This window comes from Papaver somniferum, chromosome 9, assembly GCF_003573695.1.
Source record: "Papaver somniferum cultivar HN1 chromosome 9, ASM357369v1, whole genome shotgun sequence".
Lineage (NCBI taxonomy): Eukaryota > Viridiplantae > Streptophyta > Magnoliopsida > Ranunculales > Papaveraceae > Papaver > Papaver somniferum.
The window spans coordinates 66,878,446-66,950,534 of record NC_039366.1 but is presented as its reverse complement, the minus strand read 5'-3'; the positions used below and the strand labels follow the sequence as shown (position 1 = coordinate 66,950,534).

The window sequence follows — 72,089 nt, the reverse complement described above, 5'->3', positions numbered from 1 at the left end:
GATTTACTGCATTCCCCTAATTCATCACAAAATTGGCAAAATAATAACTGAAATCCTAAAAGTCCCGGTTATGACAAAAAATTAATGATATCTAAGAAATCCGACCTTTTCTGAAGAGGGAACTTTGAACCCCTCCTTAAGAAATATATTACACTTCGTTGTAAAAATTGGAAAGAAAAGCTCCTTTCTCAAGATAGGTGAACTGTCTTGATTCAATCCACTTCGCAATCATACCCCACTTATTAAATGCGGTGCCTTGCTCCCAAAAGCCACTCTAAATTAACTAGATCGGATTCAACGATAATTATGGTGGAATAAAGACACATCTAAAGGCATAGGAAGATACTTAAAAGCTTGGTCGAGAATATACATACAAGCCTAAGTCGCAGGAAGTTTGGGAAATGAAACTCTTCACCAATTTAATATAGGTATGTTAACTAATATTATGAGTCAACCCATCCTGGAGCTAGACCATCTCTGAGCTCAGCGCTTGAAAGCGAAATACTTCCCAAATTCCTATAATTTCTTTTCGACGAAAAAAATACAACCTATCATGGATTTCGACAATCATTCAGAAGGAATAAACCTCATATTAAAGGTAATTATTATGGAAAATCAGAAATTGAAACTATACCCGACCGTGGGAAGATGTTTGGATTCCTAATTTGATTAGAATTCCAAAACCATTAGACATGAAAATCAAGTCCCCTTTATAGTCTGTGAATGAATTTTCCCGAGAGGAACTAGAAAATTTCCAAGTTAGATGATTTCTTTTCTACAGAAATAAAGACAACAATATTAACTGCTTCCCGACACAATTAGATGGCAACATCATGCTTCCAATTCTTTCTCGATCAAAAATGTCTATAACTTCCTAGTGACTCAATCTTCAAACAAAAATATAGATTTCTCTTGGAAAACAATCCGGAGCATCCCGTGTATTCTGAGGATTAAACTATTCTTATGGAAACTAGTTCACAAGGCTCTTCTGACCTCTAGCAGATTGACTATGTTAGAGCATTTCTCGGCCGAACTCGCATGCGTTGCTATCTCAAGCATGTTTGTCAATATTAGTGATCAAAACTATAAGTCTTGATTTCTAGTCTACTATAGCTAAGGTCTCGGACTAGGATAGAAAGTGTAGTTGAGCTTAAGAACTCCATGGCAATCATCATACAAGACGAAGGACTACTCAAGGAACCGGTGGATCTTCATCGACTAAAAGGTATGTGGAGACTTGAACTTATCTATCACTCAAAAGTCTATTTATCTCCTATCTTGAGACAAAATTTGTTTTGCTATATAAACTTAGATTATACACGTTTGCTATTTCGAGCGGAGTTTAACTCGCCTATCTATTTCTCGAAATATGGTAAGCTTCCGCATTAGCCAAATTCATCTTTACCTAGTGAAGAATGTCATGTTATGTTTCAATCACTTTGAAAATTGCTCTAACAAAAAATGGTCTGTGAATAACGACTATATAACGTTCTCTGAGAACGTTTCAATGATTGAAATGAGAGTTTAGATTACATAACCATTGGTAGGATATAAGCATTGTTGTGGAAACACATATATGTATAAGTCCTTATTCCTTGAACCAAAGTTTGCGAACTTTGTTGATCAAGAGAAACGAAATGTGGCGTGAGCCAAGTCCGCGAACTCAGTCCGCGAACTGGCGAAAGTTCTAGACCCGAGAATTTCTGCTGGAGTTTGTGAACTCCTTCCGTGAGCTTAAGTCTGCGAACCCAGTCCGCGAACTTGAGTAGGTTATATCTAAAATCGGTTGTTCTTGAACTCATGTTTATATAAACTAAGGAATGCTTTTGCAAACCGTGGCTATAAAGTTCATGAACCGATTCGAGTAAATCAAACCGTTTTTTCTTCGATTGTGTCTTGTGTAGTTACATAAGATCTAAGTAATTGAATAACTCACTAACTTGTTCATTTGAGTCATTTGAACTGGTTATGGTGAAGAAGAATATGGTTGATATGAAAGTGATCATATGGATAACCATTTGGTTAACTATTGTTGAACCAACAAGTGTACAAGTTTGGATACGGTTACACAAGCCTAGAAACGTGCATTTCATTTATGTGTAACAATCTAGTTTTCCATCTAACGGTTGAAAGATATTAGCTTGAATCTAAATCAGGTTTTCATCTAACGGTGAATATTGAATGCTTTGTTACCAAGCTGATTGCAAACCCTGATTTGAAAGACTATATAAGGGAGAACTCTAGCAACTGGGAAACCTAATCCCCACACCTTTTGTGTGATACTAGTTGTGCTAACCTAGAGTCGATTATCCTTTAACCTTTGGTTTCTTCTTCTAAACCAGTTTAACGACTTAAAGACTTCATTGGGATTGTGAAGCCAGACCGATACTACTTTCTCGTGTTGTGTGATCTGATCTTGATGTTTCTATCGTACGAGTATAATTATAATTATTGGCTTGAGATTGATATCTCCGATAGGAAAGATATAAAATAAATCACAAACACTTTGTCTCATCGTTTGTGATTCCACAATATCTTTTTTCGCTGTGTCGATTAAGATTATTGTGAGGTGATTGATAATACTAGGCTGTTCTTCGGGAATATAAGTCCGGTTTATCAATTGGTTCATGTTCACCTTGATTTATCAAAAGACGGAACAAAACTCGTAGGTGTATTTGTGGGAGACGGATTTATCTATTACCGTAGACTTTTCTGTGTGACACGGATTTGTTTATTAAAGTTTTCGACTTTGGGTCGTAGAAACTCTTAGTTGTGGGTAAGATCAGCTAAGGGAATCAAGTACGTAGAATCATGTTGGGATCAGAGACGTAGGAGCATAATTGTACCTTGGATCAGTGTGAGATTGATTGGGGTTCAACTACATTCCAGACCGAGGTTAATTTGGAGTAGGCTAGTGTTTGTAGCGGCTTAATACAGTGTGTGTTCAATTTGGATTAGGTCCCGAGTTTTTTCTGCATTTGTGGTTTCCTCGTTAACAAAATTCTGGTGTCTGTGTTATTTCTTTTCCGCATAATATTTTGTTATATAATTAAAATATCACAGGTTGTTCAATCAATTAGAATATCCGACCTATTTGGTTGTTGATTTAAATTGATTGACACTTAGATATTGATCTTTGGTACCATCCAAGTTATCTCTCTAGTATTTGATAAAGACTCGCAGATTTCTATTTGCTTGAGTATATATCAAATTGAGAGATTGAGATATAAACTCTTTGATATACTTTTGCTAGATTGAATCTGATTGTCTAGATGATTCTCTAGAAAGTATATTGGAGTTTGTCCATACAGATTTCTAAGCGAAATATTGGGTGTGGTTGTTATACCCCCGCTTTTTCAATTGGAATCAGAGCAGGCAAACACGTTCAAGACCTTACAAGTATGTATTTGTAGCGATCTGAGGATGGACGATAGTATCTCTGATAAACGCTTCACCAGAAATAAAGGCTATGTCTTGTCTAATTCTATTAAAGAGAAAGATTCTTTAATCTCGAATATGGACGAACCATGTGTTCCAACAAGACAGACAGGCTCCGACATGAGTATTTCCGATTACCCTTCAAAAGAGTCTATCTCTCTAAATGAACGGGAAATAGCTGAAGAGAGTGTCTTGATTCTAAATCTTGCTAGAATCCAAGCTGATAGATTTAATCGGTTAAAACACCATGTCGATGTTCTACTTGGTGTAATAAGAGACTGCAAATTCAAATAAAATACTGAAGATCATTCTTCACGTATGACTCTTGAGGCTAGCCTCAAAAAGGATGCTTTGGAAATTGAACATCGCTTGAGTAAACTCTCTATTCAAGGATGCTCTAAGCAGTCTAATATACCAAGCACTTCTGCTACGCCTGAAAACATCCCAGCTCCAGAAGTAAAATTGGAATCCCTTCTTGTTAAAAAGAATGTGTCTGAATTTCCCATTGATCAAGGATGTTCCACATCACATGGAAGGAAGAAATCTCCTAACGAGGTTGTTAAGACTACCTTGTCTAATCATTCTTTTGATCAGAAAGTATGCCTCTTTTGCGATGCAAAAGGCTCTGCTAAACGAAATAGAAACTCTAGGTTGAATAAACCCTCCTTGGTTCAACTTCAACACACCTTAGACTTAATTCTCAATGGTGTAACTGACATTCGTATGTCTAAACCAGTTGGTTTTCGTACTTACCCTATGTTTGTTACCAGGAAGGTCAGTTCAATGAGTTCCTCAAATGCTCTAAAGCAGAATAAGAGTCTTAACAAGATTTGTTCAAGGAAAGATCAAGTCGTTTCCTCTGGAAATAACATTTCCCTTAATGTGAACGAAATTCCAGAAGAAAGAAGAAAAATTGATGATATGAGAAATAACCTGATGGAGATAATTGAAGGATATAAAGAAATTGTCGACAGGTTGTCATCCTCCGCAAGTCAAAATTCTTCTGGTAAGAACTCTAACAATGTCTCGTACTTTGATGACAGTAAGTTTTATGATAATTTCTCACATAAAAAGGGATCTCCTTCTAGATTCAAAATGAAAAAGAGACTCGATCATAAACACAGTTATTTTAATGAGCTCAGAGCTCATACTTGTGCTAATTAATCACAAGGGTTAAGAACTTGCTCATAAAAATCATGTTGAGCAAGATGTGTAAAAATTAGGTATACCATGGCAATTTAGTGTTCTTCTTAGTTGAGCTATCCTCTTATCGTTTATAGCTAAACTAGTGTTTGCAGACAATATTGCCTAAGAACTATTTGTGTTGTCTAGTATCGTTTCTCTCTTTATGAAATTCTTTTGCAACTTTGTGGACTGCTACACTTGTGCTCTAAATTACTCATATGGTAAGGAATTTATTGAGCCATTTATGAATTCTCATGTAGCAAAAGTTCTTTTGTTGTTTTATTTCTTATGGGCCATGTTGTATTCGTATGTGTACACGGGTTACCATCACGAGTCAACGGTTTGCAAACCCTAAAGGTCTTCTTCTCTAAGAAACCATATAAATACCAAACCTCTGAGTCACGTTTGCGTACTCTAGGTTATCTTGGTTTATCAAGAATGTCGTCCTCTTCACAATCGTGTGGTTTTGCTAAAGGCTTTCTTGATAAAGGTATTGGTTTTGAATCCGAAAGGAGGAAGAAAAGAACCCTTGTAGATGAAAATCATCAGAATGCCTCGTGTTACTATGCGTATACTCATGAGAATGTTGAGAAGGATGATATGATTTCTGCTGAAGTGGTCCATGACTTTCTTAAGTATTTTGAGGAAGATAAACTGCAGCTCGTTGATACTCTGAAAAGTCTCGATGTGTTGAAAAATGAGTTGAAAAAGGTTTCAACTGACCTTGGTCTCATAAAATCTCACATAAATGATCTTCATAAAGAGAATCTCTTCTCTGAAGATGCAATGGATGCTGCTAATCACAATCTCAAAGACGCCAAGACTCGTGAGGATCCTGAACCGTCTATTTGACCTTAGTTCGTGTTCGTCCATGGCACTGGAGTCTCTTTTTGTTCCTTAGCTTGTTGATTCCTTCTTTATTTGCCTAGTAAATCTTCTATTTTCTTGATTTTTGTTAGAAGAATAACTAGAGTGTGGAATAGCCATTATTGTCTTTACACATAGCTATGTCCAATGTTTTCATCTTCATGTTTTTAGATTTATTGGTTTAGATTCTAAACTTGTTTGGAATATGATTTTGCAGTACTAATATTTATGGTTTTATATATTACAAATTTTTTATGGGATATGTGTGTTTACGTCCGTGAACTATGATTGTCTCATACCTTGTCAAAAGTAAAGTCTTTCGTATGTCGATATGCATGTATTGATAAAAGAATGAATAGACTTTTGACAAATACAAAAGTTAAGCCTATTATGACAATTATTGATGGAAGATATGTTAAAATATTTTTTTGCAAGGATATTGAATGTCGTTATGCGAATAGTGATGGAAAATAGAATGAATCCTTGTGTATTCCGCAATATTGATCTTCCCTGATCCATATTTTATGTATTACTGTGAGGCTCCGTAAAGTGTCTTATGTTGAGCATAGAACGACCAAGTTGATTATTTTTATGATTAGCTATGTTGTTGTTCCGTGAGGTACTTTATGTCGAGCATATTCAACTAAATTAATCATCTTGTTTGGTTATTTAGTTGTTTCTCCGTAAGTTTTCTTATGTCGAGCATGACAAATTAAATTGATTCCTTTTGTGATTAGTTTGGTTGTGTATTTCGATTAGATTAATTATGGGTTCTCTTGTGATTAATGTAATTGTATGTTTTTAAGTCTCCATAAGTTCACTTATGTTGAGCATTTGTCGATTAAATTAATCATGGGTTCTCTTGTGGTTAGTTTAATTGAATGTTTTTGGATTCAAATTCATACTTGTATGTGATTTCTTATGTCCAATGAAATCCTTCTTTTCTTTCGAAATTAAGGTCTCCCTTGTTGTTCCTTCGGGAATGACATTTTATGGGGAAGAGTGCTTTTTGAACTTGCGCTTAATTTCCAAATCTTTGTGGGGAGTGCGGCTGTGGAATATTATAGGGGTTATCTTGTATCTTTACAAACTCCTTGATGAATGCATTTAGATTCGGCTTTATGATTGCATCTAAATAAGATGATATATTTTTGCTTTCTTTTGGTCAAGAAATGTCTCTTTCGGAAATTTCATTAGGATCCCGTTAGGGCTGAACATGGTTTCGGTTTTTCGCTGGAACTAGACCGAACCAGACCAATTAGGAAGAAACCAAACCGAACCATTTACTAATGGATTGGTTATGGTGTAGAAAGTGGAAAACCGATAGTGTTGGTTTTGGTTTGGTTTGACCTATAAAACCGAACCAAAAACCATTGGAAAACCGATTAATTTTTAAACTTAGTTTCTACAGTTGATTTACAAGTATTAGATTCTACCCATTGATTTAGAGGATAAACAGAAACCCTAAATCTAATATTTCATTATGACACTCTCCCTCTTTCTCTTTCTCTTTTTCCTTCTCTCAGTCGCCTCCCTTCTCCACCCCCAACTACAGCAGCCAGTGCTGCTACTCGACTTTCTTCTTTCCTTCTTCCTTCTTTTTTGTTTGTCATTAACTAAATTAAGATATATTATATATCTTCTTTTGATCTCTAGATTTATAGTAAGCTTTAACTATTCTTGATATTCTTTTTATTTATTTTTTCTATGTAAATTTTTGTAAACCAATACTATCTGCATCTACGATTTTTTTCTGTAAATTTGTGTAATTTTTTTTTGGTTTGACATAATTATTGGTTAACCAAAAACCAATGGGACAAACCGAAACCGTTTGGAACCATTTGGAAACCGAACCAATGGTTAATGGATTGGTTTGGTTTAGATTTTTAGAAACCGATAGTATTGGTTTCGGTTTTGGTTTGGCTAGAAACCGAACCAAAACCGACCATGAACAACCCTAGATCCCGTTCTTGTACCTTTGTCAATTTTATTGACAAAAAGGGGGAGAATTAATATGTAATTCACACTACAAATACATATGGTTTTCAGATCATTATGTAAGGGGGAGTGGTTTCCAAGTGAGATGGAGTATTAACTAAGGGGGAGTGATTGGTGTGCTTGGGAACGACACACAAAAGACTTGCAAGTATACAAGGTCAAGTTTTAGTATAGAAAGTAAGAATGGGATCAGTCCACAGGGAGTGGGAGCATACAAGAAATTATCCTAAGCTATCAATGGGTACAAAGCACTACAGCAGTGAGCAAGGCAAGGTAATATGGCAGATGCAAAGAACCAAAACAGTTAACAAAGCAAAGCAGTTAACACAAGATGGCAAAACAGCAAAGATTAAATGGCAGAGGATATAAAATAAAAATAGCAGGGAACCAAGGCTGTAAGCCAAGGGCAGGGGGAGTTTGTGCACTGATTTCAGTGCACAACAGCTTCAAAATGCAAGAAAAACAGTGAAGGAAGGTAAATTTAGCAGGGAACAAAATAGAACTGAAATTATAAGTGATTGTAAAGGATTTGTGGTTAAGACAATGCTTAGGATCCACCTTGTGTCCTAATCAAACAACATATTTCTAGGTTGAGTTGAATATCCTATGCATACATCTAGAAATGGAAGAGAACTAACTTGCTCATTAGTTTGCCCCTAGTATTGACTGTCTTTTGACAGAACAGTCAATCACAGGCACTATGAGCATTAGTTTCTTCCAATTGCTCAAGCAAAACAGGGCATGGAGTTAACTATCCTAGCAACTTGTCATTTGACAGTGCATAAGGCTTCAACTGAGCCTTAGCTTAATGCTACTTAGCTCATGCTCAACATATTACATACACAAGCATTCATCATACAAGATAATTCAAACACAACACACAACATTCAAAAAAATCAACTGTGATAAAGGGACTGAATTTGAAATTGGAAATAAAACTATTACAATGTTCACTGGCTAGTCCAGAGATGATTCTAACATTCACCCTTCATCTCTATTTATACCCAAAACATTCAATTAGGGTTTACAAGCATTTTCCCCAAATTTGATAAAATAAGGGTTCTTGGGAAATTGGGGAAAACTCACCATACCCTCTGAATTCGTTGTCCCCTCTGCAATTGAGCGCTGACCCATGCTTCTTGATGTTCTTCTGCTCCTCCTCTATCTCTTGTTGCGCTGTTGGCCTAGCCCTAGACTTCTGTGAACCCTATCTTATCTTACTGTCGAGTTTGTAGCATCAGGACTCGATGCTACAGACGAGAAAGGAAGAGACAAGGGTGGTGATGGAATACTGAGTTTGCCGGGGGAAGGTGGTAGTTGTGGTGTTCGAGATGAAGGTGGAAGAGATGGTGGTGGAAGTGGAGTTGCAGGAGGTATGGTGGTAGGACTGTGGAGTTTTTGGGGAAGATGAGAAGAAGAACCCGATGGAGAAGAAGGGTCTGTTTGGTTGGGTAATAGGGTTCGGTGACTAGGGTGTTAGACGGACGTATCAAAGGTTGATGCTCACCGAAGCGAAAGCGTAGGATGAAAAGATGATGGAATGATCCAACGATGCGATATGAACGACCGTTGGATCATGAGATACAACAAAACTGACGGCTTCAGATGGAGTTAGGTACTATAGTGTTTGACAGGAGCTTCGGATTTTGATGCACAATGATGAGGCGACCGTTGGATGACAAGATGGATTCAATCTGACGGCTCTCATGGAAATGGGTATGGATAATGGAAATGGATTTGGGTAAGGGTTTTGGGTCTTGGGTATGCCAAGCCCATATCTTCTTTGAGAACAATTCTTCCTCTTCAAGCCCACTTCTAGTTGATCCGGCTCTTGCAAACATCATTCTTCGCTTCCTTCTAGCGAGAGTCTTTGCCGTTCCTTTGCTCTTTTCGCTCCGTGAGTTAACCAGGCTTTATTTAGTACCTAAAAATGCAAAATTAATTAAGAAAAGTATTTATTCTTGAAAACAACGAAAACACAGAATATGGGATAAAATGTAGAATTAATGCACAAAAGATGAGTTAAATGCCAAGAAAAATATATAGAAATATGCACTTTTTAGCACTCATCAAATACCCCCAAACCTGAATTTTACTTGTCCTCAAGTAAAACAAAACTAAGGAAATCCTACCTATACCACTGTCGCTGGTCTCTCGAATGCATTTAGCATATGCACTAAGCCTTTTAAACCACTAAGTGTCCCTAGTGGACGAGTTGAAGTCTCGTGAAGGTTTGCTTAGAACGTACCTACAAAGTTCTAGGTCAAAATATAAGCTCAGATTCCATCAAATGTGACTTGTGCAAGTCAGTTTAAGCTCACATCAAAATGGAGATGTCAATCTAGCTAAAAGGCACAATCCTAGCACTGATAACAAATAAATACATGTGATAAGAGTGTAAAGTGTATCTACACATGTGTAAAGAAAGATCGGATGTTATGACTACTAATCACCAAGAGATAGTTTCTCAGGCTAAGAACCAAGGTCGAAATCTAGCTAGCTGTCCGGACTTTACGAGAATTGTGAATGAGTAGGAGGTGTTTCACAATTACTCGCGTTGTACATCAATGGCATACACCCTCCCTTGCTTATTACAATGAAACAACAAAATGACTCTTTACATGACTCTTATTTACATTGACTACTCTCTTTTATTTTTGGAACAAGAGAGGATGGAATTGATAAATACTTGATTTTTTTTTATTTTATTTTTTTTGATAAGGAAACACTTTTGATACATATACAAAAGGAAACAAAAAATTAAATGACACTTTGCAAGAGGTAGCCCTTTTTGATGCACCCAGTTAAATTCGATGGTTGTCTTTCTTAATGTAACCTCCACCTTCTATCCCAACCAACCAAAGAACAAGCTAGTCAAGTTTCGTTCAGTATTCTAAAGTGATTGGAAATCGTGACTTCCTATCAAACACCTTGAAGATCGAGGCTATACATGTATTGGTAGATCGTGCGCGTGCAAATTTCTTATCACTATGTGAATTGTGCTAGAATCAGGGTGCCTAAATATCTAGACTAAGACTCCTAATAATTACATATTTGCACAAGAGTCAACATTTCAAGGTAAATGAGCTCCATTTTTATGTTTTTTTTTTTTTCAATTTTTTTATTTTTTATTTTCATTTTTCATTTTTTTTCAAAAAGAAGGAGTTCTTGTTTTCAATTATGGCATATTATCAAAGTATCTACTTTTCACCCTCAAACCTAAACTAAACATTGTCCTCAATGTTTCAAAATATGGAAAGAATTATAAAACAATATATGAAGAGGAACATACTGAGTAGAGTAAAAGGAGAGAGAATACCCGATTGTACGGCGAAAGCTCGATTAAAACTCCGTTATTCAAGGCAAAAATCCATCATATTAGGAGTCACAATGGATGAGCACAAAATATATACACAAGGAAATAAAATATTCGACTAACACATTGTCTACAATAAAATTTGGTTTTTAATGAGATTGGACTTTTTGGGAAAAATTTGGTTTTGTCGGGAATGAAAACTTTTTGGTTATTTAGGGAAAGAGTGGACCAGTTTAGTCCACATAGACCGGGTCCTCTAGGTTGGTTGTTTCAATGTCGGGTGGAAATGGCTCAAGGAATGGCTTTAATCTCTGCCCGTTGACTTTGAAAACGTTCTTGTTGGAAACATCCTCCAGCTCTACAGCTCCATGAGGAAAAACTGTGCGTACTAGGTACGGACCCTTCCATCTGGAACGCAGTTTTCCTGGAAAAAGATGTAATCGGGAGTCATACAGCAAGACTTTCTGACCAGGAGTGAAAGACTTTCTTAGGATACGCTTGTCATGAAACAGCTTCATCTTCTGCTTGTACAGCTTGGCACTGTCATAAGCCTCATTCCTTAATTCTTCTAACTCGTTGAGTTGAAGTTTCCGTTGTGCACCCGCCTTGTCGAGAGAAAAGTTAAGTTCTTGATAGCCCAGTAAGCTCGATGTTCTAATTCCACAGGAAGGTGACATGGCTTTCCATACCAGACGATAGGGGACATGCCAATTGGTGTCTTATAAGCTGTTCTATAGGCCCACAAAGCATCATTCAATCTCAATGACCAATCTTTCCTGGACGGGTTGACCGTTTCTCCAGAATGTGCTTAATTCCCTATTAGAAACTTCCACTTGTCCACTAGTCTGAGGGTGGTAGGAGTAGCAACCTTGTGGGTTATGCCATACTTGCGTACTAAAGACTCAAAGTACTTGCAGAAATGCGAACCACCGTCACTGATTATAGCTCTAGGGGTACCAAAACGTGAAAATATGTTCCTTAGAAATGAAGTACCACCTTGTGGTCATTGTCTGGTTGCATGGCTTCTACCCACTTAGAAACGTAATCAACTGCGACTAGGATGTACAATTACCTTCAGAATAGGGAATGGACCCATGAAGTCGATCCCCCAAACATCAAATCTCAACAATCAAATGGTTCAATGGCATCATGTTTCTCCTCGAATGCTTCCTAGTTTTGACACGCTCACAAGCAAACAAACTAATCATGAGCTCCTTGAACAATGATGGCCAAAGAACCCACACTGCAAGATCTTTGCAGCGGTTTTCTTGGCACTGAAATGGCCTCCACATGCTTGGTCATGACAGAAAGATATCACATCTTTCTGTTCATGTTGGGGACACATCTCCTAATGATTTGGTCTCGGCAGTACTTAAACAAATATGGGTCATCCCAAAGGAAATGTTTAACTTCAGCCAAGAACTTGAGCGGTCTTGTCTCGACCAACGTGAGGGCATCCTACCTGCGAGGTAGTTAATGTCGGCAAACCAAGGAAGGTTGAGATAGACATCAGTGTTCATCTGGGAATGATTCTCTAATCAGCTCAATTCATCAATAGACTCTAGTTAATCTAGACAAATGATCAGCAACCACATTCTCACAACCTTTCTTATCACGGATTTCGAGATCGAATTCCTGTAATAAGAGTATCCATCGAATAAGGCGAGCTTTAGCATCCTTCTTGGAAAGAAGATACTTCAAAGCCGCATGGTCAGTGTATATGATGATCTTAGATCCTATCAGATAAGATCTAAACTTGTCTAATGAAAACACAGCAAGCAATTCCTTCTCGGTAGTTGAATAATTGAGTTGGCATCATTAAGGGTTTTTAGCATAGTATATCACATATGGTAGTCTATCAACACGCTGTCCTAAAACAGCACCAACAGCATAATCAGAGGCATCACACATGAGTTCGAACGGTAATCCCATGGGTGGTCGGACTATAGGAGCGGTGGTGAAGAGAGTTTTTAATTCCTCCCAGCCTTCACACGCAGCATCGAAATTGAAGGCAACATCTTTGGCAGAGGACACAGGGTCGAGAGATTTTGCTAAATCTTTGATGAATCGCCGGTAAACCAGCATGACCTAAAATGATCGATCCCTTCACAGAGGGGTTGGGTAATGTTGAATGAGGTCAACTTTAGCTTTATCTACTTCAATTCCTTTTTCGAGATGTGTCCTAGAACTATTCCTGAATTCAAAATGGCATTTTCCCAATTTAAACAAGGTTCTTTTCTTACATCTGGATAGCACAAGGGCAAGATGTCCAAACATTCGTCAAAAAGAGAACCAAAACAGAGAAATCATCCATAAAGATCTCGAGAAAACTATCTATCATGTCAAAAAATGCTCATCATGCAACGCTGAAAAGTAGCAGGTGCATTACACAACCCGAAGGGCATACGTCTATAAGCAAACGTCCCAAATGGACACGTGAATGTAGTTTTTTCCTGATCTTCGGAGCAATGTGAATTTGGTTATAACCGGAAAAGCCATCTAGAAAACAGTAGTGACTGTGTCCAGACACACGTTCTAGCATTTGGTCAATGAAAGGGAGCGGGAAGTGATCCTTCCTTGTTACTGTGTTCAACTTCTGTAGTCGATGCATACTCGCCATCCTGTGGTTGTACGAAGGGACTAATTCATTCTTGTCGTTCTGAACTACAGTAATGCCTGACTTCTTAGGCACAACTTGAATGGGACTAACCCATTTGCTATCGGAATTGGGTATATGATACCCGCATCAAGTAGTTTCAGGATTCTCCTTTGACTACATCTCTCATGTTAGGATTAAGTCTCCTTTGCATTTCCCTAGATGGTTTGGCATTCTCTTCAAGGTTAATGTGGTGCATGCAAATGGTGGGACTATTCCTTTGAGTCTGAGATGGTCCATCCTAAGGCCTCTTTGTGTTCCTTAAGTACTTCTAAAAGCTTACTTTCCTGTTCCGTGTCTAAACATGATGAAATAATGACAGGTAAAGTATCAGAAGAACCTAGGAATGCGTACTTCAACGTACTAGGCAATGTTTTCAATTCAAGCTTGGGTGGCTCAACAATGGATGGAATGAGCTTGGAATCAGAGAGTAAGGGTGGTTCCACTTCATATTTCCTTTCAGTGACGTCCATTTGAGGTACAGATTCGAGCAGAGATAGGACGTCACTACAGTATGCATCATCATAGGAATCTGAGTTAAAGTTCTCCATACATGCTTGAAAGGGGTCGACGGATAGAATGTTAGTCAACGAATCTTGTATTAATCCTTCAATCATATTAACTTCATGCATCATCATCATCAAGATTCACAGGTTGTTGACTAATATCGAACACATTCAATTCTACCGTCATGTTGCCAAAAGACAGTTTCAACACTCCATTACGACAATTAATGATCGCGTTGGACGTAGCCAAGAAAGGACGTCCTAAGATGACAGGAATGTGACAGTCTGGGTTTTGTACAGGTTGAGTGTCTAAGACAATGAAGTCTACGGGAAAATAGAATTTGTCAACCTTGATCAAAACGTCTTCGACCACTCCACGAGGAATCTTGACAGATCGGTCTGCCAGTTGTAGAGTGATAGATGTTGGCTTCAACTCCCCAAGACCTAACTGCTCATAAACAGAATATGGCAGTAGGTTAACACTTGCACCTAGGTCTAATAACGCTTTATTGACCGTGTGTTCTCCTATAGTGCAAGAAATTGTTGGACATCCTGGATCCCTAAACTTGGGTGGAGTTTTGTTCAGAATGATGGAACTCACCTGCTCAGCTAAGAAAGCACGTTTGTGCACATTGAGCTTGCGCTTTTGAGTACACAAGTCTTTGAGGAATTTGGCATAAGCAGGGATTTGCTTGATTGCTTCAAGAAAAGGAATTGATGTTGACTCTCTTGAACAGATCTAACATCTCATTATAATGGGTACTTTTCTGTTGATAGATCAATCTTTGAGGAAATGGGGCAACAGGAGAATGAGTTGGCAAAGGGACATTCACAGCAGTAGAATTGTCAGGCTTTCCAACTTGCTCAGATTCTTTGGTTTTCTGGGGTTGTGGAGACAGCGTGGAATTTGTATCAGATTCATTAGGTTCGCCCACGTTGTTCTCGATGACTTTACCACTTCGGAGGGTGGTAATGGCATGGACTTGATCGGGTGAGGTTTCAGTGCAGGATGTTGTGCCTGTTTGAAATATCCTCTTTGGATTTTGTTGGGGTTGGCTAGGAAGTTTACCCTTTTCTCTCTCACTATGGAATCACACATTTGACCCATCTTTTGATCTAGATTTTTCTGACTTTGCACCAACTCTGGACATCTCCTCTAGGGTGGATAATCTCTTGTCGGTATTGTGTTGAGGATATGATTGTTGTTGAGGGTTCCTAGGGTATTGATACCTTGATTGTTTGATAGCTTTGGGTGGGTTGAGATGGTCCTCCTGAGGGGCCTTTGGACCATGAAAAGTTAGGGTGGTTTCTCCATCCTGGATTGTAGGTCTGTGAATAGGGTTATGCTCTGTTTTTGAAACATGGCATGTGCCTGTTCAAGCCTAGATTCCTGGACTGCAAGCAAATCGGGAATTTTGGAATTGATGGTTGGGATCGACAAGCACATACAGAAGCGACATGTTCTCGGAGAGTAGTGGTGGAAGGTTTTGTATGTAGTTCTAACTTCTAATCTCCTAACTATTGATGCCATGTTTGCTTTCCCTCGAAATCTGCTTCAATCCTAAAAGCCTTAGCTTCGGATGTAGTCTTTCTGGGTTCACGGATGGATTCCCACTGTTGCGTCTTTTCAGCTACTTCAATCAAGAAGTCCCAAGACGCATCAGCAGTTTTGTCTACGAATAGACCATTACACATCGACTCAACCGTTGTTCGGGTGGACACATCTAGACCTTCATACAAAATTTGCACAAGTCTCCATTTTTCAAAACCATGATGGGGACATTGGAGCAATAATTCATTGAATCTCTCCAGGTATCTAGCTAAGGTCTCACCCTCTAATTGCACAAAGCTATTCAGACTTTGACGAATTGTCGCAGTCTTGTGTTGGGAAAAACTTTTTGAAAAACTCCTTTATGAGGTCATCCCATGTCATGATGGATTGAGGCTGTAAAGCATAAAGCCAGGCCTTTGCCTTATCTTTCAGGGAGAAAGGAAAGAGCCTTAACTTTAGGGTTTCGTCGGTCATTTGAGTGAAACGCAGAGTTCCACAAATTTCCTCGAATTCTCTCACGTGGTGGTAAGGGTTTTCATTTTCAACACCTCTAAAAACAGGGAGCATTTGTATTGTGCTCGATTTCAGCTCATAATGGCCATTAGCCTCGGGTAGGACAATGCAAGAGGGTTGACTTGCTCTAGTTGGGTACATATAATCCTTGAGGGTACGGTGTTCTCCCATTGTTTCAGATTGGTCCGGTGTGTTTTCCTCAGAAGTTGTGGGTATGTCAATTGGGTCTATTTGATTTACTCTAACTAGTCTATTTGATTGGTCTCTAAAGGTTACAATCATGTCCTCGCAGGTACCTCAACTAACATTTTGGTCAGAGCAATCGGAAACAATTTTGAACCACAAAAGGCCCAATATTTTGGTTTAAAATGGGTTTTGATGATTTGGTTTTGAGTGGGTTTTAGTTTTGATAAGGGATTTTTTTTTTATTATTTTTTTCAAAAAAATTGGGCTTTGGAAGTTTTTTGTACTAAACCTAGCATAAATTAGAACAACCCATAAAAGAAAATACAAACAATAATAATAATTAAGACAAGCCCATAAAAGAAAAATAAAAGAAAAAGAAAAAGAAAAGAAAAATAAAAATAAAAAATTATTACAATCCCAAATAAATAATTAAATAAATTATTACAAGCCCCAATTTGAATTTAAATGAGGCCCAAGTGGGTTAACTCATGGGTTCGGCTTACTTGGTTTTTGGAGGGAAGCCCAAAAATAGGCTTTTAGTCCCCTTTTAGTTGCACAGCCCAGTTGGGCTTTAGGATCGTCCTAAGTAGCTCACGCAGCAAGCCCAGCAACAGCGGTTGGGTTCAGCAGCCCAGCAACAGAAGGTGCACAAACCCAGCAGCAACAGAGCCCAGCTCAGGAGCAGCAGACTAGGAACCCAGTTCGCATAGTAGCAGCAGCCCAGCTCAGTTGCAGCAGCAACTCTGTGGCACCTGCAAGTGAACAAGAGTGCAATGATCTCAGACAACTCTGCAATGATCTTGTGCAAAGATTGCAGAAGCAGTGTGCAATGATTGCAAGGCAGAAGCTGCAATGATCTTGTGCAATGATTGCAGGGCAGGACAGCAAAGGAAATCAGCAGATGGCAGCACCACTCCCCGGCAGCGGCGCCAAAAACTTGGTGTGCTTGGGAACGACACACAAAATACTTGCAAGTATACAAGGTCAAGTTTTAGTATAGAAAGTAAGAATGGGATCAGTCCACAGGGAGTGGGAGCATACAAGAAATTATCCTAAGCTATCAATGGGTGCAAAGCACTACGGCAGTGAGCAAGGCAAGGTAATATGGCAGATGCAAAGAACCAAAACAGTTAACAAAGCAAAGCAGTTAACACAAGATGGCAAAACAGCAAAGATTAAATGGCAGAGGATATAAAATAAAAATAGCAGGGAACCAAGGCTGTAAGCCAAGGGCAGGGGGAGTTTGTGCACTGATTTCAGTGCACAACAGCTTCAAAATGCAAGAAAAACAGTGAAGGAAGGTAAATTTAGCAGGGAACAAAATAGAACTGAAATTATAAGTGATTGTAAAGGATTTGTGGTTAAGCCAAGGCTTAGGATCCACCTTGTGTCCTAATCAAACAACATATTTCTAGGTTGAGTTGAATATCCTATACATACATCTAGAAATGGAAGAGAACTAACTTGCTCATTAGTTTGCCCCTAGTATTGACTGTCTTTTGACAGAACAGTCAATCACAGGCACTATGAGCATTAGTTTCTTCCAATTGCTCAAGCAAAACAGGGCATGGAGTTAACTATCCTAGCAACTTGTCATTTGACAGTGCATAAGGCTTCAACTGAGCCTTAGCTTAATGCTACTTAGCTCATGCTCAACATATTACATACACAAGCATTCATCATACAAGATAATTCAAACACAACACACAACATTCAAAAAAATCAACTGTGATAAAGGGACTGAATTTGAAATTGGAAATAAAACTATTACAATGTTCACTGGCTAGTCCAGAGATGATTCTAACATTCACCCTTCATCTCTATTTATACCCAAAACATTCAATTAGGGTTTACAAGCATTTTCCCCAAATTTGATAAAATAAGGGTTCTTGGGAAATTGCGGAAAACTCACCATACCCTCTGAATTCGTTGTCCCCTCTGCAATTGAGCGCTGACCCATGCTTCTTGATGTTCTTCTGCTCCTCCTCTATCTCTTGTTGCGTTGTTGGCCTAGACCTAGACTTCTGTGAACCCTAGATTCTCTTACTGTCGAGTTTGTAGCATCAGGACTCGATGCTACAGACGAGAAAGGAAGAGACAAGGGTGGTGATGGAATACTGAGTTTGCCGGGGGAAGGTGGTAGTTGTGGTGTTCGAGATGAAGGTGGAAGATATGGTGGTGGAAGTGGAGTTGCAGGAGGTATGGTGGTAGGACTGTGGAGTTTTTGGGGAAGATGAGAAGAAGAACCCGATGGAGAAGAAGGGTCTGTTTGGTTGGGTAATAGGGTTCGGTGACTAGGGTGTTAGACGGACGTATCAAAGGTTGATGCTCACCGAAGCGAAAGCGTAGGATGAAAAGATGATGGAATGATCCAACGATGCGATATGAACGACCGTTGGATCATGAGATACAACAAAACTGACGGCTTCAGATGGAGTTAGGTACTATAGTGTTTGACAGGAGCTTCGGATTTTGATGCACAATGATGAGGCGACCGTTGGATGACAAGATGGATTCAATCTGACGGCTCTCATGGAAATGGGTATGGATAATGGAAATGGATTTGGGTAAGGGTTTTGGGTCTTGGGTATGCCAAGCCCATATCTTCTTTGAGAACAATTCTTCCTCTTCAAGCCCACTTCTAGTTGATCCGGCTCTTGCAAACATCATTCTTCGCTTCCTTCTAGCGAGAGTCTTTGCCGTTCCTTTGCTCTTTTCGCTCCGTGAGTTAACCAGGCTTTATTTAGTACCTAAAAATGCAAAATTAATTAAGAAAAGTATTTATTCTTGAAAACAACGAAAACACAGAATATGGGATAAAATGTAGAATTAATGCACAAAAGATGAGTTAAATGCCAAGAAAAATATATAGAAATATGCACTTTTTAGCACTCATCAGTGATACATATCACCATAGTATTGTTGTTGAAGTTGTGATACAATTGGACTTTGACGTTGTGTAATGATACTATGACATTGTATAACAATGATTGAGAACTCTTGTTTTCTCGTTGTTATAGCTATGGATTTTCAACGATGATGCTGAACTTACAACCTTTGGGATCATTGGAGTACTTGGAAGTGACGAAAATTTCAAGTAATGTTGAAGATTAGGCGTATGGAATATGAGCTATAAAAGTTAATTTATTTTTTATATTCCATATGTATTGATAGTTTTGTCACTAAAATTGACAAAGGGGGAGATTGTTAGAGCATTGCTCTGTCGAACTCGCATGCGTTTCTATCTCAAGCATGTTTGTCAATATTAGTGATCAAAACTATAAGTCTTGATTTCTAGTCTACTATAGCTAAGGTCTCGGACTAGGATAAAAAGTCTAGCTGAGCTCAATAACTCTATGGAAATCATCATACAAGACGAAGGACTACTCAAGGAACCGGTGGATCTTCATCGACTAAAAGGTATGTGGAGACTTGAACTTATCTATCACTCAAAAGTCTATTTATATCCTATCTTGAGACAAAAGTCGTTTTGCTATATAGACTTAGATTATACACGTTTGCTATTTCGAGCCGAGTTTAACTCGCCTATCTATTTCTCAAAATATGTGTTGGTAAGCTTTCGCTTTAGCCAAATTCATCTTTACCTAGTGACGAATGTCATGTTATGTTTCAATCACTTTGAAAATTGCTCTGACGAAAAATGGTCTGTGAATAACGATTATAACGTTCTCTGAGAATGTTTCAATGATTGAAATGAGAGTTTAGATTACATAACCATTGGTAGGATATAAGCATTATTGTGGAAACACATATATGTATAATTCCTTATTCCTTGAACCAAAGTTTGCGAACTTTGTTGATTAAGAGAAACAGAATGTGGCGTGAGCCAAGTCCACGAATTCAGTCCGCGAACTGGCGGAAGTTCTCGACCAGAGAATTTCTGCTAGAGTTTGTGAACTCCTTCCGTGAGCTTAAGTCCGCGAACCCAGTCCACGAACTTGAGCAGGTTATATCTAAAATCGGTTGATCTTGAACTCATGTTTATATAAACTAAGGAATGCTTTTGCAAACCGTGGCTATAAAGTTCATGAACCGATTCGAGTGAATGAAACCGTTTTTGCTTTGATTGTGTCTTGTGTAGTTACATAAGATCCAAGCAATTGAACAACTCTCTAACTAGTTCATTTGAGTCATTTGAACTGGTTAATGTGAAGAAGAATATGGTTGATATGAAAGTGATCATATGGCTAACCATTTGGTTAACTATTGTTGAACCAACAAATGTACAAGTTTGGGTACGGTTATACAAGCCTAGAAACGTGCATTTCATTTGTGTGTAACAAGTTAGTTTTCGATCTAACGGTTGAAAGATATTAGCTTGAATCTAAATCAGGTTTTCATCTAACGGTGAATATTGAACGCTTTGTTACCAAGATGATTGCAAACCCTGATTTGAAAGACTATATAAGGGAGAACTCTAGAAACTGGGAAACCTAATCCCCACACCTTTTGTGTGATACTAGTTGTGCTAAGCTAGAGTCGATTGTCCTTTAACCTTTGGTTTCTTCTTCTAAACCAGGTTAACGACTTAAAGACGTCATTGGGATTGTGAAGCCAGACCAATACTACTTTCTCTTAGTTGTGTGATCTGATCTTGTTGTTTCTATCGTACGAGTACAATTGTAATTATTGGCTTGAGATTGATATCTCTGATAGGAAAGATATAAAACAAATCACAAACACTTTGTCTCATCGTTTGTGATTCCACAATATCTTTTTTCGCTGCGTCGATTAAGATTATTTTGAGGTTATTGATAATACTAGGCTGTTCTTCGGGAATATAAATCCGGTTTATCAAATGGTTCCTGTTCACCTTGATTTATCAAAAGACGGAAGAAAACTCGTAGGTGTATTCGTGGGAGACGGGTTTATTTATTACCGTAGACTTTTCTGTGTGATACAAATTTGTTTATTAAAGTCTTCGAGTTTGGGCCGTAACAACTCTTAGTTGTGGGTGAGATCAGCTAAGGGAATCAAGTACGTAGCATCCTGCTGGGATCAGAGACGTAGGAGCATAACTGTACCTTGGATCAGTGTGAGATTGATTGGGGTTCAACTACAGTCTAGACCAAAGTTAATTTGGAGTAGGCTAGTGTCTGTAGCGGCTTAATACAGTGTGTGTTCAATCTGGGCTAGGTCCCGGGGTTTTTCCACATTTGCGGTTTCCTCGTTAACAAAATTCTGGTGTCTGTGTTATTTCTTTTCCGCATTATATATTGTTATATAATTGAAATATCACAGGTTGTGCGTTGTTCAATCAATTAGAATATCCGACCTATTTAGTTGTTGATTTAAATTGATTGACACTTGGATATTGGTCTTTGGTACCATCCAAGTTATCTCTCTAGTATTTGATAAAGACTCACAGGTTTCTATTTGCTTGAGTATATATCAAATTGAGAGATTGAGATATAAACTCTTTGATATAGTTTTCTAGATTGAGTCTGACTGCCTAGTTGATTCTCTAGAAAGTATATTGGAGTTTGTCCATATAGATTGCTAAGCGAAATATTGGGTGTGGTTGTTATATCCCCGCCTTTTCAGACTACACATGTTTAGGCAACTTCTATGAAATGTTCCTTATGCAATTCCCAAAACCCGAAGATGGAAAAACGTATGTTTCTAGAATGCCTTCACGAGAGCAATCTGGAAGTGATTAGATTGCGGATTGGATATTCTCCCCAATATACTCCCTAATTTTTAGAAAAATTTTATGGTTTATTGGAAGCATAAAATTTTCAGTAATATCTAAATGACATAGATGTTCAGTAATGTATACGGAAGGATCCAATGACATATCTAAATTGACATTACTATGACGTCGTTTTTTCATAAAGCCCAAATTCCAATGAATTTTGAGCTTACTTTTTTTGACATGTTCCTCTTATAATGCTCTACGTTCCTACATGCATTCCGAGATACCAGGCTTCGCCATCCATAATTTTTAATTTCAACCATTGATCTTCACATCTCGGAATCCACTCATTTTTGGCAAGAATGTGGAATTTTATAAGAAAAATATGTCACCCAAAAATTCGCTCCAAATTCATTGGCGTTTGGTATTTATCAAAAACAATGACGCCACAATGTCAAGATAATGTCATTCTAACCATGTCATTTGGGTCCTTTCCATACATAAATTATGTAATCTAATTTTACGGACTAATATAGTAGATCTCGGATGTAGGTCCGTCGATCGGGATACCGAGATAATTTTATTTGAGGGAGATTCTCAATGAAATCTCAGAATCTTTATTTTCAAATTGAATTTTATATTCGAAATACGTATCCCAAATATTTTCAAACTTTTCGTATAAACAATACCAATATTAAAAAATAAAAAGGAAAATGAGTTTCTTAAACCTGGCTTGATTGGGGTATACCCAAACTAATTGGGGTATACCCAATAAGACAATATCTGGTTATTTTGAAGTAAAACCAAGCCATCCCTTAACCTTGTATTTTCTAAATGGCTAATATGCCCTTGTTTAATTAACACCAAAAATTCTGATTGGGTTAATTAATTGAGTTTAGATTGATTGAATAGATTAAAACTTAGGAATTGAAGTTATGAAATTTTGTTTTTGATTGAACTTTTCTGGAATGATTTTTGATGAGATTTTTTTTTTTTTGAGAATATCTCTTGCAACGAAAATGAAGCACACAACCGAAACACTTTTAAAAGGTTTGCAAATCTGTGGTATGAAATCATACTCAAAATCAAAGAAGAAATCACACTTTCAGTTCTGAAAGTATGAAAGGTCGGCAGGGTCGACTAATGAAGATCATGCAGACCACTCTATGTCGGCAAGGTATACAGTTGAAGAAGGTGCCGGTTTTCTACGGCCGGCAGGCTATACGAATGAAGAAGATGCCGGCTGTAATATTTTTGACACACATGAGACTGTTATAAATGCGCAGGTAGTCGGCATGGTATTGATTTATTACCTTGTCGGTTTCCTTGTCGTCGGCATTTATTAACTTTCTTACCCTGCCGACCAGCGTTTAGCCGGCATGGTTGTAATATTATAACCTTGCCGACTTTGGTTATCCCCAAAAAAGACTGAATTCTAATAGATGCAATTCACTATATTCATTCAATTTTGGTTACTAAATTTATTGAAACATAAAACCTAATCCTTGTCGATGGAAAAACGAATGCACTTAGCATGTGCATCAAGCCTTTGAACCCCTAGGCGACCCTAGTGGATGAGTTATAGTCTCGTGAGGGCTTAGATAGAGGTATACCCACAAAACCTACACTAAAACTTCTAAAGCCATCAATCTTCCTCCGACGAAGACGATAAAGCATCCAAGTAGTCTGGGTTATCCTCCGGGATTCTTTCGGCCAAGAAGTGATAGCTTGCATCGAACGCGAATGCTTCCCCCCTTTTCTCCAAGTAGAGCGCTTTCACGACTTCGTGCTACAAAAAAAACTTACATTTGTTAATGGTGTTTCATTGGAAGATAAAACAACATGGGTTACGTAAAAAAAACCACAAAATTACTCACAAATTGCGCAATGGACAAGGTGAAGGGCCGAGTGTTAAAAATCTGAGGCTGGAGAGCTAAAAAAGCAAGTATCGTGTTTTCGATGACAAGGTGCCTATCTTGAATTTGTTGAACAATTCTTGCATTAGGATTCTCACACTCTTGGCTAAATTTGTTGTGTACCCTAGCCCAAAAGGTTGTGGAATCCACCATTTCGGAGCATTGACGTCTAAGTCGTTTTTCCGCATACCAAGCTTTCATGATTGCCAAATCTTTATTAGAATCAAATGAAGCCATTGTTATATGTATGTAGAGAGCTATTGGGTGAGTTAGATGGAGAGTATGATGATATGAGCTTTGGAGAGTATATGCAAATAGTTGTGTGTTGTTTTGTGGAGATAACTAGTGTATTTATAGGATGGTGCCCAAATTTGGCCGTTATAGTGTATAAGTACAAGTCAATCAATGCAATTGTACTTGCAAAAAATTTGAAATTTAAATCCGCCGGCACTGTTTTATTTCCCCAGTATGCCGACAAAGTCAGGCTGGCAGGGTCTGAAATTTGTTACCATGCCGACCTGATGATGATTTTAGGCATCAGGAGACCAGTTTCTTCTGTGTATCCGCCGGAACTGTATTTGGTCATTAGCATGCCGGCTTTGATATGGCCGGCAGGTTAGGAAATTATAACCATGCCGACCTTTGATGATTTTAGGCATCAGGAGAAGGTTTTTCTTCTGTGTATCCGCCGGAACCTTATTGGGTCATTAGCATGCCGACCAGGATTCGGCCGGCAAGGTAAGAATTTTGTTTCCATGCCGACCTTATATGATTTTAGGCATCAGGAGAAAGTTTTTTTTGCCACAAATAGCCTGCATGGTCGATAACATATTACCTTGCCGGCGAGTAAACAGCCGGCTAGGTAGGAATCGTATTACCTTGCCGACCCTGGTAACTACACAATTTCCGTTGTCAGAGCCGGAATTCTGACACTTCACAACCTTGACTGCCCTGGAACAGTCGGCAATGTAACTTAAACAAAGCATGCCGACATAATTATTGAAACTTTACCTAGCTAAACAAACCATTCATTCAACAACTAGAAATCCAACACTTTTTGTCCAAAATATGAAAACATGTCCCATAAACCTTAAAAAAACATTTGTCCACACCATTAACTTAAGCATTTGTCCACCACAACATAAATAAATAAACTAGGAAAGCATTCATTCACCACGACCCCGACCCCGACCACGGCCCCGTTTAGGAACACTACCAATGTTGCTACCTTCACCACCACGACCGCTACGATCCCTCTTTTTGTAAGCATTCAGCTTGGCTTGTGCTTCCCTCCTAGCTTTTTCTTCCATCTTTACTTGAGCCTCAAGTTGCTTGAATAATTTATGGGCATCCTCATTGTCAACATTGCAAGCATAGTCAGTGTGCTTGCTTTGCTCTTCAATCGACAAAGGCTCTCCTCTGTCTTTCGCACAACACAATACCTTCACAAAGGTCTTCAATTGGTCCTTCTATTTTCAATTAAACAACAAACAATTAATAGAATGATTCGATAATGTAATCTTAAAATAGTAAGAGCAACTCTAAAATACTTACAAAGAACTTAAGACTTATTGCTGGGTCTTTCGATGCCATCCTCCTCTTACGAGCCAATTCTTCAGCAGTCATTTCCCTAATCACAGTAGGACGATCCCAACCCAAGTACCACGCCATGTATTTCTCACTGGCTTCACAACCGGTGGTCACCTCGTCCAAAAGACTCACATCGATTTTACGACCACGTCTGTCGTCCCAATGTTCTTGAACTGGCGCTGGATCGTAAGCGACGTTAATAGTTTTTTGGGACATGGTACATTCAACCATTTTCACAATAAAGAACGACTTTTCTTCATCGAAATGAGGTTCTTCTTGGACGTAACCCAATTGTCGCATTACCCGATGTGGATCATACATTGAATATCCATCATACATAGTCATCAAGGGTCCATGGTATAATGCAACTTCATCTCTCCTTGGATTATATCTTAATTTCTAGCATCTCGATACAGATCAAATAACACATCATCCGCAGTCAATTTATCAATGGCGATTCAGAGTTTGGTAAGATTTTGCGGCATATCCTTATCCTGAGTACCCTTAAAACTGTACCTTTGCGCTCTTGGCTTATGAACCACAACATTAGCATCCACTTTGACGTAGGAGTTTGCTTTGAACAAGGAAGGGAAGTGTCCATATATCCAAACCTATGCAAAAAAAAAAATTTAGTAAGAATCTTATCTTGCGAGTATTTTGCAAATATAAATGATTTAGACAATAAAATAACCTGGAAGAGACATGCGTTTCCGTTAACTTGCTTACTGAGTGCCTTAGAACATTTTTTCAACTCATTGTTCAAGAAGGCGACCACCGTAGTACCCCAAGAATAGTCACACATCTTATCTAAGGGATCCAATAGTTGCAAGTAACTTGCCTCGACCAAGCTTCCAGAACTGTCGGGGAAGATACATTTTCTCAGGACGTATAATAAATAAGTTGACGTGGTAGCATTGATTCGCACCGGGTTCACCCTTCCTTCCTTATCAAAAATTTTCTTTGTCTCCCATAATTTGTCCCTCAACTTCTTCAGATTAAACTTCTTGCTTAGACGACCATCCTTCATCTCAAGAACAGACTCCGTCTCAATCTGATTCCAACCGAACAATTTCTGGCTCAATGCGTAAATATCCTTGAAAGCAAACTTATTATTGAATCCCTCAGTGACTGCTTTTCCATCAACCTCGAGGCCTAAAATTTGTTGAGCATCATCGGGAGTTATCGCCATCTCACCGAATGGGAATAACATTGTATCAGTCTCTCCGTAGAACCTTTCACAGAATGCAGATACGGTAACTTTATCATGCTCAATATTCGAACTCTCTACCGCAGGCCACAACCCGGAGTTCTTGACAATCACTTTCACCTCCTCAGATTCCTTGTCAAGATCCCAAGTACTAGTCACTGAACACGAAGCTTGGCGCCTCATGAGACGGACGACATGCCTGTGATCCTAAATACCAAAAAAACAAAATGAAAATAAATACAAACACTTGGCGCAAATTTAAGATAGTTACACACTTGAATAAATAACAAAGTCGGATTGAGAGTACTTACGATAGTATTATGGATCGTACATGCCCAAGAGTCTTTGTATCCAAAAAGAACTTCTCCACAATCTCTTGGGGTCCCCCTTGGACGCTCACCTTTTTTCAGTGTAATCATCAAGTGAGGGGGAGGCATGTGGGAATTAGCTGGTTTAGTGATCACCATTTTCTTCTTTCCGGTTTCACTTGAAGTTGAAGCTTCGGTTTGTTGAACAATAGCTAGAGTTTGTTCTCCATCTTCTTCTTCTTCTTCTTCCACTGCCTTTTCAATAATTTCTTCTTCGATTTCCTTACCTTTATCTCCATTACCATCATCATCATCATCATCATCATCATCATCACCTCCTCCAATATTAGGTATGTCTTGATCACCATCATCATCATCATTTTTACCTCCTCCAGCTGCCGGAGTGCTTTCATCAACATCATCATCATCACCTCTTCTACCAGATGGAATTGATTGGTCTTCATCTGGAGTCTCGTCTGAATCATTCGGTACACGAATCAAAAGCGTTCTCGGCATAACATATGCCCCTCGATGTGTTGAAGTCAAGAGTTTATCACCAACATGAGGAGGTCTTGAAGGAGGACTAAGATCTTTCATAGCTTTCTTCTTTTCCTTTTCCAACCTGAACAAGAACAATCAAGGAAAAAAAAATTACAGGTCGGCAGGGTCGACATATATAACCTATCCGGCGGAACAATGGCCGGAAGGGTCTATATCTAAATTACATGTCGGCTAAAGAGCAACCGACAAGGTAGCATTCAAATAGCCTATCGGCTTATAACAAATATACTACACAGGAGATACAAAGATTTTCCACATTACAGGTCGGCAAGGTACATTACCCATACATTGCCGGCCAACAAATAGCCGGCATGGTTGTATCGAAACACCTCTCCGATTTTTAAAAATTTAAGGCATCAGGAACCAATGGTTCCAAAACAAGTTATAACATGCCCGCAGGGTAAAAAATAATAACATGCCGGCTTCATTAAACAAAAACTGCCACCGGCAAGGTTGCAGGTTGAATAACCTGCCGACCCTGTGGAAGCAGATACAGATATTAAACAGCCGGCAAGATATTCAACCTAAGAGATTGTCGGCCAAACCCCAACTATGAAAAGCCGACAAGGTCGATAACATAATACCTTGCCGGCGTTGCAACTGCCAATTCATAATTTCGATTTTTTAGACCTAATTTAACATGCAAATATGAAATCGAAGTACTAGAGTGATTTAAGTAAGCCCTTACTTTCTTAAGCGCACCATTTCTTGTGTTTCAGCGGCTGCGAATTCTCCTTCTTCGACAGTTCGTTTCTTCACTTTCTTTTGAACTAGTTTTGCAATTCCAGGGTTATACTCATTGGGTTTTCGACTAGAGCCTTTCATACGAGTTCCCTTCCGCCATGGTGGATCCATTGATGAAGATTAATCGGAGTTTTTGAATCGACGATTTCAATGAATTAATCGACGAGTTTTGATGGTGGTGGTGTAGCTGCATCTTTTCTGATGCCTACACCCATGATGATCTTAACCATCAAAACATACATTAACACACATGAAAGAAGATAAAGTGCAGAAATGTAAAGGGATACATATCTTTTTACGTGGTTCGGTCAATTGTTACCTACATCCACGGATTTCACTATGTTGTGAGGTGTTTACAAGATCTTCATTGGAGAGGCTCTCATGGAGCTCTTGGGAATAAGAAGACCTATGGAGGCCAGATGAGAGAGAGGGGAATAACCTTGGATATCCGACCATCCCTACTAACCTATTTCTCCTTTTGTTTTATAGGGTAGGTGGTTACATTAAATTACATATATGCCCCTAGGACTGACTAGATGGGATAACACTAAGTGGTTGGGTATACATAGTGTATTTGGTTACATTTTAGTAGGGTACTTCGACTCCTAATCTTGCTCCACCTAGCGAGTTGATATTTTGCCCTCACATTTTGCTCCTTTGGTTGAGGGTTGTTGGAACAATAATCCTTAAGCAAATCAACCTTAGTATGGCTTTGAAGACGAGAGAAGTGGCTGAGCGAGATTTCTGAACATGCTTGGTTCCGATGTTGCTTGTAGTTAGGCTTCACTTCTGTAGAGTGTTTGGTTGGGGTCGTCCGAGTTGGTTGTTGCGATGCTTGTGCTTCACGATCCGTGATCTGTGCTACACGATGTAGATGTGCGAGTTGCGACTCCGAGTAACAGTGTGAGGTCGCTCTCAATTATTGGTCTTTGATTCTTTGCTGGAGTTGGTTCATGACTTCAGTTGGTGGTGTGTAGTACCGAACTTCGTGGCTCTTTGTTGTTGCTGAAGGAACTTCGCAGAAGAATATAACCAGCTTTTAAAGTATTAATACTTGCCCCTGTTCTTGTGTGAAGTTCTGAGGCAGTCCTTGTGTTCGTGATCATTGTGCTTTCTCCTTGGCAGTTTGTGCTCTAGCTCTGGCTGGCTTGGTTGGCATTAGTTCCTGACGACTTTTCGTGGTGGTGTCTATCGGAACCATCATGGGTACCTACTACTCCTGTGCGAGTCATAATTGTTAGCTTTCTTCACAATTGGCTGATTGCCTTTGCATTTGCAGCTTGTTCCTTGCTCCGAGTGATGAGGATTCATCCATATAGGTATGACAGTTCAATATATATGCTCCTATTAGCATTTGAGAGGATAAGTTTTTGAACAAATCTAAAATATATTTAATGAATTGAAATAAATTGATATAAGTTGAGGATAAATAAGCTTCGAATCCTGTAGCTTTCTACTGGTGTAAAAAGTCTTATGTATGTGACACATCGCTGTGGGGTCTTGCCAAATGACTTTGAGATTGCAGTCCGAGGTCATGCTCCGAGGGCTTACTAGATGCCTCAAATCGTGCTGCTATAAGATTTATCAGATGCCTTCGGATGGTGGTCTGAGGTCTTGTTTTGGTTCCGAGATATATCGGATGCTCATATCTGTAGGGACTAAAAATGTCTTCGGATGTTAGTCTGAAGCCTTGCCCCGATGACTTACTATTTGCCTCAAATCGTGTGGACGTAAGATTTTGTTGAATGCCTTCGGAGTGGAGTCTGAGGTCTTACTTCGTGCTCCAATTGGAGGCTTATGTCTGTGGGGACTCGAAATTCCTTCGGATCGTAATCCGAAGTCCTGCCCCGAGGACTTACAGATTTCCTCAATATGAAAGTATCGAGGGTATATACTGCCCCCTTTGGTTTTTGGAAGCTTAAGAGCTTATAGCTTTTGAAAGCCAAAGTCAAGGTTTTCACCTAACTCCTTTTTCTGAATATATCATTTGTGTAACTTGTACCTTGATACAGTTTCAATGTTTGCACTTATATGAGGGTTACACCATTGTGGTATCCCTTTCGTCCTTGGACAAGTTATGGGCTATAAGGCCGAGAAGTGATCAGATTCCCATTTGGCCAGATAACCTCTTACAATACAAGTCGAGAGGATTTAAATGATCCTTCTGATGTCGAATATGTGTCCTTATCGAATATATATTTGTAAATTTATGTATAATGCTTCTCTTTGGGAAGGCTTCTGCCCCATAGTCGGCTCATGGCGCTAACTAAAGTGAGGGCGATACCTCTGATAGTTGATTCACACTTCAGCCTAAAGTGAGTCAACACAGGGTATCTCCTGAAGTACAGGACATCATCTGACTCGTGGTCGAGATGTCATTACCCTAGGTCAATGTGTCCGTCTCAGGTAGATTGAGCATTGCTCGCATCATCCTGTTTGAGGATGGATGGTGTGGCTAGCACCTTAACATTCGTGATGGTCTTGAGGAGATGTTTCCTCGCATAGGGGTCATGCCCCTGTAACCATTCGTGATGGTTCTGAGGAGATGTTTCCTAGCATATGACTAGTATCCTGATTACCATTCGTGATGGATCAATACTAAGTGCGTGAACCTGCAAACAACATATATAATTTATCCATTCAACATATCAAAATAATGAATAAAACAATCACATGAAAATAAATCATATGGCATCGAGAATAGGTTTTCTCGTATGGGGCTCATGGCCTGATTACCATCGTGATTGTTTTGAGAAGATATTTTCTCGCACAAGGGTTTGGTTTACCCAGATACCATTCGTAATGGTCTCGAGAAGATGTTTTCTCGGATGGGGATCGTGCCCCAATTACCATCTCGAGAAGATGTTTTCTCGGATGGGGATCGTGCCCCAATTACCATCTCGAGAAGATGTTTTCTCGGATGGGGATCATGCCCCAATTACCATCCATGATGGACAAATTTCATATTAAGAACACTAAGTTACCCTGCAGGAAAACACAAGTATGACAAGAGGAAGATCAAATGTCCCTGCAAGCAAACACATACATATAGAACAAGAGGAGGATGTATGTATGATACACCATTTAACCCTGCAGGAAAACACATATATATAACTAGCAGATGTACCATACATACATCAAGTGTACCTGCAAGAATACAGAAACACAATAATAGCTTTATTGCGGATTATGACTAATCCGACTTTACTTTATGCGGATAATTAATCCGACTTAACCGAATTCTCCAACCATAATGGAGATTTGCTGCAAAACATGAAATGTTAATACATCATGATGTTAAAAGCATTTAATAATTCTAAAGCATTTACTTTAAGTGAACAATTTCTGTTCAGTTTTATGTGATAAGGTGTCGCATTATCGTTTAATATGATGTTCGTTGTGGAGCAAGTGCGCTTGACTGTGGCACTTAATTCTGGATGTACCAGTGCGATACGTATATCGGCTTGAGTCATTGAGACTAGCTTTTCTAGCTTGCTTTTAAGCAAAATTGTGCCTTGGTTAGGCATATGTATATTCATTGAATACTGAAAGAAGATAAAGTGCAGAAATGTAAAGGGAGATAGATCTTTTTACGTGGTTCGGTCAATTGTGACCTACATCCACGGATTTCACTATGTTGTGAGGTGTTTACAAGATCTCCATTGGAGAGGCTCTCATGGAGCTCTTGGGAAGAAGAAGACCTATGGAGGCCAGATGAGAGAGAGGGGAATAGTCTTGGCTATCCGACCATCCCTACTAACCTATTTCTCTTTTTGTTTTATAGGGTAGGTGGTTACATTAAATTATATATATGCCCCTAGGCTGACTAGATGGGATAAGACTAAGTGGTTGGGTATACATAGTGTATTTGGTTACATTTTAGTAGGGTACTTCGACTCCTAATCTTGCGCCACGTAGCGAGTTGATATTTTGCCCTCACAGGTGGGGGTGATGGAGCTGGTGTGGTTGTGGAGGAGGAGAAGAAGAGAAGAAGATGAAATAAAAAGATTAAACCTGATTTAGGGTAATAGATTTTTAAAGGGTAAGGGTAGTTTGGTAACTTATCCATTAGAACTCCCTAAAATCCTTAAAAAGAGTCCAATCTAGCCAGGTTCTTAAAGTCAGATTTGATTTTTATACTAAATTTTCACATATAAAATTTGTCTCGGCAAAATCCCGTATCTTGATAGAATCTCAACAGTCTCAACGAGTTTTTTCTGTCAAATCCCGTCTCTCCGAGAATAACAAACTCGTCTCGACCATGGACGGAAACCGAGATTCTCAGGTGAGACCTCGGGTGTCTGATATCGACTAGATGCTACAAACCGAAACGTAATAAAAGCTCGAACAAAAGTCAAAGAGAGTCAACAAAGTAGAAACAGTCAAAAACGAACACAACCAGGAGTCAATAGAGGAATAAATAAGAAGACGTGTTATCCTCAACATAATTCACAACAAACTTAAAATATTTCCCAAGCAACAACAAAAGCTCAAGTCTATTATCGGTGGCGAAATCGTGACGTCTTTCCCCCATCTCTCCCTCGTCTTCATCGAAACTCCAATCCAATTCTTTAATCTTCGACCTAATTATTAACAGGTATTATCACTGATTCTTCTTTCTTCGATCTTCGACCTAAAATTTATCTTCCTGGTTGACTTCGCTATGCAATTGGGTTAGTTACATAGAGAATTTTGATCAATTTGATCCTCATCTTATCTTTAATTTCTGGTGTTTCTGATATGTTCCTCTTTGTTTCTACGGTTGTGTTGGATTTTGAATTGGACTCAGTTTGATGTTACTTCCGTTAGGATCACTAAGAAAACTAATATATATATATATATATATATATATTGATTTACACATGAGAAGAGCTGATCAAATGTGAAATTTTAGTTGAGAAACAAAATTTGGGTTTTTTCTTGTTGGTTCTAGGGTTTATCTGCATGTTCTATTGTTAGTTTCATATTGCGTTCAATGTTGTTTTATCATCGAGTATATATAGTAGTTTGAACTAATTCCTTGATTTTGTTTCTATCTGTGAAAAGAGATGTTAATTTGAGGTGTTCGGTACATTAACTGAATTCCGAATTGTTGAGTTTTGGAGGAATGTCTAATGGTTGCTTTTGTGCTGACTGTAAACTTTGCTTCTGTTTTTTTGACATGTTTTGAGGTGTTCTGTACATTAACTGAATCCCGAATTATTGAGTTTTGGAGGAATGTCTAATGGTTGCTTTTGTGCTGACTGTAAAATTTGCTTCTGTTTTTTTGACATGTTTGTGCTTGTTTGAACTTGCATTCTGAAGAACTTGATTCTTTATAACTGACCTACTTTTCATATGGGGCAGTTGTGAAAATGTATTCATGTTAACATTTGCAGACTTTTTACGTGTCCTGATTTTTTTGTTTTAACCCCAGTTGATCAACTTATGTGGTTCTAGCTAGCATCCCAACAATCCAAAAACTAGTTGTATATCCATTATTTTACCTAACTTTGTCAATAATTTGAATTTGATTATGATTTATGATCTTAAGATGTTATTATTCGCAGCTACCATGGCATCTTCTTTTGATTCATGGGCGAAGGAATTTAATGAAGCTACTAAGCTTGCTGAAGAAATTGAAGCTATGATTGCTGAGAAGATTTCTTCAACCTCAGCTGGACCTGATGCACAGCGCAGTACATCTGCAGTCCGGAGGAAGATTACAATTTTGGGGACCAGACTTGATAGTTTGCAGTTGCTATTGTCAAACCTTCCAGCTAGGCAGCCAATGTATGTGATTTACCTGAAGTCTTATCAGCCATTTATGAAATTTGTTTCATATGTTGTTGTGGATTCCATATCTCAACATATTATGGTCTACAAAAAGATTCTCATGATCATTCAACTCTACCTTGAGCCATACCTATTTAATTCACATGATATTCTTGTTTCCACAATTTAAAAATGCATGAGTGATTTATACACTAATGAATCGATATCTTCAGCTCGCCGTGTATTCTCATTCCTTGTGAATGATTTATTAGTGACTTACTAGTCTTCATTGTACACACTTGAACCATCTTGCACATTTTTTGTTTGAATACGGATAGGCTAAGTTTACCGGAACTCGAAAGTGTTAATCTTATTCTGATTCCTTAATATACCCTGTGCAGATCAGAGAAAGAGAAGAATAAACGCGAAGACATGATTTCAAATTTGAGATCTAAAGTTGATGAGATGACCTCTACTCTGAACATGTCCAACGCCAATAGGGAGAACTTACTTGGAGAAGATGCAAAGCCAGCAGACCTGATGACTAGAACAGCAGGGTTGGACAACCATGGGCTTATTGGACTACAGAGACAAGTTATAAGAGGCATGTATTAAGCTTTGAGCATCTGGTCATGTCACATATTTCCTTCTTTTATCTCAGATTGTTCGTTTAACCTTTGCTAATATGGGTCTGTTATCGGCTGTGGCATTTGAACAGAGCAAGATGAGGGGCTAGACAAATTGCATGACACGGTATTAAGTACGAAACATATTGCATTGGCAGTTAACGAGGAACTTGATCTTCACACGAGGCTCATTGTATGGTTTTTTCTTTTTTCAGGCTTCATCTGTTTTGCATTCCTTTCTAAATTTCTATTGTAGTAAGTTAAAAATCATCTGTGAAACTTACAGTTTTTTTCACCATTGTACACAGGATACTTTGGACGAACATGTGGAATCAGTTGACTCTCGTCTACAGGTTATTCCTCTATCTATACTGATAGATATTATATTTGGCTAACATGAAAAAGAGAAATCCAAATACTGTCTGGATATACCATTAGTACTAATTCATTATTTGTTTTCCATGAAATCAGCGAGTTCAAAAGAGGGTGGCGATTTTAAACCGGCGTACTAGGGGTGCTTGCTCCTGCATGTCCCTACTTGTATCAGTAATGGGTATTGTGTTTTTAGCTGTTGTTGCTTGGTTGCTGATTAGATACTTGTAAATTGTCATATCTATAAATGCTACTAGCGACATCCACCTTTCCAGCTCTGATCCATATGTCCATCTTTATGTTAGTCGTCTTTGGTAGTGGCTTTGTATTCCCCCTTGTTTATACATGCAACAGTTACCTTATGTGGAGGCAAGCGTAAATGATGAAAATGTAGAATTTTGCTATCTCCGACGTCCAATCTTCCAGTCTTATCGTGTGGCAAAACTGAACACCCGGTCATTTGTTTTTACTACTAGCCCAATCTAGTTTTAGCCATTCTAGTTCAGAACGAGATATGCATGTTTTAAATCTGTTACAGGTACCAATGATTCCAGGTTTCTGGAATGCAGTTGAATCTTTCGATGAATGGTCTGTAGTCTGTGATCAGATTGGGGTTTGACAACTTTTTACAGTTGGCCGTTGGGAAAAAGTATGTTGATCTACCCATCCTCAAGCCCAAAAGTAAGAACATAAGATTTTATTGAGTAGGTTTTCCTGGAAACATCAGATGTTGCTAAAAGATATAGTGAAACTCCCTTCAAATTTGATTTCTTGAAATTGCAGTTATCACATTTCCAATTCCAGCATTAGTTGATTCAAAAACTTGGCTAATGACTTGTGACTGATAGCCGCATTGCAAAAGTGTGAACAAACCGCACACACCTTATGGTAACCCTATGAGTCAACAGAGGCAAAATGTTATTTTAGTAAATAGGTAAATTTATCGGGCGATGATACAACTCAGTTTCAAATTCAGCACGCAACTGTGTTTTTCCTGAACAGGAGATTGAATAAACAAAACGGAAAAGACAACTAACATGGTCCAGATATAGGATAATTAATCCAGACCTTTGATCATTTTCATCTTCATCCCATTATCAATCCCAATAATAGAATCATTTCCCTCTTCACCGTTAAAATTGTGACATCTATTGTCCAAATTTTGGACTAGTCCCTGTAATCCCTGTTGAACTAGCTGTAGCAAGGTCGAAAACAAAACTCAGTACATCGATTTCGTTGATTACCGCACATCTGATGCTCTGTCCTCAATAACAACGTTTGTGGTGTGGTCGATTGTGAATTCACGGTGACGGAAAAATAAAATAATTAGTTGACTAAATATTATACTGTCGGTAACGGCAACTCTTATCAACGGGTATCTAAAGAACACTCCTCCATACATTAAAATATCAAATTTTATTTTCTTGACAATTTTCTTGAGTTTAGTGTCACCCATTTAATCACGGCACTGATGAGAAATCTTAGTTTAGTTAGTTAATGAGAAACAACACTAGACTAAGAAAAATACGAATCAAATTCCATCTTCATCATTTTCTGATCAGTGATGAATCAATCAGTAGTAGCAGGAGATTTCAGGAAATCTCCGATAACAAAAGTACTAGGATTTGCTGTAATTGCATTCATATTCTTCTACACCAGCAGCTTGTTTTCTACACCAATCAACATCAAATTACAAAGAAAACTGTTGCAATTTCTCCGAATGCGAATAAAACTACGATATCATTGATGAATGAATCAACAGCAGTGGCGCCTGCTCGACCTCGACCACCGAAACCACCACCTGGGATTGCTGAGAAATTTGGGTTATTGATGAGAATGGAGTTATGTCTGAAAATTTTGAAGTTGGTGATTTTGATTCAGATTTTGAAGTTGGGTGTTGTGAAGCCGGAGGATGTTAGTTCTTCTACTTCGGATAAGGTTAAGATTGTCATTTGGCAAGTTTTCTTTCTGTTATTTCAGAGACTACATTACTTGTTTGGATAATGTTGAAGAGATCAATAAGCTTAATTCGACTGAGAATGGGGACAAATTTGAACGGCATTGTCCTCGGAAAGATGATCCGAGGTTGAATTGCTTAGTTCCGCCACCGGAACGTTATGATTCCGTGGCCAAAAAGCTGAGACAAGGTACAATTTGTCTTTGTTTTTTTTCGCTGTACTTTAACTGCTTTAGTCCAGTAGCTTTAACATTTGACAAAAATGTTGATAGGAATGATTTAGCAATGTGCCGCATATGCGCTTGGTTGATGATAAAGGTGGACGGAATTGGATTGAGAGAGACAATGATGTCTTAAAATTTCCGGGAGGTGGAACTCAGTTTATCCATGGGGATGATCGATACTTGAATCAGATTGCACAGCTGGTTGTTTTTTACCATTTTAAGTTTCATTCTTGCTAATTGAGTATGAGTTGTGACGAGTTTACCTGACTCGATAATATTTTATCGTATTGTTAGATGGTTCCTGAAATTACATTTGGTAATCATACTCAAATTGTATTGGACGTTGGATGCGGAGTTGCAAGCTTTGGTGCTTTTTTGCTTTCAAGAAATGTGACTGCTCTATCTATAGCACCAAAAGATGTTCACGAGAACCAGATTCAGTTTGCTCTCAAGCGCGGTGTGCCTGCAATGGTGGCAGCTTTCGCAACACGTCGCTTATTGTATCCAAGCCAGGCTTTCGAGTTGATACATTATTCAAGGTGTAATGGTAAGTCATTGGACGATGAAATACTGTATACTGAAACTGAGAAATGTGATTGTTGAACTTATGTAGTATGACTGTGCTGGTTATAAATTGTTTTTCGTACTTTCCTTGAACTTAGATTTGGTGATCTCTAAAAATCTTCACTAGGATGTCTTACTGGTTTCCGGTTCGTCTAGCTAGAAAAAAGACAGAGACGTCAGAGACTGAAATTGGTCTTTCAAAATTATCATGATTTTGGATATTTTATACTGAATACAATTGTTTTTCTCTTTTAATTGTGGTGAAGATGGAGTTTATCTTCTTGAGGTCAACAGGATGCTCAGAGGTGGAGGATATTTTGCTTGGGCATCACAGCCGGTCCATAAGCATGAATTGCCCTTGCAGGAACAATGGAAAGGTATAATATGCAATTATGGATGTCCTACGTCGAATGGCTAAATGTTTTTCTTAACACAGCATGTTTTTGAGAAGCGTTTTTGCCTAACCTTACGAATTTTTATTGCTTGCAGAAATGGAGGACCTTACTACTCGTCTTTGCTGGGAGCTTGTGAAGAAAGAAGGATATGTCGCTATGTGGCGTAAACCTTCAAACAATAGCTGCTATCTGGGACGGGATGCTGGTGCCCAACCTCCATTATGTGATCCAAACGATGACCCTGACAACGTCTGGTATCTCTATTATCCATTTTCAACTTTTTTTTTTTAATCTTCGAAATGAAAATTGCTTTTTGTTTCATGTATTTCATCAAATCCACCATTTGAATCCCCAAACTCTCTCCCTTAAATACCTAACCCATTTGCTGAAGTAGCAAGAAAGAGACAACCTAGTTAGTATGATTCTTTTACCGTAACTAGCTTAATCATCTTCATGGTGCCAACTGCCAAGCTATTTAATAGGCTTTTCCTATCTAAGGCTCGCTTGTGCTTTGTCACTAGCAGATCAAGACCCTGAATTCACGTTCCATCACTCTTATTACCGAAGAATTTTGGTTTCCCTCTTAGTAGCTTTCTCAAGGATGATAATACCATTCATGCATTACTTGAACTGCAATTCCTTCTTTATTTTATTTTTTGGTAATGAAATACTGAAGTTGCTCTTCCTTAATTCTACTATACATAGCTAGTAATGGCAATAGCAGATTCCTTACTGTCACTGGTCCCCTCTTATTGATGATATTTTTCATAGGTACGTTGGTCTGAAAGCATGCATTACCCGACTACCTGAGAATGGTTATGGGACAAATATCACTGCATGGCCTAATAGACTAGATAGTGTATCAGACAGGCTCCAATCTTTTTATCAAATTGAACATTTGGGTTAGTTTTTCCTTTTACAAAAAAAGTGGCCATAAAAGGGAATCCCTCCCTTCGGGCCCTCCGGTCTGTCGGCCCAATTATTATGTAGATGGGGAACATTGTTTAAATATCCATGGGATCTAGGTTTTCTCTGGTAGTTGCGCTAAAAACCTTTGAAGTATCTGATTTGGGTATTTCTTGTTGGTTTCTGTGTACAGAATACGAACACTTGTTAGGCGCTGTAGCCATGATATGGAGGTACGTTTTCTATTTCATATTTATTGTTTGCAAGGATCGTCTTTCTCTAATTCAAAACGTTAATTTTTTTTCTCTTGCAGTTGTGTTCCTGATACCATGATTTTAAATCATATGAAATCATGTGGAATTGCTATACCTGGTAGTATAAAAGGAACAGAAGGATTGACAGAATTTCCCATCCCAGAAGAGATGACAGAAGAGTGGACAGAATTTTTGGTACGATTCAGTGGTTTTGTTATCCCTGTTTACCGTTTCCAACTTCTTTGACATAAATTATTCATGCTGATATTGTTTGTATCTGGATTTTTATTATAGGCACTTTATCAGGTCCTTGAACACAACAATGAACTAGAACACATATGTGAGTACTGTGCCCTCAGAGAGCCATTTGAGCTGGATAAGCAGAAGCAAAGGTCATCTATGTGTAAATACAATACATCTAATTCCCCTCAAGTAAGACTAGCCTCATCATATATCTATTTTCGACCTGATTATTTTTAGCTTTATTTTTTAATCTTGTTGTGTTCCCAAGTTGAAAATTTTCACTTTCTCATCTCTTGCATGGCATCAAGGTACCAGAAACCGAGCCTATTTATGGATATAAGCCTTGGGTACCGGAAATGTCCGCCTGGATCAGCAGTTGGTTTGATGTGTGTGGTGGTACGGTAGAAGGTGACACGAGAAGATTATAGCACATAAAGAGCACGGGGGAAAAGTTTTTAATTCATGTAAGTGGTTATTATGTCACCCATAAGAAATCTGGATATGGCGCTATTTTACGTGACAATCTGTTGAAGCCAATAATCGTTGAGTGTAAAATGCAGCCTAAAGATGAGAGTGTTTCACTTTTTTATCATGAACTACAAGGAGTTAACCTTGGGTTGGAACTTGCCATTTGTTATGGAGTTCTCAATTTTCGGTTTTATTGTACTTTATCAGCTGTTGATTATTTCGTTCGGGATTGTTTGCATTATGATGCAAGATACCCTCCCAAGGAAATATCTGAATGCAGATGTCACTCCAGATCAAATAACTTCTTTGTAGTATGTAAAGCTTGTTTGAAGTTGAGAATTCCTGTCGACCAGAGGGAAAATGCGGAGCTTATTCTTCCTGTCATTCAAGATATCATCACCAAAGTTTCTTTGTTACACGATAAGGGTCTTCCGTACTATAGGTATAATTTGACTGCTGCTTGTGAAAATAATCGTATTGGTCGCTATGTGGCGAGTCTTGAAGTAAGCAAAAGGATGACACCTCGTGAAATTAAAGAGGATGGGGGTCTAACACGTCTTCTTTATGATGAAGCTGTGGATCTTCACACATGGTGCGACATAAAGCCATCTTAGGTATGTCATATTCTTATGCTAGTCGACTAGAGTTCAACATTATCAATCTCTATAATCTTTTTTTACTCACTAGTATGTATTACATTTAAAACCTTGATTTTGAGTTTTCTTGTGATTTGGAAAAGATATGAGTGACTGAATCTTTGTGTTGTTGGATTTATGATGGCAGAACTACTGTATTCAGTCTGTCACTCCAAACAGTGGTTGTATGTGGAAATTGTCGAACTGTTTCGTGCCAACTGACTGGAGGTAAAGCACTAAAGACTTACCGAGGGATGCTCATTCAGGAGAAAGGGAGATTAGAAGTTGCGATAATCGAATGATGTGGTAATGGTAGAATGAATTTTGTTTTTCTTTCTACTCTTGTTTAGATTTTAATTGGAGAATGGAAGCCAGGGAATTTGGATTTTGGTATTGAAGTAGTCTTGCTGCGGGGCCGTCTGGGTCTTTTGGATTTTTGTTCAAATGATAGTATTACAGCTAGTTTGCGATAATCGAATCATTCTTGCGGCGTTGTTTTTATCTGGACATATAGATTACACATTATGCTATTCTGGAGTTGCTGCTCTTGATTGGGAGATATGTAAAACATGTTGCATTATAATGAGTATATGCCAGTCGCATTACTCTTTCAATATAATGTGTATCTAGTTGCAATATAATGTGATACTGCACTAGTTATTAGCTAAATCATTAGAAGATCAGTGACAACTTTAGAAATTGTTAGAAGTTGGAGGAGATATGATAAGGGAACTAGGAATCAGCAAGGAAGTTCAAATTCAAGGAGACATCTGCCATGTACCTGATGTACAATGACAAGATGGATCGAGACTTGGATAGTTAATTCGTGATGATAAGGATGAAGCACTGCCTAAAATCGAATAAACGATTCACGCACATGGTAGTTTTTTTTTTTTTTTTCTTTTTTGAAACTTCTTTGAAATGCTTCACATGATAGGTTTTCCTTGAGACGTTAGATGCAACAAAAAGATGCAGTAAGAAACTATTGGCCAAATTTTATCTGCTAAATATGCCGTCATTACTTCCTTTCCAATTCCAATGTCAGCGGATTGAAAAACTTGAGACAAATCCTGTATAGCGCGTTTGGATACAAATCTGCTTCTAGAACTATTTTATTTCAGAAAAATCTGATTTTTCTGCTTCTAGAAGTCGTTTTGAAAAATTATTGTCAAACTGGTTTTTGACTTTTCGACTTCCAGAAATCAGAAAGTAACTTCTGAATATACATCCAAACACCCTATTATGCACAACACCCCTTGGGCCAACTTCTTGAGACTAATAGTCGTACTGCAGCAGTGATAACAAACCCCACAACCCTAGAGGCTCAAGCATAACCCTATTATTGTGACGGGGGCAACAAGCTTCTCAATAATTTGCAACTGGCCGCTGTTTCTGTCAGTCTCTGGTCGACTACCGCACGGCTGATGCTCTGGCAGTCTGGCCTCGCATTGCTGCCTTGAATTCACAAATGGCTTCAACAACACAACCCATACGATAGGCACCGGATTCTAATAAAATCGTTTATAAAAAATTCTGGTTGACTGATTAAAATTAGTGTCGGTAACGGCAACTCTTATCAATGACACGCGTATCCAAGAACCCTCCACCCTACATTAAAATATTACTACTACTAATAAACAAATTTTATTTTCTTGAGTTTAGTGTCACCATTTAATCACGGCACTGATAAGAAATCTTAGTTTAGTTAATGAGAAAGAAGAACACTCTTATGTGAAACAAATTTCTTCTTCATCATTCTCTGATCAGTGATGAATCAAGCAGGAGATTTCCTGAAATCTCCAATCACAAAAGTACTAGGATTTGCTGTAATTGCTTTCGTGTTCTTCTATCTGGGACAACACTGGTCTGATGGATACCAACAGCTTGTTTTCTACACCAATCAACAGCAAATTACAGAGAAAACTGTTGCAATTTCTCCGAATGCTAATAAAACTACAATATCATTGATGAATGATTCGACAGCGGCGGCGCCTGCTCGACAACCGAAACCACCACCTGTGATTGCTGAGAAATTTGGGATTATTGATGAGAATGGAGTTATGTCTGATGAATTTGAAGTCGGTGATTTTGATTCAGATTTGGCTGAGGAATATAGGAAGTTGAATATGAGTGTTGTCAAGCCGGAGGATGTTAGTTCTTATTCTGATGATAAGGTTAAGATTAACAAGTTTTCTTTCTGTTCTGAGGATTTTAGAGACTATATCCCTTGTTTGGATAATGTTGAAGAGATCAATAAGCTTAATTCAACTGAGAATGGGGAGAAATTTGAACGGCATTGTCCTCGGAAAGATGATCCCAGGTTGAATTGCTTAGTTCCGCCACCGAAAGGTTATAAAACTCCGATTCCGTGGCCAAAAAGCCGAGACAAGGTACAGTTTGTAATTTGTTTTTTCATTGTAGTTTAACTGTTTGAGTTTAGTAGCTTAACATTTGAGAAATGTTGATAGGTATGGTTTAGTAACGTACCGCATACGCGCTTAGTTGATGATAAAGGTGGACAGAATTGGATTGAAAGAGACAATGATGTATTTAAATTTCCGGGAGGTGGAACTCAGTTTATCCATGGGGCTGATCAATACTTGAATCAGATTGCACAGGTTGTTATTTTGGATTCCATTTCAAACTTCATCGTTGCTAATTGAGTATGAGTTGTTACAATTTTACTTAACTTGGTAGTATTTTATCCTGTTATTAGATGGTTCCTGAAATTGCATTCGGTAATCATACTCGAGTCGTATTGGACGTTGGATGCGGAGTTGCAAGCTTTGGTGCTTTTTTGCTTTCAAGAAATGTGACTGCTCTATCTATAGCACCAAAAGATGTTCACGAGAACCAGATTCAGTTTGCTCTCGAGCGTGGTGTGCCTGCAATGGTGGCCGCTTTGGCAACACGTCGTTTGTTGTATCCAAGCCAGGCTTTCGAGTTGATACATTGTTCAAGGTGTAGAATCAATTGGACTCGTGATGGTAAGTCATTGCACGATGAACTACTGTAAATTGAAACCAAGAAATGTGATTGTTGCACTTGTATAGTATGACCATGGTGGCTGTGGATTGTCTTTCTTTCTCCTTGAAACTCAGAGTTGGTGATCTCTAAAAAATCTTCACTAGGATATCATCATACTGGTTTCCTCTTTGTCTAGCTAGAAAAAATGACCGAGACGTCAGAGACTGAATTTCGTCTTTCAATTTTTTCATGATTCAAGATATTTTATACTGAATACAATTGTTTTTCTCTTTCAATTGTGGTGAAGATGGACTTTATCTTCTTGAGGTGAACAGGATGCTCAGAGGTGGAGGATATTTTGCTTGGGCAGCACAGCCGGTCTATAAACATGAATTGCCCTTGCAGAAACAATGGAAAGGTATCATATGCAATTATGGATGTTCTTCCTCAATTAGCGAATTGTTTTTCTTAGCATCGCATGTTTTTGAGAAGCGTTTTTGCATCATAACCTTACGAATTTTCATTGCTTGCAGAGAATTGTTTTTCACATGGCATGTCTTTGAGAAGCGTTTTTGCCTAATCTTATGAATTTTCATTGCTTGCAGAAATGGAGGACCTTACTACTCGTCTTTGCTGGGAGCTTGTGAAGAAAGAAGGATATGTCGCTATATGGCGAAAACCTTCAAACAATAGCTGCTATTTGGGGCGGGATGCTGGTGCTCAACCTCCATTATGTGATCCAAGTGATGACCCTGACAACGTCTGGTATCTCTATTATCCATTTTCAACTTTTTTTTTTTTAATCTTGGAAATGAAAATTGCTTTTTGTTTCATGTATTTCATCAAATCCACTCCCCAAACTCTCTCCCTTAAATACCTAACCCATTTGCTGAAGAAGCAAGAAAGAGATAACCTGGCTAATATGATTCTTTTACCGTAACTAGCTTAATCATTCACGGTGCCAAGCTATTTAACAGGCTTTTCCTGTCTTAGGCTCACTTGTGTTTTATCACTAGCAGATCAAGACCCTGAATTCACATTCCATCACTCTTATTACCAAAGAATTTTGGTTCCCTCTTAGTAGTTATTTCAAGGATGATAACATTACTCATGCATCACATGAACTGCAGTTCCTTCTTTATTTTGTTTTTTTGTAATGATATACTGCAATTGCTCTTCCTTAATTCTATTATACGTAGCTAGTAATGGCAATAGTAGCTTCGTTACTGTCAGTCATTCCCTCTTATTGATGATATTTATCACAGGTACGTTGGTCTGAAAGCATGTATTACTCGGCTACCTGAGAATGGTTATGGGACAAATATTACTGCATGGCCTGATAGACTAGATAATGTACCAGACAGGCTTCATAGCATACAATTGGAATCCCAAATATCTAGAGGAGAACTCTTCAAAGCAGAGAATGGATATTGGAAGCAGATGCTCACTGGCTATCTTCATACTTACCACTGGGAAAGAAAACCATTTCGAAATGTGATGGATATGAGGGCTGGATATGGAGGGTATGTTATAAATCTGTCTCTTGAGTTCTTTCGAAAGAAAGTACTTGTATCCAACTCTTGAATTACCGTTGCTTCTTATGAGTGTAAAGTTATATGATTGGTTAAACATTCTCCTTCTCACAGATTTTCTGCAGCACTGATCAATCTGGGGATGGATTACTGGATAATGAATGTCGTCCCTGTTAGTGCACCTAACACCTTGCCTGTTATTTATGACCGTGGACTTATCGGAGTTATGCATGACTGGTAAGTGCAATATCAATTTTAGTATTGCTACGGGTTTTTAACATTGCATCTGTTTTACAGAATCCAGCGTTTTTGTCATACAAATTTAAGGACATATCTGAAAAACTTTCTATAGGTGTGAGCCTTTTGATACATATCCAAGAACCTATGATCTACTAAATGCTAATCGCATTTTCTCCACTGAGCAAAAAAGGTACCTCCGTAGTTCTTTTAAAACCCCTTTTTCTCATTTACTAGCCTTGTCAACAGGGATTCATGTCTATAAATATCTTTTGATCAACTTCTATTTTTCTTTCATTAACCTTTTTCCGTTCAACACCACCACAGGTGCAATATTTCAACCATTATGCTTGAGATGGATCGGATATTAAGACCTGGTGGAACTGCTTATATTTTAGACACTGTATTCCTCATGGATGAAATTAAGGCGGTAGGGAAGGCAATGGGTTGGCAAACAACTCCCCGTGACACTATGGAAGGTCCACATGCCAATTGGAAGCTCTTGATATGCGAGAAAAATCTAGTGTCCAAAAAGAAGAAAAGAAGTATGTGAGAGAAGCTTTTTACATGCTTAAAACTAATAGCAGAACATAACTGATGCACCGGAAAATGTCAACACTCAACTTTCAGGTAGACGAGAATCGTCCTTGGCATCCCTTCCGGTAGCCACTGAACAACCTCACGGAGATAAAAACAGCTTCATAAACTGCAATCTGTTGTCTTCTTTCTTTCCTTTGACATCCGCCATGCAATTTTACATGTAACTTATCTTTTGAAGCTATATCAAATATGTTTATACAAGTTATGTTTGTCCAGATTGATATTACAGTCCTTGTACACAAATGAGGAAAATAGAACTCCAAAAAAAAAGAGAAAAAAGATACTGTGTGTTTTTCATGCTAGTCTTTTCAGCCGGTTTTGGAGGCATGGGTTGTATGACTAGAGCCAATTGGCTGGGAATCTGTATAAGACCTCCTTAGACTACGTCTATGTCTTCTGTACTCGACTAGTGTTACTTACAATCATACATTTACCGTTTCCCTAGAGTAATTCTCAAAATGAATTCTCCTTTACCAGATTTATCTCCTTAAATTTTATCAGGCGAATTGAATCTGATCTTACGAATTTTCAAGTGGCTGCTCTGTTGATGGAACCCTTGTATATGAATGGCTATGCAGCTCCTTCCTCTGAGAACCTGTAGGTTTTTCATAGCTGCTACCCACACTGCCGTGTGGAACTTGTGTGTGTACATGCAACAGTTCAGGCGAACTCTTTAGAACATTGTGCTCTCTACTCAGACATTTAGTTGATTCCTCTGCAGCATAAATCCATGAAGAGGTTCTTCTCTGAAGTTGCAAGTCAGCCTCAACTGTTGCCATGTCAAATATAATCACCCTAGCACTTGTGGCAATCTGGTATGAAGTTCCTCGACGATAGATACTTGCCGCCTTGGAACCTGATGTTTCTAAACTTAGAAAGCTTAAATCTCCATATATGGGTGACAACACTCCTGGAGACGTAATCATTTCCTCCTGATCAGTTATGGTTGTTACAGTTCCTTCCAACAGAAATCCAATGCAGTGAGGGGGGATTTCTATAATATCTCCCTCCGTGTAAATGTTCATATGCGACCGTTCCATCACAAGGGATCTCAAATCTTGCATAACCATCTTCTCAAATATTTGAGGAAGCAAGAGTTTGGCAATCACTACAACACTTTCCTGCCACAAGATATCTTCTACAGCAGGATCCGCTTTGAGCAAAGACAGTATCCTTTCACTTTCAACAAAGAAACAGTAAATAACAGAATCTGTGATCAGGTCGTAGATGTAGCGCTTTCCGCTTAGTACTTCATACAGGCCTAAAGAACTGCCATGTGAAAATATTGGATGTAAAGAACCCTTGTTTCTCATATTCTTACTTTCCCACTTTACAACCCCATTTGAAACAAGCCATATTCCATTTGGTATGGTTCCCTCTCTACAAATTGCTACTCCGCGCAGTTTTGTTAGTTCTCTAGTCGAATCTTGAAGATGCAAGCGTGCAATAGAAGGAAGTGCACTCAACAAAGGATGTGCTCTTAGCATATCATCTATCTTTGGCATCTTTGCTAAAGGAGGATTCTTGAAAACTCTCTCCAAATCAGTCTGCACCGATTCATGAAGATGAATCACTTCTTTGTCTTCTAATATCCCTACCTTTTTAAGATTTTCAACATACTCGCTCAAATGCTTTAGCACTGCATATGTTGCTTGTCTTAGTTTTACAACATGCAAAACCTGAGGGAAAGTAGCACGAACCTCTTCCAAAAAACTTCTTGCTTCATCCCCTTCGGATTCACTTTCATTAATCACTAAAGAAACTATTTCACTGTCACCCATAAAGTCATGCAGTTGCCGCCTTGCAATTCTATGAGCAAGGAGAAATGCAGCACACACGTAACACGCAAATTCTAACCGTTCCACTGTGAGATAAGTCGCCAGTTTCTGTGGACATACACTCATCTGGAGCAATCTATAGTGACTTGGCAAATGAACGTGTGATTTTATGCCCTTCCAGTCACATAGAGAATCATGACTTACCAAATCAATTGCTTCATCTACTGATCCTAACAAAGTAGTTGCAATATTCTGGGATATCCTTCCGTCATTTAGCATCCCCCAATAAGCAGCTTGGACTCCAATTAAGAGGCGTACTCGTGTGTCTTTCAAGTTCTTAGCATCAATATTACTCTCATTTTTGGATACATTGTGAGGGTGCATGTGGTCTTCTTCCAGGTTATTCAAGCAACTAAGATATTTTCTGACAGTGTGCCATTCTGCAGGTCCCAGTTCTTCATCATCTTCAAGACCACCAAAGGCTTCAAGGGCTTTATTCATCATTTCGTGCCTGGTGTGTTCCAATATGCGTCTCTTTGTGGTTGATAGCTTATTCATGCCCAGAAAATGTAAAACGAACGATGTCGTCGATCCGTTCACAATGATCGTCAAGAATACAATCCCACTGGTGAAGAATAGAAACATAGCTCCTGTTTCACGATTTAAAAATGCTGAAGTGTCGCTCGCGCGCTTCACTGATAGTGCCATTGACAGTGCCACAACACCTCTTAGGCCTGACCAAACAAGAACAATTGCTTCTTTCCAGTCCAATCTGTACCCAAAGTAATGAAGAAAGGGGTATAAGGTTCCAACAACTATTGAGCGGGATACTTGAACTAAAACATAGAGAAGAACAAGGTAACCCCATGAAGTTTCATGCTTAATGAAATCATTCCCACTGTGTATAACAGATTCAGATATTATCACTCCACTTAAGATGAAAATGAGAGTGTTGCCGATGTAAGAAACCATTTCCCAAAAATGATGCAAGCTCTGTTGGTTGTCACCCTTAAAGCCCGCCCTAGTAAATGCAGAATAAAACATCCCCAAAGTCATCACTGCCAGGATACCTGACACACCAGCGCCATCTTGAGCAGTGAAGTAAGCAAGGTAGCTCACAGCAAGTGTCAACGAAATCTCTATAACAGTGTCATTGAAAATAAACCCCAACCAGAAAACAGATACCACTCCAAAAGCAAGACCAATACCTAGAGCTCCAACTGATACTTGTGTTAGATATGTGATTATATCTCCAAAACTGAAACTCTCCCCAAGGACCATACGGAAAAAAAACTGATACACCACAACTGCCACACCATCGTTCATCATTGATTCTCCATCGATTATAGTAGTCAGTTCTTTACTTGCACCAAGCTCTTTCAACAAAGCGACAACAGCAACCGGGTCAGTAGCACTAAGAAGCCCCGCTAGCAACAAAGATGTTTTCCAACTCCAGTTGTACGGAAAAACAAGCTTCAGCGCAGATCCAAGACAGAAGGTTGAAATGAGTACACCTGGGCCAGCGAGAAGAAGCATTTTCCCAATGCATTTCTTGATTTGGTGTACTTCCATTAAAAAAGCGCCCTCAAAGAGAAGAGCAGGAAGAAAAACAGCCAAGAGAAGATCCGGATTGATACTTGCCCATAAGCAAATACCAGCCCCAAGTTTTCCGAGCCGGAGATTTGTACCAAATTCTAAAGATCCAAGTCCAATTCCAATGACTAGTAAAGCAACTGTGTAAGGTACTTTAGTTCCACGAAGTAAATGCCTTGTACTAATTCCCAATACCATACAAAGTCCAAAGAACACAATGGCACTTGTAGCTTCACTAACTTCCTCAACTTTTCTCACGGCAAGTGAAATTGGCCCATCTAAGACAACCGACATCTTCGTGGTTTTAATTCAAAGCCCTAGATTTAAGTAATTAAGCTCCTTTAACTCTACTAGTGTATAGTCGTGACTGGTATCATCCGCCAAAAGCAACGTCCAAAAGTGAAGCAGCAGCTTTTTTGGTCTTCGCTCATGGCAGCTCTTCTTCGTTGTGCATAAATGCGATATTACTCGCTACGTGTATTAGTTGCAGCGTAATTACGTCCCGATACAAGAGAATTAGGGAATGAACCAATTAAATTGGGTCGCAGCGCTGGTTTCATTAAGACCTGTGTGCGATCTATAGGCAATAAAATGAAAGTCAATGCGCATTCCAGAATGCAAAACCTATCCCGCAATTTAACCATAAAAAGAAAAAGATAAGAAATACAGAACAGTAATAAGACATTGTAGTGCTTCTCTTGATCTTAACTAGCAAGGACGCATGCGCGAGGCCGCTTCCTTGGTTACATGTCTCAGATAATGTGCCTTGGTTGCCAAACTAAAATCCCAATATAGCAAAACAAATATAACTCTTGGACCATGATGTTAAATGAAATCGTTGATTTAACATGAATGTTTGGGTACATTTTCTTTATTCTAAGATCCTACTTGCTCCCCTGTCTTTCAACAAAAGATACTAAACCCAGCTACATATATATATATATATATATATGATTCATTGTTTGGAATGATGTACTCATGGTTGCATTTGTAGGTAAACCAATAAAGCTTGAGGTTATAGTTATGAAGGTGGATAATTATACACTGAAGGTAGTTAAACAGACTTGACTAAACTGCAAACATTTAGTACTTCAGTAGTAATAAAGGTTTGAACATGTCTCTTCTCTTAGGAAAATCAACAAACACATGGAACTCAAAAATCTAATGGGTTCATAAAATAAAAATACATTCTCCAAAATCTAAAGGATAGAAAAGCAATGGTAACTGAAACTGGGTAACTAAAAATTCAAATATCAGGTCAAATAAGAGTAGAAATTTGGTGACTGAAATTCACAAAAATCTGAATTAATTAGATTATAATTAGGAGTTTGGGACTAACCTTATTGCTGAAGAAAGAAATTGGAGACTGCAGTATAAAATGTATGTGCACAAATGAAGCATTATCTTCAGCTCGGAGCGTAGTCTCGCTCCACTTTAACGTTGACTTACTAGTGTTCCGACTAGAGAGAAAAGTCCAAGACTTGGAGGAGGTTTCTGGTTTACTACTTTTATCTCTGTCCGAAAAAAAAAAGAAAAGAAAAATGTTTACTACTTTCATCGATGGACAACGGTTATATTTTTCGGGTTTTTTTTTTTCCCTGAAGCATGAAGTTATATTAAGATCAGGAATAAATAACACGAGAGTACGTTGTACCCATACAGTCTGCCATTACAAATATAATAGTGAATGAACAGTGAATAACAAACTATCTTCAGAAAAAAAAAAAAAAATTATTTTAGCTGCCTTCTGTTTTATAAGCACAAATGATTCATTCAGCTGGGCAATGGATTACATAAATTATAAAAGTAAATAAAAAGTCTGCCAAGTAATTTATTTATCATTAGAAAACCAACAAATTAATTGTTAGATTCTATTATTAGGTATTTTTATCACAAACCAAAATTGAAGTATACTATAAAATTAATGAACTGTTTTTATTCAGTAAACTCTTGTGGGCTAGTGTTCATTTCTTACACTCCTTTGCAAATCTGCATCAACAATTTTACACATCGGTGAAGGCTGATTTTCATACACCTGTCAATTATTCTTAAGATTTCGTAAGACACCGCTCAATTCCCACCAACATCTTAGTACGCAGTATTGCTTTAGATTCTCCAAATTAATAACAGAGAAGTTGGGAATATATTTATCCTTAAATAACAATTTGTAAACTATATTCCAAATTTATAAAAAAAAAAATAATAAAGATGATATTTTATGATCATTATTATTTCATTTATTCGGCATACAATATCAATATCATAAAGAATGCATAACACGAATGACAAAAACATCACAATGTCATTCATGTTACCATGTCACAACCTTTAGGCACCACGAAAGCCCTCTAGCTGAAACATGAGTCATGTTAATGGCACTAAGAAAGGCGTGTATACAATAATGGACACACATCTGCTTGGAATTGGATTTCTGGACTTTAGTGCACTTCATCAACAATATGTCACAATTACCATGGTACCTGAGTAAAATGATTGAGGAAATCAAAGGAAGATTACGGGCAATCCCATACCACGTGTTACAACACAACTACAAGGAGGTGAATCAGGCGGCCTATGCAGTTGCCAACCACGCGACCGACAAAAGCCTACATGGAGTATGTCAACTAACCGTTTGAGATTATACTGTACCAAGTTTCTTATTACACTTTGTACTGAATGATTCTGAAGGGGTAACTTCCCCCGTGTAGTTCCGACTTAATTTCTTGATACATATTATGCTTCAAAAAATAAATTAAAAAAAAAAAGACAAAAGTTCGCACCTATTTTACCTAGATTTTTTTAAATATGAATGGTCTGGTTTGTTGTCTAGCAGTACATCCATCACAAAAATTTCATTCGATACGCAATAAAATTTGTAAAACTCATTTAGCAATATCTTCATTATGTTGTTCACATGTAACACTGTTGTTGTTGTTGTTTATTTTTGGTCGCCTCTATAAATTATTTCTAGACAGATGTAATAATATTAGAGCTTATACTATATGGCTTGTTGGACTGTCTCTTATGCTTAAATCTCAGAAAATTTTGGGTTTAAACTCCCGTTACGCGCTCTTGATTATTTTTTATGCTTCAAGTAATCATTTGTGCTCATTTGTTTATTTAGAAGAGAAATTAGAAGAAGAAAGAAAATGTCACTATAACGAAGGGATTTGGTGAATTCAGAGCAGGCTCCGGTTGGGAAGCCATCCCCCTAGATGCCGAGGCTAAGGCATTTCAACAAGCTCTCATGTGGATAAAAGATCTGAAGATTACCTCCTTCCTGTTCCTAAACGACTGCAAAAACCTGGTTTCTACCGTTAATAAAGATAATTCTTTTCAACCTCATTGGAGAGAGCTAAAAAACATCGAGAAATGCCAGGAACTTTTTATTTCTATTAATAATGCGTGTTTTCAATTTAGAAATATGACATTACTGTTTTCCTCAGACAAGTTAGCGAAAGAAGTTAGAGCTTTAAGCATCAAGTTTTCTCTACTGAACATTTGGTTAGTGATGTTAAGATGTTGTTCTTGAACAAACTAAGAAGGAATCATTTCCTATCTTAAACCATGCAACTCTGCTTCTTCTTAATAAAATCGGCGTTTTTTTTATTAAAAAAACGAACTAATGGATCATAATTTATTCATTATGAATTTATCAGTTGTAAACTTCTCTTCTACACTTGAATTGATGTTTGTTTCTATAACACTCTATTTTATGATTTTACACTCAACTATTTCGAATTTAATAATCATTAACATAGTTTATAAATTTTATGTTGGATTGAACACATCACAGTTTTTTGCAACTCAAAAAATATAATTCAATCGTGGCCGTCAGGTTTTTTAAGAAGGCATTAAAGTTCGTTGATATTTTTCTAGAGAATCCGGGAGACTATCAGTCCATCACAATGGGGTTTGGCATTTGCGAGTGGAAACGCCACCATGTAGTTTTCGAGATGGGAAAATTAGGCTAAGGCCCAACCCATGGATAACCCATAATATGAGGCCCTTAATTAAAAGAAATTTAAATCTAGTCTCCGAGTTATTAAAAGACATCCATGCCCTTTTATATATTGTCAAGCCCCAAATTAAATAAAATTTAAATTTAAGCTCGAAATTGTTGAATCTAGGCCCAAAATTATTAAAGTATAGTGTGAATGTGCAAATAGAAGTTACACATGCATATGTCATGTGTATCTAGAAGTTACACATCCTTATGCCATGTGAAATGCAAAATTACACATCAAAAAGAACGCATACAAAAAAATACATGTATTTATAATTTCTTAGCATGTGTAACTAGAAGTTACACACGCTTCTGTCTAGTGTAATTGAGAGTTACATATGCATCTATCTAGTGTAATTGAGAGTTATACATGCATCTGATTTGTGTATTCATCGTCAACTCCAATTCCAGCGAGACAATTACCACATTTAAGCAATTAGCTTTTATGAAGTTATCCGAAACCTGAAATATAACAACAAGCAATCAGTATTTATAAGATTAAAATGAACAGTACATACAACAATGTATATGCAGTTTCACCTACACGAAATCACAAGCAATCAATATTTATAAGATTAAAATGAACAGTACATACAACAATGTATATTCAGTTTCACCTACACGAAATCACATCCTATCATCTTAAAGAAACTATTGTTTCAAAGTGATTCAGTACAGATCAATAATCAGAAAATAATGTTATAGTGCACTGTATTATATGAAGCTACTAAAAATATCTCTGGTTTGTGCAAACAATGACAATTAATATCATGAAATAAATGTAAAAGAATATTTTGAATGCTAAAGCAGTTAAAAGAAGTAAAAACATCAAAAAAAAACTGGAAAAAGTTCATAGACAAGCAAACTGTACTACATGTAATCGGCAGTTAAATATGATATATCGCAGTTACATATGTCATAGGCATGTGTAAAAGGAAGTTACACATGCATATGACATGTGTAAGCCGCAGTTACACATCAGTATTATGACTTGTATACTTGGCACGTATCCAGATAGATGTGTAAGCCGCAGTTACACATGCAACTCTCATGTGTATTCAAAAGTTACACATTTATATGGCATGTGTACCCAAAAGTTTCACATAAAAAAGAAACCAAAATCTGCTGAGACACGTATAAAATGTATGTTTAATCTGCTGGTACGCATACAATATGCATATGTATTCAGCACTTACACATGCATATAATATGTGTAACTAGAAGTTACGCATGCATCTTACTTGTGTAACTCCTATTTACTCATACATATTATTTGTGTTTCTGGAACTGCCGACAAGCATATGCATATATATTGTTATATTCGATACAGATATACATGAGAAAAGATAACAACTGTTGGACTTACTTTTCTGTTTTGAGCATAGATCAGCAGTGCACCAACTTGGCCATCTTGAGGTGGCTTGCAGTGACACACCACTATCTGTTGGAAATTAATAGATTCGGTATTAGGTATAACATATGAAAGACTGAAACTCAACAACTTGTTAGAAATTCTACCAACACTCTCACATAAAAGCATGGGAAAGCTATCATTATTTGTGTTTCTAGAGTTACACATATGACTTATTTACACATTTTCTACTGTAAAGAGCTAAGGATCATCGTTGCTCACCTTGACGATAGCCAACATACTTATCTATCCAGGTATAAACTGCCAAAATATCCCAAAGCGTTGATAAATATTCTAGCTTCCCATAGTAAGCCGGTGTCCTTTCAGTACGCGCGAACCTAAGTTCCTTCAAGCGGTAAATAACAGCTGTTAGACTAAAAGAAATACCGCAAAACACAAACTGAACACCCGGACGTAATTGTGGACTTCTTAATGTACATAGATGCAAGCCATGAAATATGTGTCATTAAATAAACTCCATGCAAATAATCTACAACTGGCGATTGATTGACCGTTACTGTTTTACACTGGCCTACATAAACTTATATCTTTGTAGACCAAACCATCTAACAATTTCCAAAACACTGGCCTACATGAACTTATATCTTTGTAGCCCAAACCATCTAACAATTGCCGGTCATTTCTACTTTTAGCATACCTGGAATGAGTCGAAAGACTCGAAACCATTCAACTAAAGTCAATCTTGCCAATGATCAAAAAACAGCAAAAAAGGGTATATGCAAACTTAAGTGGGAACTATTACAGTATAATGTTTCAGTTAGTAACTAGTTCAGGCTATATGAAACTAGCAAACTGAGCTTACTTCATTTCGGGTGCACTCAAACTTTTACACATCCAATTAGCATGTGTAACTACCAGTTACACATCCATAAATCTTGTGTAACTGGCATGTGTAATTTTTTGGTTGCAAGGTTTTTTCATTTTAGTATGTGTAATTAGAAGTTACACATGCATCTGTCTAGTGTAATTCAGAGTTACACATGCATCCTACTTGTGTAATTAGGAGTTACACAAGCATATAACATGTGTAACTAGATGTTACACATGTAAATAACTTGTGTATATTACAAGGTCTACTAGGAAACTTCAAAATCGAATATGAGCTATAAAAATAAGATCAACCAAAGCAAAAGATGTTGCGCCACAAGAGCTATACATAACAATGGAAATTCAGCTTTTGTGCAAGCAAAACTAATTATTCATTTAGCAAAGCCCTTATTTCAGAGTGGCCGAGAATAACCCAGGAGATTTTCAAACTGACAAGTATCTCAGCACTACATAACCAAGAATGCAAGTTTTATTTATTCACGCATGGAAACACTGACTAGTATTCAATTATCATACTAGAACATATAAAAATGAATGCCTGAGTTGAGAAGATTAAGCAATACCACTATCAATAATGCGCACGATTTTGGCAGCTCCAAATAGTCTATGATTGATATAGAACATTTATATGAACAAAATATTTCAGGCTTGGTGTAACTTCTATTTGTAACGAAATATGTGTTGTCTAGAAAGGCGGTTAACTACATGTAAATTTTTGGCCCTACATACACAGACAATTAATCAAACGCACAAAGGTTGAACACAAGCATTTCTAACTTCACCAGTAAAAGCACCTCCTTTCCTCACCCAACAGTTTTGTGCACATACAACAAAAGAGCATTCCATGGAGCAGATATAGTACCTAGAACATGCCACTATACAGTTTCTACTGAAAAATGAAATATATCTTGTTACAAGACATACCTAATGTTATCGACAAAGCTCCACTAGTACAAATGGTGGGTCATTTAAGCTTGATATTACAGAACGATTATTATTCCCTCCATTTTCCACCATGGTGCTGTGACATCCGTCTATCCGCATAGTCTCCAGCACCAAATGCTCCAACTAATGTGTGTATTTTCCTGAAATGCAAATGCAAATAGTCATAACGTAATTAGGAAATACTAACTAATTAAAAACAAAATATCTTCTCTAATAATTCATAAACAATAATTTCACTAAATTTACATAAATAAAAAAGAAACAAAAAATGACTACAGTCTAAAAGAGTACTTTAACATCAGATATGTGAGACTAATTCTCTTCAACAACACATTCAGTAATTTGCTTATGCAAATTATCCACCTGTTTAGTTAATAAAAAAGCTAAATACATCTGAAGATTATCCAAAAATATACTACGAATTGTAAATATTACAACCCTCGAGTCATTTCAGCATAAACACTTTATATAACACGAGATACTAGGATCAGGTACTATCGAACAAGAAAGATTACTAAACAGTTCTTAGTTATATGTAATAATATACCAATGAAATGAGACAAGGCTCCATTTAACGATAACCAATAGCTTCAATTAAAAAAATCCATATCCACATACAAATTATGAAAACAAATTAATTAATGAATGAAATTTCACTCAATGATCACAAAGACAACTATGGATCATTAGTGGCAAATTTATTTCATTCAATGACAAAATTTAACATACAGCTAGAGAACAAGATGAGACGAAATCAAACTACAAAAAAAACTTTCTAATCATCGCATGGAGAGAATGAACGAGGCAACTAAACTATTTCCAATCTAAGTTGACTAACAAATTCATCAATCTAGTAACAAATTAAATCGATCTAACAAACCATCGATCTTCAAAAATAACACTTCTTCTTTGAAAAACACGAAAAATAGATCTAAAAAAATAGTTTAAATGAAAATGAAATCAAATCTTACTCCGAAGCCAGAAACATCACCAATATATATAGAAGCAGATATCGATTGATCTAATCATTTTCTTCCTCTTCGTAATACATCGGCAGCCATGGACGACATAGCTCTTGATCAGAAAACCCCTAAGTTCTTCTAGCAGAAGAGAGACTAGAACAAAAATCCCCATATATAATTGATTCTCTCTAATCGCGGATCTAATTTTCTTTCTAATCAAAGTGAAACCAAATCAGAAGAATTAGATCTTGGGAAACCGAATCAAGAAAACCCTAGAAAACGAATCTAAAAATGAAAGCAGCTCTGGTTTTAGATGGAGAGAGAAAATGAAACTGAATATACACCGACGACTCATTTCATTATATTTAAATGGGTACTTTAGGTATTATAAAAATACAGTTCTATTGATAAGCCCCAAAAATAAGAGATTTGGGCCTAGAAATATCAAAAATTGAAAATATGGAGTTGATTGTGGAAGATCCATTTTGTGGGGCTTCTAAATATTGAACCCATATAGTAGGGTGGTTCTAGTATTTTTCACTTTCGAGATTAACAGTGAATAACCATACGTAATAATTTATCGATTAAATGGAAATTAAGTTTGATGTTTCTGTTTTATAAGCATAAATAATTCTTTTAGATGCACAAAAAATTACACAATATAAATTACAAAAAGAAATAAAAAATGTGGCGAGCCAAATTTCTGTGGATTCGTGGTGATTGTATTAATTTTCTAATCTTCATAAACGATTTAATGGACTGGGCTGGTTTATCCTCTTATACGGGTCAATTGTTCTTAAGATTTCGTACGACACTATTCAATTTCCACCAACATCCTTATATATATGTCGTGTTTCTCTAGATTCTCCAAATTAAAAAGTAATCAATTGGTAATATTTCTATCCTTGAAGAAAATAGTAAACTATGCTCTCATTTTATAAAAATATTGCGGCATACAAAATTAAGATGATTAATTTATTGTCATTATTATTTCATCTATCTTCATACAATAACAATGTCACAAAGAATGCATAATAGGAAAGAGAAAAATTATTCACACCTGATTTACCTAATATTTTTTTTTAATATGACTGATGTGCTCTATTGCCTAGCAGCACATTCCTCATTATGTGTTAATTTAATTTAATTTAATTTTCAATGGATCTTATAGTTGACAGTTTTCTAACATTTATTTGTTCAAGTTATCTAAGAAAAAAATATTAATTGTCAACTGATGTGTTTCTTCTTATTATGCTTGGGATTTTGATTTCTCAAAGTAATTGAATGAGTCTGAACTTGGTGAAGTAATTTTACTGCTTCAATTACTGATGGTTCGTTCTTTTGTGTTGGGTGCAACTAATACAGGGGATTGAAGGAAGTGGGATGCAAATGGCGGTTTTAATGTAACAAAATGTTATAATTCACTTGATATAGATGGTTTCCCACCTAAGTAGTTGCGGAATCCAAAAATTCCTCTTAATTTGTCATTATTAGTTTGGATACTATGCTCTAAGGAAGCTCCAGATTTTTCACATAGAGTTGGAAAGTCAATCTTATGTTTATAATGAGAAGCAAGATCCAACATGCATTTCTCTTACACTGTGAAGAGACTTCAAAGTTATGAAATTACTTTTTTTAGAGCTTTGGTTTAAGTTAGGATTTTACATACAATGTTAAGGTAACTATATAAGAGTGGAAAAATACGAAGAGCAGGCCTCTAGTTCTTCTTCTCCATTTCCTAGCTTTCAAGCTATATGTTGGTACACAATAAAAGAAATTGAACTCCAAATCTTGTAAAACGAAGTGAGCCTGTGAGCCGAGTAACGCAATGCATGTTAGTGATACTAAGTGCCAACACCTTTAATGCCCTTTAGGGCTTAGACTCATAGATATCAAGATAGGTGCAATGTCTAAGAACATATGGGTTTTCATTCCTTTAACAATCTGGTGACAGATGTAAGCACCCGGATTTGGCATAGCCTAAGGCCCAAGAATGGGGGCTTCGGATAACACAAAACCGAAGTCACCATTGATGATGATGTGGAAAACATGGGCTGTCATGCGGTAAGGATTAGTGGTTGTCTAAATAAACCTCATTGAAAAAGTACAAATGTACGGCTAATGTTGAGAGTATTATAAGAAAAGGTATTAGAGCCTATGTGTAAAACATCCTGATGTCAGGCTTTGCCTATAAAAGGAGGTCAATCCTTCAGAGAGAAACAGAGATTTTCAGAGAATTGTAATTTGTATTGGGATTAGTCTCCTTGTAACCCTTCATTAATTTCGGGGTGTTTACATTTGGCGACTTCACTGGGGACTAATCCTCAATACCACTATACAGAATTCCAGAATTATGAACTTTAATCTAGATTTAGTATGACTGTCTAGTTGATTCTCTATAAAGTGTATTGGAGTAAGTCATATCAGATTGGCAAACTAATTGTTGGGTGTGGTTGTTGTACCCTGCATTTTCAATTGGTATCAGAGCAGGCAAACACATTAAAGACCTCATAAGTCTGTGTTTGTAGCGATCTGATATGGACAAAGGTGTTATCTCTATAAACGTACCACCAGTCTTCGATGGCTCTAATTACTTATGGTGGAAAAATTTTATTCGTGCCTTTCTTCAAGCGCGTGATTTTCAATCATGGGTTTATGTAGTTAATGGCTATGATGCTCCCGTTGTGGCAGTAGGGAATGTGAACGTTCCAAAGAACGTTGGTGAATACAATGCTGCCGAGATACTTGCTGCAAAGCAAAACTCCGACGGTTTGAATGACATCATATATACCATTACCCCAGATCTTCAGCACCATATGACAACGTGCACTAGGTCTAAAGATGCTTGGGATATCTTAGAAATCGTATTCGAAGGTAATACCAGAGAAAAGGAAGCTAGGCTTCAAAACCTTAATTCCGATTGGGAAAAACTTCATATGGCAGATGAAGATTCAATTGATGAGTTTAATCACAAAGAGTCTGAAATTGTTAATGCATCTTTTGCATTAGGTAAGACTATTCCTGAAAAGGACATTGTGATAAAAATTCTCAGATCGCTGCCATCTAGATACGATTCTAAGAAGCATTCCATCGTTGAAGGAAATAACCTTGATGCTCTTTCCAGAAACACGTTGGTTGGAAAGCTAAAGATCTTTGATGATGAGCACACATCCAAAATCGAAAAGGATGTTTCCTTTAAAGCACAAAAGAATACTAAATTACTTGACAAAAGTAAAAGTGTTTATGTCTCTGAGGATGATCTTTCTAAGACTGATTTATCAGATGAAGATCTTGACAAATCAGTCTTTGTGATCACAAGACAGTTTAGGGATCTTCTATTAAAGAGAAGTAAATGGTTTTCAAGAGACAAACCTAGGTCGTCAGTTAAACCTCACAATCGCGTTCCTCCTAAAAACAGGGATGCTGACGAGGCTGGTGACGAGGATATTCCACAGTGCTTTACGTGTAAAGGTTTTGGTCATTTTGCAAATGAGTGCCCAAATCGTAAAAAATACACTGGAAGCAAAGGTCTTGTTGCAACTCTTGATGAAATGTCTGATCACTATGATTCCAATGAAGACGAAAAATCAAGTGTTGCACTTCTTTGTGAATATATCGATTTTGATAATTGTAGCAATACATACATCAATCTTGATATTCTTTCAGAAAGAAACTCAGCCAATCTGGAAGAATAAGTTAACTTTTCTGTTGGAAACTTCATGTCTGATTTTTCAGGATCCACTCTGTGCCTAGCAGCTTGCACATCTCGGGAGTTCGAATCAGCATATCCATTGACATGTTCTTATTGTTCACTTAAGGGTCATGAACTTTCAAAGTGTTTCAAGTATAAGAACAAGATGAGTCATGTCAAGAGACTTCAACGAAGAGCAAATCGCCTAGCAAACAAGCTCAAACTTGTTCAAAAAACCGCTGAGGTATGTAAGATTTTATCCTCTTCAAAGAAGTTGGTTTCCAAAGATAGGTCAAGACCACTAGAGAAAAGAGTATGGTCTAAACATCTTGATAAACATGGATTTATGGATTCCTTTCAAAAGGGTCATGGTGGATAAATTGTTGTTCACCACAACACAACTTGATTGTGTTGTTTTAGTGCATCTTGTCTCATGTACCTAATTAAAAGAGACAAGAACTTGTGCACCTTAGGCTTAAAGAGAAAAGAAAAAAATCTTTCTGTTTTGCTTTTCTTAGATTTGTTGTATGGTTTGGAATTCTTTCATATCTAATTGATATTGGAAGGAACCTCCATGTTTATCAAACGAGGGTTATTCTCGACTATTCCATTATGTTTAGGGTCGTGAATCGTGCGTGCGTGAACCAGTGTTAAAAGGTTCCATAATCCTACATTCTTTTTTCCTTCTCTGAAACTCTTTTCATCTTAAGACTGCCTGTTGAGTTTATAGTGTGATTTCCTCTCACAAACTCATACACGTATGGAGACTCCAAGCATCATGAGTTCTGATGGAAAAGATGTTAATATGATTGTTAAGCCATCAATCATAAAGGAAAAAGAAAAATCTCTGTTGCCTCCGACTTTGAAAAGAAAAAGAAGGAATGTGAGGAAGCCGAGAGCTGTTCCTTCAAATTCTCAGAAGTTTTCTGATATTATTGAAGAGTTGAAAGAAGCAAGGAAGGAGATTAAGCAAATAAAGGCTTTTGTTATGAGAACTCTCGAAATTCAGAAGGCCCTGGTTCGACATCATCAACCTAGAAGGTTTGTTGGAATTGACTCCTTTCTCCATGAACCCTATGTACCTATGGATGTTGACGACAAGGAGTTCGGGGACGATAAAGAATTCTTCAGAGGTATCAATGTCTAGTAAATCTTCTTTTGTTGCTAGAAAAAGAACTAGGGTTTGGAATAGCCATTATTGTGAGTACACATAGTTATATCCAACGATTTTCATCTTCATTTTTTTTAGATTTATTTATTTAAATTCTAAAGTATTTTTTGGAAGATGATTTTTGCAATTTTAATCTTTATTATTTCATATATTGCAAATTGTTATGGGATATGTTGTTTACGTCCGTGAAGATTGTCCCATACTTATTCAAAAGTTATCTCTATTATGTCGATATGAATGTATTGATGGAAGATAGAATTAACTTTTGACATTACAAAAGTTAAAGCCTTTTATGTCATGTTTTTTATGAAAGAAATAATAAAACTTTTGTTTACAAGGATTAAATCTATTATATGTCATTGTGCAAATAGTGATGCAAAATAGAATGAATCCTTTTCTATTCCGCAGTATTTGGTCGATCACTGATCCACAATCTTTGTGCATATACTGTGTTGTTCCATAAGGTTTCTTATGTTGAGCACAATCGACTGAGTTGATTATTTTCTTATGATTAAATTAGTTGTTGCTTTGTTAGTTCCCTATGTCGAACATGATCAACTAAATTAATCATTCTCTTTTGGTTATTTAGTTGTTGCTCCGTAAGTTCGCTTATGTCGAGCATGACCAATTAGATTGATCATTTTTTTTGTGATTAATTTGGTTGTGTATTCCAATTGAATTAATCATGGATTCTCTTGTGGTCAATTTGATTGTTATCTTTTGATTGAACTAACTATGGGTTTCCTTGTGGTTATTTCAATTGATTTTTGTGGATACAAATTCATGTTTTCATGTGATTTGTTTTTCCAAAAGAAATCCTTATTTTCTTGTGAAAGTAAGGTCGCCTTTGTTGTTCCTTCGGGGATGACATTTTATAGGGGAGAGTTCATTTTGAACTTGTGCTTAATTTCCAAATCTTTGTGGGGAGTGCGGCTGTGGAATTTTTAGGGGTTATCTTGTATCTTCATTAACTCCTTGATGAATGCATTTAACTTCGGCTTTATGATTGCATCTAAATTTGTTGGCATGTTAATACACCTTTTGGTCATGATGTATTTCCATGGAAATTTCATTAGGATCCCACTAATTTTCGTACCTTTGCCAATTTTGTTGACAAAAAGGAGGAGAATTAATGTGTAGTTCACAATACAAATACATATGGTTTACGGATCATTATGTAAGGGGGAGTGTTTTTCATGTTGAGATATGTATTGGCTAAGGGGGAGTGATGCATATCACCATAGTGTTATTGTCAAAGTTGTGATACAATTGAACTTTGATGTTGTGTAATAATACTATGACATTGTATAACAATGATCGAGAATATTTTGTTTTCTCATTGTTATAGCTACGGATCTTCAACAACTGTGATGTTGAACTTACAACCTTTAGGATCATGGAGTGCTTGGAAGTGACGAAGATTTCGAGTCGCGTTGAAGATGCCAAGGAGATCAAGCATGTGGATAAGAAGCTTATTTTTTTTTATCTTTTTTGTAATCCATATGTATTGATAGTTTTGTCACTAAAATTGACAAAGGGGGAGATTGTTAGAGCATTTCTTGGTCAAACTCGCATGCGTTTCTATCTCAAGCATGTTTGTCAATGTTAGTGATCAAAACTATAAGTCTTAATTTCTAGCCTATTTGTAGATGTCTCGGATTAGGACATAGATAGTGTAGTTGAGCTTGAAAAAGCGGGGGTCTAACAACCACACCCAATATTTCGATTAGTAATATGTGTGGACTAACTCTAATATACTTTTAAGAGAATCAACTAGACAGTCAGACTCAACCTTAATAAAAAGTATATCAAGGAGTTAATATCTCTATCTCTCGATTTGATTTATACTCAAGAAAATAGAAATCTGCGAGGCTTTATCAAATACAAGAGAGATATAAACTTGGATGGTACCAAAGACCAATATCCAAGGATCAATCAATTTTCAATCAACAACCAAAGGTTGGATTTCACAATTGATCGATACAACGGACAACCTGTGATATTTCAATTATATAACAAAATATAATGCGGAATAGAAATAACACAGACACCAGAAATTTTTGTTAGCGAAGAAACCGCAATTGCAGAAAAACCCCGGGACCTAGTCTATATCGAACACTACACTGTATTAAGCCGCTACAGACACTAGCCTACTACAAACTAACTTCGGTATGGACTGTAGTTGAACCCTAATAAATATCACACTGATTCAAGGTACAGTTGCGCTCCTTACGTCTCTGATCCCAGCAGGATACTACGCACTTGATTCCCTTAGCTGATCTCACCCACAACTAAGAGTTGTTACGACCCAAATTCGAAGACTTTAATAAACAAATCTGTATCACACTGAAAAGTCTACGATAATAGATAAATCTGTCTCCCACAGATAAACCTACGAGTTTGTTCCGTCTTTTGATAGAAATCAAGGTGAACAGGAACCAATTGATAAACTGGACTTATATTCCCGAAGAACAGCCTAGTATTATCAATCACCGCACAATAATCCAAATCATATGGTAGCGAAACTAGATATTGCGGAATCACAAACGATGAGACGAAGATGTTTGTGATTTCTTTTTATCTTTCCCTATCGGAGATATAATCTCAAGTCAATTATTCAATTGAGACAGAAAATGGCAAGATCAGATCGCTCAACTACAAGAGAAGTAGTTTTGTCTGGCTTCACAATCCCAATGAGGTCTTTAAGTCGTTAACCGACAGGGTCTCGAGAAGAAACCTACGGTTAAAGAATAATCGACTCTAGAAAAACCAACTAGCATCACACATGGAGGTGTGGGGATTAGTTTTTCCAGTTGCTAGACGTCTCCCTTAAATAGTTTTCAAATCAGGGTTTGCAATCTAAGTTACCTTGGTAACAAATCATTTAATATTCACCGTTAGATCGAAAATTAGCTTGTCTCACACAAAAATGAAATGTATTCATTTAGGTTTGAGTAACCGTACCTAAACGTGTACATTGGGTTGGTTCACAAATAGTTAACCAATGGTTAGCCATATGAGCACTTTCATATTAACCATATTCATCTTTTTCATAACTAGTTCAAATGACTCATAAGAACTAAATAAAGAGTTGTTCAATTGATTAGATCTTTATACATAGACACAATTGAAACAAAATCGGTTTGATTCACTTGAATCAATTCATGAGCAATATATCCACGGTTTGCAAAGATTGCATTCCTTATTGATTTATTGTTTAAGTTCATGAAACTACTGATTTGAGAAATAACCAGCTTGGATACGCGTACGGGTATGCGGATTGGAGTTTACAAACTCAACAGAAATTTTCGGTTCAAAAACTTCTGTGGGTACGCGTACCTAAGGTGACTGGTTTACTAGTTTGCAAACTAACAAACTCAGCAGAAATTTTCGGTTCGAAAACTTCCGCAGGTACGCGTACTCAACCTGTCTCCTTCACCAATACCGCATGCACACATATGCACGCACTTGGTTTCCAACACATGGATTTATACACTAATGTGCGAACACACTATATATGCTTATATCCATGGTTGGTTACGTAATCTCAAGTCCACATTTTAATCATTGAAACATTCTTCTATAATGTTATAATAGTCGTTAGACAAAAAGAATCCACTATCGTCATCAAAGCTATTTTCAAGATTGAAACGTCATCAGGACTTTCGTCACGGGTAAAGATGAAAATGGTTAAAGCAAAAGCTTACCAACACATATTTAGAGAAAAAGATAGGCGAGTAAACTCGGCTCGAAATAGCAAATGTGTATGTATGAAAACTATCATACTTATACGACTTTTGTCTCAAGAGTAGGAGATAGAGTAGATAGACTTTTAAGTGACAGATGAGTTCAAGTCTCCACATACCTTTTGGTTGGATGAAGTTCCACTGGTTCCTTGAGTAGTTCTTCGTCTTCGTAAGATAATCGCCATGGAGTCTGGAGCTCAACTATACCTAATTATCCTAAACCGAGACTTAGTCATAAGTAAACTAGAAATCAAGATATCTAGTTTTGATCACTAACATTGACAAACATGCTTGAGATAGCAAAGCATGCGAGTTCGACTGGGCAATGCTCTAACAATCTCCCCCTTTGTCAATTTTAATGAAAAACTATCAATACATAAGGATTACAAAATACTTTATACCTTCTCGTCCACATGCTTGATCTCCTTGGTGCTTCAACATTACTCGAAAACTTCATCTTTTCCAAGTACTCCCATGATTCCATAGATGTTCAATTCAGCATCATAGTTGTTGAAGTTCCGTAGCCATAACAATGAGAAAACAAAAGCTCTCGATCATATTTATACAGTGTCATAGTATTATTACACAACATCAAAGTTCTTATATCACAACTTCGACAACAATACTATGGTGATATGTATCACTCCCCCTTAGTCAATACTTTCGTCTCAACATGAAAACCACTCTCCCCCTTACATAATGACCCGTAAAACACGTAAATCATATGTATTTGAAGTGTGAACTACATATTAATTCTCCCCCTTTTTTTCAATAAAATTGGCAAAGGTACGAAAACGAGATCCTAATGAAATTTCCACGAAGACGCTTCAAGACCAAAGAAAAGTACATATCAACTTATTTAGATGCAATCAGAAAGCCGAAACTAAATGCATTCATTAAGGAGTTTATAAAGATACAAGATAACCCCTAAATAATTCCACAACCACACTCCTCACAAAGATATGGAAATTAAGTGCAAGTTCAAAAGAACTCTCCCCCATTTGATGTCATTCCCGAAAAAACAACAAGAGCTACCTTACTTTTACAAGAAAAGAAGGATTTTATTGGACACCAAAAACCATAATGAAATGATTTTCTATATCCAAAATTCTCAATTAAACTAACCACAAGTAAACCCATGATTAATTTAATTGGAATTCTCAATCAAATTAAACACAAAAGTGATCAATTTAATTGAACTTGCTCGACATAAGAGAACTTACGAAGCTACAACTATGTTAACCATAAAAGAATGATTAACTCAATCGTTTTATGCTCAACACAAGAAAACTGTACTGTTCTTAGTACAATTGTTATCAAGATCCGGAAATTAGAGAAAAAACATAGAAGAATCTGAGACGGCAGGGAAGAATAGAGGAGAATTGAAGAATAAATTAGACGAATTAGAGAAGGGGAAGAAGAAGAAGATCTGGTTCAGAGAACACAACCAAAGAGTTAGAGATACATTTCATTCATTGATTTCTCTTTCAGATACAAAAGCCACCATATCTAACTAGGATAATCTATCTAATCTAACGACCATTACACACCCAGATGGTTACATCTAAACTATCATTTACAACTGATAAAGACACCCTATCATGTGATAAATATTGCTATGGATAATAGTAATAAAGACTGAGACTCCCCCCGATAAGGGCACTCCTCTGCAATGCAGGTACATGACATTTCCCACCCCTTCAAAACATTGTTGTCCTCAAGGATAAGAACTAAGGCTCTACTCTTCCTCTGCAATGCAGGTACATGACATTTTCCCTGTAGCGCGCATTAGGAACCATATGATGAAATGACTATTAATTCGCCTTGCTAGGCCCAAAGCATCATAACGCCAAGCCCAGTAAACCACAGTCCAGCATGGTGTGCACCCCTAGCAACAAGACCTCCTGAAACTGCGATATCGTCCAATGTTCTGTTACTTTCAGGAAGAAGCACTTCAAAAGCAAGGGATTCCACCTGTAGATGTAATGAATTTGGGCATTCTTCTGGATAGGAAGAGGAACTGAAATTGTTTCCCCCTCACTGGTGAAGAACTTCAGATGCTTCAAGATCAGTTGTGTGCATTTCGACGAACTCCCAGCTGCTATCATGGAGTACTTATTATGTTTCATGTTTTCTACACACAAGGATAATTGCTGCCAGCCACGACTTAGAAAGAGACCCACAATAGCATAGTTAGATAACTCAACTAATGTGCTTAGAGATGGTTCTGCTGCAGTTTCAAGAACTTGACCATTCAACCCAAAACTACTGTGCTTGTAAAGTTTCTTCACTACGCTGTCACTACTGAACATGAGTTTGAGCTGGTAATTATGGCCATGTAACTTGCTTTGCCTTTCTCTGACTGAAATAATATAGGGTAAAGAAATATTTAAAGCTTGAATTATGCGCGGAGTGTAACCATGATTGTACGAACCTTGACCTCTTCCAATTCTCATTACCAACCATGTAAAAGCCTGAGTTGCACATTCTAATATCACAGTAGTTAATCGAGCTAGGTTCTCCCAGTCTGAACTCAGTGAAAATGTAACTACTATCACCTTCCATACTTCATAATCCGAACGAGAACACAATGAAATCATACTCAGATGAGAAAACCAAAATGTTTGACTCACTTAGAATGATCAGCTTCCATACTAAAAACATAGGCCTAACATTTGAGGGTATTTCCATCTTCATGAATCCCTCTACAGTTTTAATCATTCGATTAGGACTAATAACCTTGACAAGCAACTGAACATACAATTTTGGTACACTGCCAAACTCATCTTTCCTGGCCATGTGTGGTATCAAACTAGACCCGAGAATATAATCTGTCTGCGGCATCTCATTAAACATCATACTAGCATCACACCTATTACCCTTTATAGCAAACTCAAACACGTTCGAGATTCCCAACAATAGCAGTAGATGGTACCCAAGTTTCAAAATGAACTCATGAGCATATTTATCATCACAAGCATCCATTAAAATCAACCCACCATTAACAAACCAACAAGAAGTAATGCAGAATTCGGAAATATTTCTATCATAAGAATAACACCGCCCTACATGTTCAATTTCCCTACCACGATCAAATATCATTCGAGAATACCCAGCAGTTGGTAAACTAGCACATATAGAAGTAGACAAAATTATGTGCATGAAAAAGTATACCTTGGAGAAATCGATTGTGCAGGGAGGAAATTGTCTGAGAAGCATATAGAAATAATCATCTTTGAAAATCTGATTTCCTGTGTCATAGTGCTTCACACCATAATATGCAACTCTTTCACTAATCAAAATTCTCTCATAGACCACATATTTAAGAGAATTCAGCAAGGCATAAGCATCAGTCCAAACAAGCCATTTTACTCCTATAGCGAGAGACACTGTCCAGCTAGAATGCATTGTTGGTGAGAACCACAAGTACCACAGTTGGGTTAAAAGAATTCCCACATTCCACAAAACTGTCGGAACCAATTCAGAACTCAATAAGGTCACCATTAGCTGCACATGTAAAGTATAATTCACAGTGAACCATCTTAGAGTTATCACTGCTCTGACATAGAACTGAAACTTCAGATAGCCTCCCATGGTTTGGTAAAATAGACTCAATAGTCGATATAAGCTACAAGATTTAAATCTAGCATAATACCTAGAGTGAACATCAGCTGAATATTGATATGCTTACATTCTTTTACCTTGAGTAGTATCACTGCCATAATTCATAGATGTAGGAAATGAATATTGCAAGAAGAGTTCCATTCTAAGAAGCCTAAAACTATCTCCAATAATTGTGTTGGTCCTCATACGAAAATAGCGACGGAATAACACAAAATTATTAGCAGAATTTAAGAACTGAATCACATAGGCATACATCCTTGTTGTTGTAATATCTGTTACCTTGAGTTGTCTACAAAAAGAAGTACCATGATCCTCACAGAATAAAAACATAACCCAAGGGTGCAAAACTTGAAACTCAAAGGACCCATGCAGAATGTTAGCCAGCGTATCGAATGACAGAAACTTGAAGACACGCTGAATACTTTTTAATGGAATCTGAAGACTATCCCATGAGTCAAGGTGTAGGACTGTAATCTCTTGAGACAAACCACATTTCAGCTGCAAAATAAGAGTTGATTCTTTCCACATATCAAGCATTTTAACTATCAATTGACAAGCCATATCAAGAAAAACTACTCTAGCCAACACAATTTTGCCTCTCTCTGACATTTGAGCAAACATCTTCCTCTCATCAGGACTTGCAGCATCATTAACAATCAAATGTATATACTGAAAATCTGACTGGTACCCCAAGCTAGGAATCCATATATTTACCAAGTTCTCATAAGAAATCGCGAAGACAATAAGATATTTACCTCGGTCAAATAGCGAACGAGTATCATCCAAATGAGGACAAACACAATCCACACGGTTTGAAAGGCTGTAGAGAATGAACAATAAATCCTTCAAGCACTTAAGATTATCGAAATTCTTCTCAAAATTGTTGAACAAAACTCGGGAAGAATTGTTTACCTTATCAATTTTGACTTGATTTAACTTTGAGAAACTAATTAGCTCTGGTTTTGGAACTTCTTCAAATTGTAAGCTCATACCATTAAGTGAATCGTCATCTTCGTTCTCATCAAAGAAAAATGGAGGAATCAATCCCAAATCAAGGTCATCTTCTTCATCAATAACAGTAGGAATTGAATTTTCTTTTTCTACAAATAAAAACGACGGGACCACTTCAAAATTGAGAGACTTCTCTTCAATACCCCTGGAAATTGATTTGAACATTTGAGATCCAACATCGACTGGAATTGGAGTTTGAGAATTATAACACAAATTAGGTTGGAAATGGGAGTTGAATATGTAGAATTTCCTTCCTCACTGTTCATTTCCTCCATAACCCCAACTTCTTTAACTAACTGTTGTCTAGATGATTGATTCTTCAATTTGGAGAGTGCCATCATTGAATTCAACCTCATCTCTGTAATGGTAATCATAATATCTGTTACACGAACAGGGTGTTAGTCCTCAAGCGAGTTGGGGGAGTTGGGTGTAGTTGTGTTTTTTCCCGTTAGTCGTGAGGGAGTCTCTTAAAATCCCCGTTAGTCGTGGGAGAGTTTAGAAGAGTCTTCCCAACTCCCTAGAAAACCCCGTTAGTCGTGGGGGAGTTTGAAAGAAACTCTTAAACTCCCTGTTAGTGGTAAAAATTAGAATGATAGGGAGTTTGTTTTTTTGGGGGAGTTCTAGGGAGTTTATAGTGTATTTTTGCCTCACTCCAAATCTCTCAAAAAAGTAGAGATTTTGGGAGAGTCTCTCAAACTCCCTACACTCAACACACCAAACTCTCAATACTTTCTTACACTCCCTCAAAATCCCCAAGATTCAAAATACATTAAACTCCCTCCAACTCACTCGTGGACTAACCCCCTGGAAGGTTAAATTCTCGATTTGGTGAGGGCATATCCAAGGAAATCCTAATATACTTCAACTGCAAACCCATTAATTCGCACCTTACAACCACCTCCGCCATGGATAGAAACGGCTCTGATACCAAATGTACTGTTCTTAGTACAATCGTTATCAAGATCCGGAAATTAGAGAAGAAACGTAGAAGAATCAGAGACGACAGGGAAGAATAGAGGAGAATTGAAGAATAAATTAGACGAATTAGAGAAGGGGAAGAAGAAGATCTGGTTCAGAAAACACAACCAAAAAGTTAGAGATACATTTCATTCATTGATTGCTCTTTCAGATACAAAAGCCACCATATATAGCTAGGCTAATCTATCTAATCTGACGACCATTACACACCCAGATGGTTACATCTAAGCCATCATTTAAAACTGATAAAGACACCCTATCATATGATAAATATTGCTACGGCTAATAGTAATAAAGACTGAGACTCCCCCGATAAGGGCACTCCTCTGCGATGCAGGTACATGACAAAAACCTTATAGAGCATTGGAGTATACACATAAAATATGGATCA

At 37.5% G+C, this 72,089-nt stretch overlaps 4 protein-coding genes, 1 long non-coding RNA gene and 1 pseudogene across 7 annotated transcripts; 4 read left to right on the top strand and 2 right to left on the bottom strand.

The window, feature by feature from the left end:
* The first annotated feature begins 32,659 nt into the window (after positions 1 to 32,659).
* On the top strand, positions 32,660 to 35,420 carry LOC113308649 (syntaxin-51-like). 2 transcript variants are annotated; one of them, XM_026557112.1, is made up of 6 exons: positions 32,660 to 32,796; positions 33,749 to 33,971; positions 34,355 to 34,557; positions 34,672 to 34,772; positions 34,888 to 34,932; positions 35,051 to 35,420. In XM_026557112.1, the coding sequence occupies exons 2-6, from the start codon at positions 33,754 to 33,756 to the stop codon at positions 35,180 to 35,182; spliced, it is 699 nt and encodes a 232-aa protein (XP_026412897.1). In that variant the 5' UTR covers positions 32,660 to 32,796; positions 33,749 to 33,753; the 3' UTR covers positions 35,183 to 35,420. The 2 variants fall into 2 exon arrangements, with proteins under 2 accessions (XP_026412897.1, XP_026412895.1); XM_026557110.1 differs by having other exon boundaries at positions 32,687 to 32,872.
* A 731-nt stretch (positions 35,421 to 36,151) lies between these two features.
* LOC113313485 lies at positions 36,152 to 39,169 on the top strand (annotated as a pseudogene).
* Positions 39,170 to 39,194: 25 nt separating this feature from the next.
* Positions 39,195 to 41,211, top strand: LOC113313484. Of its 2 annotated transcripts, none has more exons than XM_026562267.1 (5): positions 39,195 to 39,230; positions 39,311 to 39,446; positions 39,546 to 39,683; positions 39,810 to 40,576; positions 40,746 to 41,211. In XM_026562267.1, exons 1-4 carry the CDS (start codon positions 39,220 to 39,222, stop codon positions 39,897 to 39,899), a joined length of 375 nt encoding a protein of 124 aa, XP_026418052.1. In that variant the 5' UTR covers positions 39,195 to 39,219; the 3' UTR covers positions 39,900 to 40,576; positions 40,746 to 41,211. The 2 variants fall into 2 exon arrangements, with proteins under 2 accessions (XP_026418052.1, XP_026418051.1); XM_026562266.1 differs by having other exon boundaries at positions 39,803 to 40,576.
* Positions 41,212 to 42,237: 1,026 nt separating this feature from the next.
* Positions 42,238 to 46,230, top strand: LOC113310866 (probable methyltransferase PMT11). The gene is made up of 9 exons (XM_026559676.1): positions 42,238 to 42,987; positions 43,066 to 43,215; positions 43,314 to 43,584; positions 43,872 to 43,982; positions 44,170 to 44,329; positions 44,830 to 45,087; positions 45,211 to 45,333; positions 45,449 to 45,526; positions 45,661 to 46,230. Exons 1-9 carry the CDS (start codon positions 42,367 to 42,369, stop codon positions 45,884 to 45,886), a joined length of 1,998 nt encoding a protein of 665 aa, XP_026415461.1. The 5' UTR covers positions 42,238 to 42,366; the 3' UTR covers positions 45,887 to 46,230.
* Positions 46,231 to 46,249: 19 nt separating this feature from the next.
* LOC113310865 (sodium/hydrogen exchanger 8-like) lies at positions 46,250 to 50,844 on the bottom strand. The gene is made up of 2 exons (XM_026559674.1): positions 50,644 to 50,844; positions 46,250 to 49,881 (listed from the first exon to the last, which is right to left on the bottom strand). The coding sequence occupies exon 2, from the start codon at positions 49,596 to 49,598 to the stop codon at positions 46,452 to 46,454; it is 3,147 nt and encodes a 1,048-aa protein (XP_026415459.1). The 5' UTR covers positions 49,599 to 49,881; positions 50,644 to 50,844; the 3' UTR covers positions 46,250 to 46,451.
* A 3,860-nt stretch (positions 50,845 to 54,704) lies between these two features.
* LOC113313249 lies at positions 54,705 to 56,534 on the bottom strand. Its single transcript, XR_003341766.1, has 3 exons — positions 56,495 to 56,534; positions 54,944 to 55,067; positions 54,705 to 54,751 (listed from the first exon to the last, which is right to left on the bottom strand). It is a non-coding gene; the product is annotated as an uncharacterized LOC113313249 (long non-coding RNA).
* Positions 56,535 to 72,089: the final 15,555 nt, after the last annotated feature.

Bases quoted from the DNA above. Each gene is read 5' to 3' on its own strand.
- LOC113308649 (XM_026557110.1), top strand. The intron at 33,972-34,354 runs GTATGTGATTTA...TACCCTGTGCAG, and splicing joins CTTCCAGCTAGGCAGCCAAT to ATCAGAGAAAGAGAAGAATA. The intron at 34,558-34,671 runs GCATGTATTAAG...GCATTTGAACAG, and splicing joins ACAGAGACAAGTTATAAGAG to AGCAAGATGAGGGGCTAGAC.
- LOC113313484 (XM_026562266.1), top strand. The intron at 39,447-39,545 runs GTACGATTCAGT...TTTTTATTATAG, and splicing joins AAGAGTGGACAGAATTTTTG to GCACTTTATCAGGTCCTTGA. The intron at 39,684-39,802 runs GTAAGACTAGCC...CATGGCATCAAG, and splicing joins ATACATCTAATTCCCCTCAA to GTACCAGAAACCGAGCCTAT.
- LOC113310866 (XM_026559676.1), top strand. From the start codon at position 42,367: ATGAATCAAGCAGGAGATTTCCTGAAATCTCCAATCACAAAAGTACTA. The intron at 43,216-43,313 runs GTTGTTATTTTG...TCCTGTTATTAG, and splicing joins ACTTGAATCAGATTGCACAG to ATGGTTCCTGAAATTGCATT. The intron at 45,527-45,660 runs GTACCTCCGTAG...ACACCACCACAG, and splicing joins TTCTCCACTGAGCAAAAAAG to GTGCAATATTTCAACCATTA.
- LOC113310865 (XM_026559674.1), bottom strand. From the start codon at position 49,598: ATGTCGGTTGTCTTAGATGGGCCAATTTCACTTGCCGTGAGAAAAGTT.